We start from the raw sequence: 72,089 nt of genomic DNA, 5'->3' as shown, positions 1-72,089 counted from the left end.
GGTATTTCAGTGTTTCTTGGGAATGCATTATTCAGATTCAGATTTATTTATCATACGTGCTGTACATTGAAACATGCAGTGAAGTGGCACAGCGATGGTGTAGTGGTTAGCGCGACCCTATTGCAGCTCGGGGGCGTCAGAGGTCAGAGTTCAATCCTGGCATCTTCTGTAAGGAGTTTGTATTTCCTCTCCGTGGAATGCGTGGATTTTCCTCAGTTACTCTGATTTCCTCCCACCCTCCAAAGATGTACTGGTAGGTTAATCGATCATTGTAAATTGTCTCGTGTTGGATTAGAGTTAAGTCGTGGTTGCCAGGGGCTGCTGGGTAGCGTGGCTGGAAGGGCAGGAAGGGCCTGTTCTGCGATATATCTTCTATAAATAAAAGTTCTTTGAGTAAACAACCAATCCGCCCTAGGTGGTATTGCAGACAGCCCACAAGTATTGCCACATATCTCAGCACCAATGTAGCATGCCCTCAATGCTCAGAAACCAACAAAAACAGAACATATCAAGTGACAAAGCAATAACAGCAAAACAAGCCTTGTTCCTCCCTCCCACACACTCTCTCTTTTTCTCTCGCACGCACGCACACACACACACACACACACACACACACACGCGCGCGCGCGCGCACACACACACACACACACACACACACACACGCGCACGCACACACACACACACACACACACACACACACACACACACACACACACACAGTCCCCTAAACCCAAGACAAGCTATCTTCGGCCTCCATTGGACTTATGGATTCACAGACACTTGGACCTTCAAATCTCCAGCAGACTTGCATAGGTTTGCAGACTCAGGGCTCTGGCCATCCTTGACTTTTGGACTTTTCGACATTTGGGTTTCAATCTTTGGTATCGACCTGGGATTTGCCGATGACAGTGAATGAGGACACTAGTGAGGATCAAATGCCAGGCCTCGAACTCCAGACTCGACAAAGACAGGACCACAAGTGCTAGGGCTCAAACTCCAGACTTGACGAAGACAAGACCACGAACACTAGTCCTCGATCTCCCGACTCGATGAAGACAAGACCACGAATACTAGGCCTTGAACTCCAGACTCGATGAAGACAAGACCATAAATACTAGGCCTTGAACGCCAGACTCGACAAAGACAAGACCACCAACACTAGGCCTCAAACTCCAATCTTGCTGAATCGCATACCTAGGGGGTCAGCAGTCCTCAACCTTGCAAGTGTGCTGGCCTGACATAGAGTCATAGAGTCGTAGTACACTACGGGACAGAAACAGGCCCTTCAGCCCATCTAATTAGTGCGAAACTATTAATCTGCCTAGTCCCATCAACCTGCACCCTCCATATCCTTCTCATCCATGTACTTGTTCAAATTTCTCTTAAATGTTGAAATCAAACTCGCATCTACCACTTCCACTGGCAGTTTGTTCCACACTTTCATCACCCTCTGAATGAAGATGTTCCCCCTCTTGTTCCCCTTAAACAGGTACCTTTCACCCTTAACCCATGACCTCTAGTTGTAGTCTCACGCAACCTCAGTGGAAAAAGCCTGCTTGTGTTTACCCTATCTATATCCCTCATAATTTTGTATACCTCTATCAAATCTCCCTCAATCTCCTACATTCTATGGAATAAAGTCCTAACCTATTCAACCATTCCCTATAAATCAGGTCCTCAAGTCCTTACAACAAACTTGTAAATTTTCACTGCACTGTTTCATTCTTACTGATAACTTTCCTGTAGATAGGTGACCAGAACTGCACACAGTGCTCCAAATTAGGCCTCACCAATGGCTTGTACGATTTCAACATAACAACATAGCATCTGACAGGATCAAACTATAAGACCATAAGACATAGGAACAGAATTTAGGCTATTCAGCCCATCGTGTCTAGTCCACCATTTGATCATGGCTGATCTTATTTTTCCCTTTCAGTCCATGTTGCTGGCCCTAAAAAACACGGAGTGGAGGCTCAGACTGTCCTTTATTTCCCCCACATTCCTATCCCTATGCTCTAACCTGACCCCTAACACTCCTCCCTGTCCCAAAACCATCCCTACGAACTTTAAACAAAACCTGAAAAATGACAAGATTTGAGCCGCGACCACAACAGAGACCACTGCTCGATGCCATCTTGACTGGAAGAATATTATGTTATATTATATTATGCCATATAGTACAAGTCATTCTTTTGCCTGAATTATCACTTCCAATCGTATTCCGAATGTCAGCAAGAATTTTTATTTGGATTGGGAGTCAGGCAAGAGGAGCAATTCAAAGGTATAAAAGTAGACTACAGGAAAAATCAACGGTGAGGTCATTAATGTTTTGTGAGAGCGGCTGGAGATATTTTACTCCCTCCCAACCCTTTGTTCTGCTTGCTCATCGTTCATTAACCATTGGTGAAGACTGACACTGTTTAAAACATTAAGCAGTCTTTTCACTCCACCCTTGCGGAAAGATCTGCTCAACGTTTGCCACATTTCCTGCAGGTTACTGTTCTCACTTTTGATGCCTGGCTGTTACATTTTTAAAGTTATTTTTCTGTGATATTATATTTAAATGTTATTCCTCTGCATTTTCTTTCTTGCTGGTGTTAAAATCATTCGAAGTTCAAGGTCAATTTATTATCAAAATAACTGTATGTCACCACATACAACCCTGAGATTCATTTTCTTGTGGGCATTCGCAGTAGAACAAACCAATGTTGTATGATAGAATCAATGAAAAACTTCACAGAAAATAAAGGTTTTTTCCTCGTTCAGCTTAAATCTTAAGTGTTTTATCTCTGTTGGATTAATTTTCTTGTCTTTCATTTAGGGGTGACATGGTAGTGTAGTGATTTCTGTAACACTTTACTGCACCAACAATCAGGGTCTATTAACACTGTTGTCTGCAAGGAATTCGTATGTTCTACCCATAGTCTCTGCATCCATGTAGGTTTTCTCTGGGTGTTCCGGTTTCATTCCATAGTCCAAATTCATACGTTGTGGGTATGCTAGATAAGACCATAAGACATAGGAGCAGAATTAGGCCATTCAGCCCATTGAGTCTGCTCCACCATTCAATCATGGTTGATTTATTTACCCTCTCAGCCCCATTCTCCTGGCTTCTTCATGTAACCTTTGAGTTTCTTTAGCCAGAAGGCCAAGTCATGGGGTATATTTAAAGTGGAGGTTCTTGATTTGTCAGGGCATCAAAGGTTATGGGGAGAAGGCAGAAGAATGGGATTGAGAGGAAAAATATAAAATCAGCCATGATCAACTAGCGGAATAGACTTGATACATCTGAATAGTCAAAATTCTGCTCCTTCGTCCTCTGGTCTTATGGTTTGATTCTGACTGCAGCCTGAGTGGAGGTTGCATGTTCTCCCTGTGACCGAGTGGGTTTCCTCGCACATCCCATGTTGATTGGCCATGGTGCATTGCCCCAAAGTGTAGATGATTGCACAAGGAGATGAGTGTTTCAAGGGAACAGGAAGGGAGGCTGGGACTGCTCTGCTGGGAGCTAACATGGACCTGATTGACTGAGCGGCCTCCTAATCAAGAATTAAACTGTCCATCTGCAAGTGACCTATTGTCGGTAAGAAGAGAGGAGAGGTGGAGGCAATCAGGCCTTGAGAGGAGTGACATGTGGCTTGGAATGGTGAGACTTTGCTTAAGTGTACCAGGACTGGGAAGAAAACTCTGCACAGTCACTACTAAAGTGGGATAGAGGAGAGAATAGAGATTGGAGAGGGAGAATAGGGAAGAGAGAGAGAGAGCAGCAGTAATTAAGAATAAATAAAGGCAAAGGCAAACAGCCAAAAATAGGAAAAACAGAACCCATATGGGTGGAGATAAAAGATCACCAATACTAATTAGGTCTGCAAGCCAACTAAAAAGGACTTTGAGGTGGGAAAAGTAATATGCAGAAGATCTAGTGAAATTAATAAAACGTAGAATAGTAATCCTGATGAATTTAGAGTCATGAAGTCACAAATTCAACACAGAAACACATAAGCAAGTCCTTTTGTTTAAGTCACAGAAACATAGAGCAATGCAAAACAGAAACAGGCCCTTCAGGCCAACTGGTCCATGCTGACCAATTTGCCCATCTAAGTTAGTCCCATTTTCCCATCTTTGCTCCATATTCCTCTAAACCAGGGGTTCCCAGCCATTCTTATGCCATGGAGCCTGACCATTAACTGAGGGCATCTGTAAACCCCAGGTTGGGAACTCCTGCTCTAATCTTTTCCAAAGCATGTACTTGCTTTTAACTACAAAATAATCTGCAGATGCTGTGAGACTTGCTTTTAACTACTGTTTTAATTTTGACATAAGATGTCTGTAAGGTGGATATTGGGATGGATTTCTGCAATAAATACAGAATTCATTTCTGACTCATCTTATCAACAGCCCATCTAGAAGGATTCGTTATTGGATTTGGCAGAGGAAAAGGAATCAGATCAGAAATGAAAGACTGAAATGGAGGGAAATAGCAACTGTTCATTCCCCTCCATAGATGCTGCCTGACCTGTTGAGTTTCTCCAGCATTTTGCATGTGTTGCTCTGAATTTCCAACATCTGCAGAATCTCATTCATTGAGAAGTAGAGAGATGTTGGGACAATGTAAGAAAATACTAGAGAGGGGCTTAAATATGTTGAAAACCAGGTGAATAGATTAGAGAAGAAAGGTTGAGATTAGAACTTGTGCATTTAAGGTGATTAATAATATTGCCAAGAATCTCTGCAGGGACCACTTTGGGAAATGCTTATTACAGTGTCAACAGGGTGCAGGAGAACGATACGCACAGTGACCACTTTTGTTGTTCCTTTCTGCACCTTGTAGTGTATTGGACGGCAGCCTTGCTGTTGCTTTAGCATTTGTCTGTTTTTCACAAGACTGAGTTGCTAACTTGACGCTCAACCCAGTATGAATGGAAAGTGCACAAGGAGCCAGTTGAATTTAAACCTTGGACCACTCACCTCAAAGTCCAGTGCAGATGCCGTTACACTACACCTCCGGCCGTAGTTATTAGATACCCCCTGTACCTAATAAAGTGGCCTCTGAATGCATGTTCTTGGTCTTCTGCAGCTGTAGTCCATTCACTTCAAGGTGTTCTTCTGTTGTAACACATAGTATTTGAGTTACTGTCACCTTTCTGTCAGTTTGAACAAGTCTGGCCATTCTCCTCTGACGTCTGTGATTAACAAACATTTCCGCTCGCAGAACTGTTGCTCACTGGATGTTTGTTTTGTTTCTCACATCATTCTCTGTAAACTCCAGAGACCGTTGTGTGTGAAAATCTCAATTTCTGTGATACTCAAACCACCCCATCTGGCACCAACAATCATCCACAGTCAACGTCACTTAGATCACATCTCTTCCTCATTCTGATGTTTGGACTGAACAACAATGGAATCTTGAACGTGTCTGCATGAATAGAATTACTGCCACATAATGGACTGATTATGTATTTGCAATAACAAGCAGGTGTACCAATATATCTAATAAAGTGGCCACCGAGTGTTTGTGGCCAAAAGGAAAGATCAAACTGGAGAAATAACAAGAATTAATGATTCGCTCTAAAGCTTATCTTCAAACTGAGTTCTGTTACAGGTCTTTGACCTGAAATGTTAGCTTTGTTTTCCTTTCAACAGATGGTGCCTGACTTATCAAATGTTTCTGGAATTTTCAGTGTTTATTCAGAGTGCTACTTTGTTCAGTATGATGTGAAGATTTAAATTAACACTCTGTTAGCTTAGTTTAGCTGGGTGTAAAAGACTTCATGTCTTGACTTGGAAAAAGCAGGGATGCTCTGGATGTTTTTGGGCTATAATTTCTGTCTCAATCAAAAACCTACACGTTGACTAATTGGCTTGTCATCTCATTTGATCTTAGCAGGACTGTGGCACTTACTTTCTTTTGCTTCATGATAACACAGTCTCCAAGACCTTCTGAGGATGTCACTCTTCGCAAAATTGCAGCCAGAAGTACAAATCACAGCAACCACTCAGACACTTAGAGGGATCCAGAGTCATAGAGTTGTACAGCACTACAGCACAGAAACAGGCCCTTGGGCCCATCTAGTCCAGACTATCCTGCTTTACAGCCTAGTCCCATCTACAAATGTACTTGTATGGACCATAGTCATTCATACCCCTATTATCCATATACCTATCCCAATCTCTCTTATAGAATGTAATCAAGCCCACATCCATTAATTCCGCTGGCAGCTCGTTCCACACCCACACTGCCCTCTGAGTGAAGAAGTTCTCCCTAAGGTTCTCCTTAAATATTTCACCTTTCAGCCTTAACCTTAGACCCCATGCTCTAATCTCAGCCAATATGGGGGAATAATAAACCTATGACCTTCATAACATTGTATGCTGCTTTACGATCTCCCTTCATTCTCCTGCGCTGCAAGGAATAAAGTTCTAACCTAGTCAACCTTTCAAACTCAGATCCTCAAGTCCCCTCATTCTCCTGCGCTGCAAGGAATAAAGTTCTAACCTAGTCAACCTTTCAAACTCAGATCCTCAAGTCCCAGGAACATCCTTGTAAGTTTTCTCTACATTCTTTTTTTTAAGTTTATTGCTGCTTTCGCTATAGGTAGACGACCAGAACTGCACACAGTTTTCCACATATGGCCTCACCAACATCTTATACAACTCCAACTGTCATCGTGCAATGATAGATTATGATCTCCCGATCTCTCTCCTGGAAGCTCCAATCGGCTTCAAAGGAGCACACACGCTGCTCCAGTGCTTCAAGTGGAAATCCCCTGGGCTCTTTAACAACCTCCTTCACATGGGAGGAAGTTGACTGATGTATCAAAGTAAGCAACTTGGCCCTTGGGATGGCAGGGTAGTGTAGTGGTTAGCATGATGCTTTACAGTAAAGGGGACTGGGGTACGATTCCCTCCATTCCCTGTAAAGAGTTTGTATATTCTCCCCGTGACCACATGGGTTTCTTCTGGGTGCTCTGGTTTCCTCCCACAGTCCAAAGACATACTGGTTGGTAGGTCCTGACGAAGGGTCTCGGCCTGAAACGTCGACTGTACCTCTTTCTAGAGATGCTGCCTGGCCTGCTGCGTTCACCAGCAACTTTTATGTGTGTTGCTTGAATTTCCAGCATCTGCAGAATTCCTGTTGTTCCGGTTGGTAGGTTAATTAGTCATTATAAATTGTCCCGTAATTAGGCTAGGATTAAATCGGGGGGTTGCTGGGCAGCATGGCTGGAAGATCCACTCTGTATCTCAAAGAATAAAGATTTTTAATAAGGCAGAAAGGATCAATAAGCTTGAGCCAGACACTGATGCAGTCAGCAGGCTGGGAAGCACCCGTGGAGAGAGGAACAGAGTTGACAGATAAAACTGCAGATGCTGGGATAACATAGACCAGGGCAAAGAACATTCCTTAGAAATGGGAGAAAGGAGAAACAAAGTAGTTTTAAGTTGCAGAGAGGATGGGGAAAGAATGGATAGAGTAAATGGAATGTTTCTGATAGACTGAGGCCAGGGTTTGAATGAGAACACTGCATGGTACAACAATCTTTGCACCATTCCATTGTATTTACATACAGTGGCAACTATATGAGGTGTCTGAGGTCACTGAGTATTTATCATAATCTTCTGCTACTTCTGTTGTAACGCGTTCACTTCGAGGTTCGATGTGTTGTACATTTGGAGATGCAATTCTGTACACCACTGGAGATGCTTTCCTGCACGCCCCTGTTGTAATGTGTGGTTAATTAAGTTACCGTCGCCTACATGTCAACGTGAACCAGTCTGGCCATTGTTCTCTGACCTCTCTCATTAACAAGGTGTCTTCATCCACAGAACAGCCACTCACTGGATTTTTCTTTTGATTTTCGCACCAGTCTCTGTAAGCTCTAGAAACTGTTGTGCATGAATATCCCAGGAAATCAGCAGTCTCTGAGGTACTCCAGCCCCCTCATCTGGCACCAAGATTCCACAGTTAAAGTCACTTAGATTACATTTCTTCCCCATCCTGATGTTTAGTTTAAACAACAACTGAACCTCTTGACCATGTTTGCATGCTTTTAAGCATTGAATTGCTGCCACATGATTGGCTGATTAAATATTTGCATTGATGAGCAAGTGTACTGGTGTACCTAATATAGTGGCCACTGAGTGTATTATTTCAATGCAAACCGTTTTTACACTGTGAGCTGCAAGTGAGTAAAGAACTTCAGTATATCCTGGTGCATACAACAATAATTTAAACTGAATAAGCTGTTTGTTCATAGGGTAATGAGAGGACATTAGAAGGAGGGAACACAAACACAGATTATGTAATGGTTGTGAGATGTTGTATGATCTGCAGGAATTGGCCAGCAAATCAGTAAATCAGGCAGCACCTAGAGAAGGGAATAAACAATCAACATCAACAGTTTGCTCTTCTCCATAGATGCTGCCTGACCTGCTGTGTTTCTCCAACATTTTGTGTTTGTTGCTCTGGGTTTTCAGCTTCTGCAGAATCAGTTGTGTTTATCATCTGAGTTTAGTTTGATTGCAAAATTCTATATTTAGAAACATCATAAGTGATTTATACAAGGGAACAGTTGATTTTGTAATGGACCGAAAGGACTTGGTTCTGAGGTTCTGTTTATAGAGACTGTATACACTTCCTACTGGTATTTTCCTTAAACTGATGTTTATCCTTTCTAATCAGCTGGTGAAATACGTATATGAATTCCAACAGACACCAGACAACCCTGTAAGGCAAATCATTCTCTACACAAGTACCCCACGATATGCGCTAATCGGGAGTCTGCTTAAAATAATCACAGTATGTGGAAAACCCGTGACAGTCACAATTAAACAGAAAACACAAGGGCTTAACAGCTCTAGTTAAGACAATGATTAGTAAATACAGGTGATTGAGAAACCTAAAAGCCCAACAGTCCATGGCTCATGACAGCGTCTTGTCTCTAAATGCCAATTATCCATTTCCCTCCACAGATCCCCACTGTAGCGTAGTGGTTAGCACAACACTTTACAGTACAGGCGACCTGGGTTCAATTCCCGCCACTGCCTGTAAGGGGTTTCTTGCACTGTGTGGAGTTTCTCCAGGTGCTCCGTTTCCCTCTCACAGTCCAAAGATGTACCAGTTGGCACGTTAATTGGTCATTGTAAATTGTCCCGTGATTAGGCTTTGATTAAATTGGGTGGCGTGGCTGGAAGGGCCGGAAGGGCCTACTCCACTCTGTGTCTCAATAAATGTAGAAATAGATCCCTACCTGACCATGGGTTCTTCCAGTTTTTCTGTGTTGTTTTCTGTGTGTGTTGAATCCTTCTTGTTATTCCACATGTGTTCTATTGAAACACTACACAGGGCTCCATCATATTATGATCGATGCTTAATAAGTGTTCCTCACTGTTAAGCTATTTATTAAACCTGGCTCATTACACCTTGCTAAATTTAATCTTCTGTTGCCTTGATGGGTCAATGTTGTGAATTGCTGAAAATGATCTTGAGCAAACTTGAAACAACAGATGTTGGTTGTCAAGTAACATGGTGTGTGAATGTAATTGAGATGTAGAGTAGCTTTGACCTCATTAAAAGCTGGTGCAAAAAAAAAGCCAGAGAGATGAATAACCCACATGCACATTTATGTTCTTAAATTCAAATGAAAGCGTTGAATAAAATGGATTCTGAGTGATGGTTCAGGGATTTGTATTCGATTATTGGTTTATGATTGTCATATGCACTGAGATACAGTGGAAAGCTTTTGTTTGTGTGCCATCCAGGTAGATCATAATTTTAAAGTGAATGGAGGAAAATGTAGGGGGGATGTCAGGGGTAAGTTCTTTACACAGGGAGTGATGGGTGGGTGGAATTCTGTGCTGGGGTGGTAGTAGAGGCAGACACATTAGGGGCATTTAAGAAACTCCTAGATAAGCACATGGATAAAAGAAAAAAAATGTTGGGCTATGTAAAAAGGAAGGGTTAGATTGATCGGTGCCCCCGATGTGGCCTTCTATATATTGGCAAGACCCGACGCAGACTGGGAGATCGTTTTGTTGAACACCTACTCTCTGTCCGCCAAAGAAAGCGGGATCTCCCAGTGGCCACACATTTTAATTCCACGTCCCATTCCCATTCTGATATGTCTATCCACGGCCTCCTCTACTGTAAAGATGAAGCCACACTCAGGTTGGAGGAACAACACCTTATATTCCATCTGGGTAGCCTCCAACCTGATGGCATGAACATTGACCTCTCTAACTTCCGCTAATGCCCCACATCTCCCTTGTACCCCATCCGTTATTTATTTATATACACACATTCTTTCTCTCTCTCTCTCTCTCTTTTTTCTCCCTCTGTCCCTCTCACTATACCCCTTGCCCATCCTCTGGGATTTTCCCTCCCTCCCCCTTTTCCTTCTCCCTGGGCCTCCTGTCCCATGATCCTCTCATATCCCTTTTGCCAATCACCTGTCCAGCTCTTGGCTCCATCCCTCCCCCTCCTGTCTTCTCCTATCATTTTGGATCTCCTCCTCCCCCTCCCACTTTCAAATCTCTTACTAGCTCTTCCTTCAGTTAGTCCTGACGAAGGGTCTCGGCCCGAAACGTCGACTGTACCACTTCCTAGAGATGCTGCCTGGCCTGCTGTGTTCACCAGCAACTTTGATGTGTGTTGCAAGGGTTAGATTGATTTTAGAATACATTAAAAGCTCCACACAACATCATGGGCTGAAGGCCTGTATGGTTCTATCATTCCAAACATGAGTATATTAAGGTAGTATATTAAGATAGAGCGGACATGGAGAGAATATTTCCAATAGTGGGAGAGTGTAGAGCCAGCAGGCACAGCCTCAGAACAGAGGGATGCCCCTTTAGAATAGTAATGACCAGGAATTTCTTTAGCCAGAGGACAGTAAATCTGTGGCATTCATTGCCACAGATGGCTAGGGAGGCAATCATATCTGAAGTAGATGTTGATAGGTTCTTGATTAGTAAGAGTGTCAATGGTTACGTGAAGAAGGCTGGAGAATGGGGTTGAGAGGGATAATAAATTAGCCATGATTGAATGGCAGAGAAAACTCGATGCACTGAATGGCCTAATTCAGCAACTGTCTTATGGTCTTCTGAAAAGGAAAGCAGAATGCTGAATACAGTGTTATAATTTACAGAGACAGTCTTGTGCAGGTAGGCAGCCTAAAGTGAAAGACTGGGAGAACAAGAGTTCATCTTTTATCGAATGAGAGGTACATTGAATGACAGTCCGATAACAGTGGGACAGAAACTGTCCTTGAGTGCTTGTACGCACTCTCAAGCTTTTTATCCTCTGCCTGTTGGGAGTGGGTAAGACGAGAGAATGGCCAGATTGGATAGAAGTCATCATGTTCATGGAGAAGAAAATGGATGCAATCAGTCCCAGGTAGATAGAGAGAAATTTGATTTCATCAACCCTGGAAGATTGAAAGGATCATTGGGCTTTGGTCATCTCTCGATATGACCATGTTCTGTTTCTGTTGCTACATGGGAGTCTTGTTCCTCTGCACTTGGGTTCACTCGTAGCCACTGCTCACCGTGACAAGACCCTTCACCTGGACTGAAAGACAGGAGGAAGATAACAAGTATAAGAAAGTGGAACAAGACCTGAATGATTCTGATTTGCTTAAGGTTCAGAAAAGGCATAATGATATAGAAATTGTACCCAGTTAACTAGGGACACACATAAAAGTCGCTGGTGAATGCAGCAGGCCAGGCAGCATCAAGGAAGCAGAGCGATTTCATCAGTGATCACAAATCAATATTTAAATAATAGATGGGGATCTTATCTGAAGATTTTTACTGATGGCTCAGTGGACCCAGGGAGCAGTAGGGCAGGATTTGGGATGTATGTGTCTTAACTTGGAGTTAAGATTGGTCACCGGGTTTCAGATGGTGTTTCTGTCTTTGCAACAGAATTATTAGCAATCCTCTGGGCCTTACGGTGGATAGAAGACTCTTGACCACGTAGGGTTATCATCTGTTCGGATTCTGCTGCTCCCTTAGAGTCTATAAAAGGCAGTAAATCAAAAGCTTGTCCTGACATAGTTATTGAGATTCTCTTTGTGTTTAGAATAGGGAAGATGGGTTGGGCAATTAGATTTTCATGGATACCTGGCCATGCTGGGGTGGAGGGAAATGAAATTGTGGATGGCACTGCAAAGTCTTCCTTATAGAGCAGGCAAGTAGAAATTAGAGTTCCCCTAGGCAGAGCAGAATTGAAAAGTAACATTAAAAAAAGGTATAGAGAAGAAGTGGAAGGAGGATTGGAAAAATTATTTAAAGGGCAGGCATTATTTTTCTAGTCACCCACTAGTTAAAAAAGGTCTTTGACTGTTAACTTTTAAATTGTAGAGATAAGGTGAAATTAACAAGACTTAGGGTGGGGCATTGTAGCTAAACTATTATTTAAAGATAATAGGAAAACATCCTACTGGATTATGTGACTGTGGTTGTCCAGAGACAGTCCAGTATGATTTGCTGAGCTGTAATCGATACAAAATTGAAAGAAGCATGTTGTTCAAGAGGCTATCTGGCTTAAATTTATTTTGGTTTTCTATTAAATCTTTGTTTGGCCATCAAGAGAACCAACATCTGATTGAAGAGTTTATTATTCAGTTTATACGTGAGACTAGGTTATATTCGAGAATTTGAGTTCCTTGAAGTCCTGTAATTAATTATACATTCTGCGGAGGGCAGTAATACGCCTAGATGCATCTAAACTGCCAGAAATAGAAGAAGTTGTTAGTTTGTTGTTCAGACCAAACAAAAGAATGGGGATGAAATGTGATCTAAGTGACTGTGACCAGGGAATGATTGTTGGTGTCAGATGGGATGGTCTGACTATCTCAGATGCTGCTGATCTCCTGGGCTTTTTATGTACAGCAGCTTTAGAGTTTACAGAGTGAGTTGTGAAAAGCAAAAACAAAATCCATTGAGAGGCTGTTCCATGGACAAAACTGCTTTGTTAGTGCGAGAAGCCAGAGGAGAATGGCCAGACTGGTACAAGCTGACCTGACGGGAAGGCGGCAGTAACTCAAATAACCTCGCGTAGCAACACTGGTGAATGAAGAAACTGGAGCAGGAAATGGGGGAACTGGAATGAAATGGGTAGACCAGTGAATAAGGTTTGACCCTCTCTATCTCATCATAACCTTTGCACCTTTTTATCTATTTGCACCTCATTTTTCTCTCATTGTAATACTATATCCTGCCTTGTGCTTTGATTCACTTTTGTGCCGCATTATTTAAGGTTCAGGGTTGTTTATTGTCATTCTCTAATCCTCCAGTCCACACACTTTCTTCATGGGCATGAGGAAGTAATAGAAACTTGCACCATCAGTAAGACTTCCCCAAGAGCCCTGTATTTCGCTGAGGGCCTTGGAACCTGTACTGGCATTGCCCTTGGAAACTGCTGACTTCCTCCAGAAACAGTGTTGTTTAGCCCAAAGGAACATAAGAGCCAGAAGCAGAATTAGGCCATTTAGACCATTGAATCTGCTCTGCCATTCAATCATTCCCAATTTTTCAACCCTCTCCTCATAACCCTTAACCCCATACTAATCCCAAAAAAGCTGTCCATCTCTGCCTTAAATACATCCAGTGACTTGGCCTCCACAGCCGTTGTGGCAATGAGTTCCACAGATTCATCACCCTCTGGCTGCAGAGGTTCCTTCTACAGAAAAGGAAGAAAAACCTTTATTCTGAGGCTGTGCCCTCAGATTCTACACTCTTCTACCAATGGAAGCATCCTCTCCCCCTCTGTTCTATGCAGGTCTTATTGTATCCAATAGAGATCTTCCCTCATGTTCCTGAATTTGTTTGTGTGCAGTTCCAGAGCCTTCAAATGCTCCTCATATGTCAAACCTCATTTCCTGGGATCCTAGTTTGATGTCCCACCCAGGCTTGTGACTGTTAACTTCAACATAAAAACATACGAATGAATATTATGATAACTACCAGAGATTCTGCAGATGCTAGAAATCCTGAACAACACACAAGATGCTGGAGGAACTCAGCAGGTCACGCATCACCTGTGGAGGGGAATAAACAATTGATGTTTCAGGCTGAGTCAAATTGCTGGAGAAACTCAACAGGTCATGCAACATCTGTGAAGCTTTTCATAGCTGCTGCCTGATCTGATGAATTCCTCAGGGCAGTATCTATGGGATAGAATAACTCTCTGACTCCATCCATCTTGCCTATTCTGCATCCAAATAAGGCAGAGATCATCCATGAACTCATGAAGTGGTGGAGAGGTGGGGGAGCAGTTGGTGGGAGAGAGGGACTTCAAGGAACCCACGTTGCCCTTGATGTTTACTTGGCAACTGGTTGGTCAACCCATTTATTAAAGGAGGAGAAGAGAACAGGTGAGAGGGCCACCAGAATGGAAAATGGGGGTAGGGGAGTGAAACTAAAAGGGAAAAACTTACCACACAAGTTGAGAGCATTCTTAAAAAGACGTGTGCTGGCCTACAATAGTCAAGGGATTGAGTTCAAGAGTTGAGGTAATTTTGCACCTCTATAAACCTCTGGTTAGACCACACTTGGAATATTGTGCTCAGTTCTGGTTGCCTCATTACCGGAAGGATGTAGAAGCTTTAGAGAGAGTTCAGGGGAGATTTACCAGGATTCTGCCTGGACCAGAAGAAAAGTTAAGTGAGCTTGGGCTTTTCTCTTTATGGGGAAGGAAGATGAACGGTAAATTGATAGCGGTGTGCAAGATGATAAAATGCATAGATTGAGTGGACAGCCAGAGGATTTTTCAGAAATGGTTTAAGTGGCTAATACGAAAGGACATAACTGTAAGATGATTGGAGGAAGTTATAGGGGCACTGTCATAGGTAAGTTTTTTTACACAGTGCTGGATGCATGGAACACTCTTCCAGGGGTGGTGGGAGAGGCAGATACGTTAAGGGCATTTAAGAAACACTTAGATGGGCACAGAGATGATAGAAAATGAGCACCTATATAGGCTATGTAGGAGGGAAGGGTTAGATTTACCTTAGAGTAGGTTAATATATCAGCACAACATCGTGGGCCAAATGGCCTATAATGTGCCGTAAAGTTCCATGTTTTCTGTTCTATGTTGAAGAAAAAGAACAGACCTAAGTGCCTGTTTCAATACTGTATAACTCCATGGCTCTACAACAGGTTCCAAGCATTACTAAGCACTTGTGAATGTCATCCAATAGCCTTTTTATCACTGACAGCTTTGTCAGGAGGTTAAGCCCGGGCTGTACCGGCTGTCAGAGCCATTGTGTGAGAGCAGCTAGCTAACTGCATGGAGATAGCCTTTCTGCTCTGCAGCCCCTAAGATCTCCCTGGAAATCTGTGCCAGACCCTGATCAGAACATATGGCAGAGCCCAGGCAACAGATGACTGGTGATCCCAGGGCAATGTAAGATATGTCTTGTGGTTCAGTTCAGTCAAAACACCATAGAGTCATAGAACTACCCAACATAGAAATGGGATCTTCAGTGCACCATGTCCGTGGCAAAATCTTTTACCATCTACACTTATCTCACTTGCCAGCATCAGTCTATATTTTATATTAATGGAGAGAAAATTCAGAAATCAGAAGTGCAAAGTGACTTGGGAGTCCTCGTGTAGGATCCCCCGAAGGTTAACTTGCAGGTTGATTTGGTGGTACGGAAGAAAATTCAATGTTAGGATTCATTTTGAGAAGAATAGAATATAAAAGCAAGAATGTAATGCTGAGGCCTTATAAGGCTGTGAGAAGTTTTGGGTCCCTTATCTAAGAAAGGATTTGCTGGCATTGGAGAAAGTCCAGAGGAGGTTCACGAGAATGATACCAGGAATGAAAAAATTAATGAATAAGGAGTGTTTGATGACTCTGGGCTTGTACTCACTAAAGAATAAAAAGGGGAATCTTATTGAAACTCATCAAATATTGAAAAGCCTAGATGGAGTGGATGTGGAGAGAATGTTTCCTATCGTGGGGGAGTCTACAACAGGGGACACAGCCTCAGAATAGAAGGACATCTTATTAGAGCAGAGGTGAGGAGGATTTTCTTTAGCTCGAGGGTTGTAAATCTGTGGAATTCATAGCCACAGACAACTGTGGAGGCCAAGTCATTGGATATATTGAAAACAGAAGTTGATAATTTCTTGATTATTAAGGGCATCAAAGGTTGTGAGGAGAAGGCAGGAGAATGGGGTGAGAGCAGTCTCGATGGGCCAAGTGGCCTAATTCTGCGCCTGCTGGATGTCTTATGGTCTATGTCCATCTAACCATTATCTATCCAAGCACCATCTAAATGTTTCTCAATTGTAATGACTTTATCTGACGCTGAGTTACAGATACCAACCATTCTCTGTACAAGAAACTTCCTCCACAAGATCCACTTCTAAACATCTTCCTCTCACCTTAAATCTATGCCCTCTTGATTGGATTTCTGATTACCTCCCCTGTCTACGCCTTTTATAATTTTATATACCTTTATCAGGTCACACTCCCCGCCCCTGGCTCCACCCCCACCCCCACACCACCTCCTCCACTCCTGGGAAAGCAATCGCAGACTATCTAATCTCTTCCCGGAACTAAAATCCTGCAATCAAAACAATATTCTGGTGAACCTCCTCTGCACTCTCTCTAACGCCATCCACATACTGGATGGCAAAACTACTTACTCAGCTCTCCCACTGCGGTCTAACCAGTGTTTTGTAATTTGGAATTTTATATTTGTGCTGTGAACTATGAAGGTGAGTTTGCCGTATGCTTTTTTTCCCCACCATCTTGTCTGCCAGTATTGCCACTTTCAGGGAACTAGAGAAGTTTGAATAAGAATGTGGACAGGAGCGGTGTAGAGGGCTATGGTCCAGGTGCAGATTGGTGGGACTCAGAATAATAGTGCGGCATGGACTAGATCCTCCAAGAGAACCACAACTTTGTTGTAGGATCTGGAGGCTTGTGCTCTTCAATGACCTGGAGAACTATGTTGCCTGGAGTCAGGGCCTTGTGCTTTGCTCTTTGTTAGGTCACCGGTGCCAAATAGGTCAAAGGGTAGAGGCCAATCTGAGTGGTCCACCAGTCTCCCAGGTTTGGGGGTTCAGCTCGGGGTGAACATCACTGACTGATCAAAAAAATTGCTACAGAAGCAGTAATGAAGAATCCTTCTACACCTGTGTGTAGCTGAGGGCCCTGAACCACAGCTGGGGCACAATAGCGAAGATGGCTAAGGACAGACAGAGATGGAAGAACTTCATTGCTGCCCTAAACACCAGTGATGTAACAGGCAGTAAATATGGACTGGATGGGCCAAAGAGCTTTTTTCTGTGCTGTTGTACTCTATGAACATCTAGGGCATTCAGTTCACAAACATTTCTTCCCACATTGAAATGCTTTGATAAAAGGTTCTTGAATTGAGATGTTAGCTCTATTTCTTTATCCACGGATGTTGCGTGACTTGCTGAGTGTTGCCTGTTTACTTTAGCATACTGTTGTTCCTGTGTGCTTGCTGTGTATACTCTAACACCTTTCCTACATTACATAAACGGCAAAATTTCCAAATAATATGAAGCACTTCACACAAAATGCTGGAGGATCTCCTCAGGTCAGGTCGCATCCATGGAAATGAATGAACAGTTGACGTTTAAGGCCAAGAGCTGCCTTCAGGACTGGAAAGGAGGGGGAGAATGTGAGGGAAAAAGGTGGGGGGAGGCAAAATAGGATATTTGGAATGTCATAGATAAAGCCAGGTGGGTAGGAAAGATAAAAGGCTGGCGAGGAAGGAACCTGATTGGAGAGGAGTGTGAACCATGTGAGAAAGAGTAGTAGGAGGACACACAGGGAGACACAGGGAGAAATGTAGAAGAAGTAAGAGGCCAGAGTGAGAAATAGAGGAGGGGAGGTAGAGGGAGGGAAAAATGGTTTTTACTGGAAAGAGAAATCAATATTCATACCATCAGGTTAGAGGCTTCCCAGATGGAATATCAGATGTTGTGCCTCATCATGGCACAGGAGGAGGCCATAGACCGACATGTTGGAACAGGAATGGGAATTGGAACTAAAATGTTTGGCCACAGGGATAATACATCACTAGCTGCAAAGTGACTTGGCCCTCTTAATTATCCTGAAAAGTACAATATTTAGGCAAGATATTAATGAGATTGACGGAGTACAGAGAAAGTTTACAAGGATGTTTCCTGGTCTTGGGGACCGGAGCTATAGTGAAAAGGTTAAATAGGTTCGGACTTTATTCCCTAGAGCAGAGGGGAACGAGGGGAGGGACAGAACATTATGAGGGGTATAAATAGGGTTAATGCAAGCAGACTTTTTCCACTGAGGTTGGATGAGACTAGAACAAGAGATCATGGGTTAAGGATAAAACGTGAAATGTTTAAGAGGAACTTGAGGGAGAACTTCTTCATTTAAAGGGTGGTGGGAGTGTGGAATGAACTGCCAGCAGTTTGATTTCAGAGGGTTTGATTTCAACATTTAAGAGGAATTTGGATAGGTACATGGATGGGTGGGGAATGCAGGGCTATGATCTGGATGCAGGGCAAGGGACTAGGCAGAGTAATAGCTCAGCATAGACTAGATGGGCTGAAGGGTCTGTTTCTGTGCTGTGGTATTCTGTGACTCTCTGACTCTATAAGATTGAATCTTTCTTTCTAAATACCAGTCACACTTTCTGGCTAAAACCACAGTAAATTATTCAATAAAAAGACGGCTCTTTATTTCATTTGAAGGATTTTGACTCAAGCAAGATGAACCACAGTGAAAGCTGTAATTTAGCATTTTGCTTCATTTTGAAATCATTTCTTTTCTTAATTTGAAAAGGCCAGGGACACTCAGCTGCTTCAGAGAGTTCAAGATTAAAATCACTAACTTCACTCACATAATCACTCATTTCTTTAGTTGACGTGATTAGATCCACTGGACATTTCAGCAATGGGAACATTGTAGTTCTTACAAAAAATTATGTATTGTAATGGATTGGCTTTGACTGCTATAGAATATTAATGACAAAGTTTGCAATGTGAGTAATATTCTGACTTCACTGTGCTGGCAGTGGCTACTGTCAACTGGCTATTAAGAAATCAAAGTCCTTCTGTTCATGACGCAGTTGTACATGATGCTGGTGAGACTGCTTTTGGAATACTGTGTTCAGCTTGATTACCCTGTTCTAAGAATGATGCTGTTAAGCTGGAAAGAGTGCGGAGGAGATTTATGACGATGCCACCAGGACTCTAGGAACTAAGTTTACTGTGAGGATGAGCAGGCTAGGTTCTTAGTTCCTCTAGTATAGGGGATAATCTTGGTTGATAATATAGGTGGTTGGCCATCCTGTCTGACAATGATAGGAGACCCACACGGTAGAGTTTTTAAAGTGGAAAGGCCGTTGCACTGAGACAATTCGCCACTCTTGACTTCAGAAGTCCAAGTTCGGTGGTACAAACAAGCATCGCAAGTTGGGGTCTTACTTGGTTGCAGTAGAAGACCATGACATCTCCTGTGCTTTATCATGCTCTCTGCCGAGCATTGTAATACCGCCTTCCTGGCCATTGGATCTCATTACTGATCTGCCCAGTCTTCCGGAGCTGATTATGAATGCTAGGACAATTATGACCCTATCTCACCGGGGTATGAGGCCCACTGAGTACCCTCACCTGGTTTAGCCTCCCTGTCAAAGCGCTGTACTGGGGTGTGGCCATGTTGCAAGTAAACAGCTACTTGGAGCCACAGATGAGAGCTGAGTGTCCTCTGGGGATCAAGGGTAACTGAGCTGTCCTAGAATGGACAAGACAAGCCCTTTCACCAGAGGTGCTAGCCCCTCCCTGGACACCCTATATGTCACAGTATTGGGTCTCTATAATCTTATAGAGATGTGCAAAATCATAAGGGGCACAGATAGGTGAATGTATACAGACATTTCCCCCATGACTTGGATGAGGGAATTAAATGCAGCATCTCCAAGTTTGCGGATGACACGAAGCTGGGCGGCAGTGTTAGCTGTGAGGAGGATGCTAAGAGGATGCAGGGCGACTTGGATAGGTTGGGTGAGTGGGCAAATTCATGGCAGATGCAATTTAATGTGGATAAATGTGAAGTTATCCACTTTGGTGGCAAAAATAGGAAAACAGATTATTATCTGAATGGTGGCCGATTAGGAAAAGGGGAGGTGCAACGAGACCTGGGTGTCATTATACACCAGTCATTGAAAGTGTGCATGCAGGTACAGCAGGCGGTGAAAAAGGCGAATGGTATGCTGGCATTTATAGCGAGAGGATTCGAGTACAGGAGCAGGGAGGTACTACTGCAGTTGTACAAGGCCTTGGTGAGATCACACCTGGAGTATTGTGTGCAGTTTTGGTCCCCTAATCTGAGGAAAGACATCCTTGCCATAGAGGGAGTACAAAGAAGGTTCACCAGATTGATTCCTGGGATGGCAGGACTTTCATATGAAGAAAGACTGGATGAACTGGGCTTGTACTCGTTGGAATTTAGAAGATTGAGGGGGGATCTGATTGAAACGTATAATATCCTAAAGGGATTGGACAGGCTAGATGCAGGAAGATTGTTCCCGATGTTGGGGAAGTCCAGAACGAGGGGCCACAGTTTGAGGATAGAGGGGAAGCCTTTTAGGACCGAGATTAGGAAAAACTTCTTCACACAGAGAGTGGTGAATCTGTGGAATTCTCTGCCAAAGGAAACAGTTGAGGCCAGTTCATTGGCTATATTTAAGAGGGAGTTAGATATGGCCCTTGTGGCTACGGGGGTCAGGGGGTATGGAGGGAAGGCTGGGGCAGGGTTCTGAGTTGGATGATCAGCCATGATCATAATGAATGGCGGTGCAGGCTCGAAGGGCCGAATGGCCTACTCCTGCACCTATTTTCTATGTTTCTATGTTTCTATGTTTGGGGAAATCAAGAACTGGAGATCGCAGAATTAAGGAGAGAGGGGAAAGGTTTAATAGGGGCAACTTTGAGGGTCTCAGCCCACAACGTTGACTCTTTGTTCCTTTCCATAGATGCTGTCTGACCTGCTGAGTTCCTCCAGCATTTTATGTGCGTTATTAATTTCCAGCATCTGCAGAATCTCTTGTGTTTCCCTTTTCACCAAGAGGGTGGTCCATATATGAAATGAGCTTCTGTGGAAGTAGTTGAGACAGGTACATTAACAACATTCAAAGTTCAAAGTACATTTATCATCAAAGTATGCATACTAGATACACCTTGAGATCTGTCTCCATACAGGCAGCCATAAAACAAAGAAACCCAATAGAACCCATTAAAAAAAGACCGCCAAACACCCAATGAGCAGGAAAAAAAAACAAATCATGCAAACAATGTAAGTAAGCAAATAATATTCAGAACCGAAGTTCACAAAAATGAGTCCACAGCCATGAAACAGTTACAGCCAGTCCATTGGTTGTAGGCCACTGCCTCAGTTCAGCACAGAGATGAGTAAACCTCGTGAGCAGTGAGCTGAACACTGGCCCACTCCTCTCCTCTGGCACCAACACCCTGATCTTTTCAATCTGGCTCGGCGCTTAAATTGGCCAAACGTCAGGATATTCTTTGCTCTTGGACCCAGGCCCAGGCCCTGCTGCTTCCATAGGCTCTCAGGCCTAGGTCTTGCCACCTCGATTCGGCCTGTACATGCCATGCCGCAACCCTCCTCTGTGGTTCTACCAGTGCTTCTTACACTTTTACAGGCATATAGGAAAAGTTTAGAGAGGTGTTGGTTAAATTTTTGTTGTGTTTTTTTTATGCTGCATCAGATCTGGAGTAACAATTATTTTGTTCTTCTTTACACTTGTGTACTGGAAATGACATTAAACGATCCTGAATCTTGAATTCAGGCAAATGTGATTTGTTCAGATGGACAGCTTGGCCGACATAAACAAATTGGGCCAAGGTGGTTCATTCCATACTGTATGACTCTGTGACTCTACGATTCCAAATAATAAACTTTCAGCTCTCCATGTCTACACTGGCCAACACATATCCATCTACACCAGCGGTCCCCAACCACCGGGCAGCAAAGCATGTGCTACCGGCTGTGAGGAAACGATATGATTTGGCGATGTGAGCCAGCTGCACCCTTCCTCATTCCCTGTCATGCACTGTTGAGTTTGAACGCACACGAGGTCATTACGCACGCCTCATCCATGTCAGCGCGGGAAGGAGATCAACTCCTCGAGCTTGCAAATGATGACGGGCTGAAAAGTATGTTTGACATAACATCTCTGCCGGCATTCCGGATCAAAGTCAAGGCTAAATATCCTGAGATAGCCACGAAAGCACTGAAAACGTTGCTTCCATTTCCAACATATCTCTGCAATGAATGCAACGAAAACTAAATTGCGGAATAGACTGGACATAAAGAACCCCCTTCGAGTATCGCTGTCTCCCATCACCCCTCGATGGCACCGTCTTGTTGCGGGGAAACAAGCCCAGGGCTCCCACTGATTCAGCGATATTGGTCTGTTGCAATTATTTTATATGTCCATACAGGGAAAATACGTGCTGTGTGTTTGATATCCAAACATTGCTTAAAATGTTATTCTGCTATTGACATATAAGTGACTTATATTCATGCGCGTGCCGAATGCTACTCTCACCTAGTCCCACCGACCTGCACTCAGCCCATAACCCTCCATTCCTTTCCTGTCCATATACCTATCCAATTTTTCTTTAAGTGATAATATCGAACCTGTCTCTACCACTTCTACTGGAAGTTCATTCAACACTTACTTCAAGCTCCCCTGTCCTCCCCTGATAATTGTCTTATCACTATATTCATGCGAGGAAAATATGCGCTGTGTGTTTAATATTAAATTCGTTAGATAAACCCTTTTAGAAACGAAATTGAGTGCATTAGCCATTTATTACCTATATTCCGGTCGTGATTAACACCACCCCCTCCCTTCCCCTCTGAACAGAATCGCCAAAAATGATTGGTAGAAAAAAATCGGCACGTACACGCATGCGCAAGTCATGCATGCGCACTGGTGCCCGCACAAGGCTTCATGGTCATTGTAGTCTTTCTCAGGGTAAACAACATATTTGACTGCTACTCTTGTCCGTTGGCAACCCTACCCCCACCCCCCTGCACCCCCCCCCCCCCCCCCCGGCTCGGCCGGTCCGCGTTGCAAAAAAGGTTGGGGACCCCTGATCTACACTAATCCACTTACCAGAATTAGAATCAGGTTTCATGTCATCGACATATATTGTGAAATTTGGAATTACAGAGTAGACACAATGGGCCAAATGTCTTAATCCTGCTTTTATGTCTTCTATATCTGAAGCTTATCTACATTGCCCATACTGTGGCATTCCTCCATGAGCTCCTTCACACCTCAATATAGAGTTGTCTATGTATTGGCCAGGATAGTACATTTCACAGCCAAATGTTTCGGAAGGAAAGGGATTTCATAAATGCCACTTTTTGTAGCCAATTGGGTTGATATTAGTGACATGGTTCTTGTGTCAAAAATGCTGGCATATTTGTAGAATGATGGTGTTCTGCTAAAAATTGTCACTTGGAGAGAAATGTATTTGGGACCATGACTGAAATGTGACCACATGAATCAAATAAGGAATTGAGTTGTATTTGAAATATGTTAGGTATAAATCTGTGTAATAAAGTCTGTACTGATGGGGGCTTCGATCCATTAATGAAAGAGCAGGCTTATTAACTCATTTACAGTCAATGAATTCATATGTCATCCCATTTGTACTTGAGGGATTTTTGTGGATTCTGTTGTGTTTCTTTGTGGCTGCTGCAGGAAGGTAAATCTGCTATACTTCTTCTTGGCCCTTAGCTCCCAGTGAAGCATAGGCTATTGGTGATCTGTCTCTCCATCGTCCAATGTTACTGGCATGGTTGGAGTTAATTTAATTCAGATTATTATCTGAATGGTGGCCAATTAGGAAAAGGGGAGGTGCAACGAGACCTGGGTTTCATTGTACACCAGTCATTGAAAGTGGGCATGCAGGTACAGCAAGTGGTGTAAAAGGCGAATGGTGTGCTGGCATTCATAGCGAGAGGATTCGAGTACAGGAGCAGGGAGGTACTACTGCAGTTGTACAAGGGCTTGGTGAGATCACACCTGGAGTATTGTGTGCAGTTTTGGTCCCCTAATCTGAGGAAAGACATTCTTGCCATAGAGGGAGTACAAAGAAGGTTCACCAGATTGATTCCTGGGATGGCAGGACTTTCATATGATGAAAGACTGAATTGACTAGGCTTATACTCTCTGGAATTTAGAAGATTGAGGGGGGATCTTATTGAAACGTATAAAATTCTAAAGGGATTGGACAGGCTAGATGCAGGAAGATTGTTCCCGATGTTGGAGAAGTCCAGAACGAGGGGTCACAGTTTGAGGATAAAGGGGAAGCTTTTTAGGACCGAGATGAGGAAAACTTCTTCACACAGAGGGTGATGAATCTGTGGAATTCTCTGCCACAGGAAACAGTTGAGGCCAGTTCATTGGCTATATTTAAGAGGGAGTTAGATATGGCCCTTGTGGCTAAAGGGATCGGGGTATGTAGAGGAGACAGATACAGGGTTCTGAGTTGGATGATCAGCCATGATCGTACTGAATGGTGGTGCAGGCTCGAAGGGCCGAATGGCCTACTCCTGCACCTATTTTCTATGTTTCTATGTTTCTACAATCCATTGCATCCACTATGCAGGGCATTGGCCTATACAGCTTCACCAGAGCCCTGTTGGTTGGCCTTACCCATTCCCACCTCTCACAATGGGGACTTTGAGAGGCAAGTACTTTGAACTTTGAAAATTGTTCTCGCTTTGTTGGATTTTCCAAGCAGCTCAAAGCACATGACCGTACAAGTTAATTCCTCTGTCAGGTTATGAACAAAAGTTCAAAGCAAAATTCATAGTAAATTTATTTTCGAAGTATGTATATGGCACCTTATTCTACCTGGAACCATCAGTAAGGAGTCTGTGCATTCTCCCCAGGATTATGTGGGTTTCCTCTGGGTACTCTGATTTCCTCCCACAGTCCAAAGACATACCAGTTAATAGGTTATTTCATCACCATCATTGTGTGCTGTGTTGTATGACATAGACGATCATGGTCACATGACCATGATTCATTTTGGCAAGCTCTACTGAAGAGGTTTGCCATTGCCTTTTTCTGGGCAGTGTCTTTACAAGACGGGTGATCCCAGCCATTATCAATACTCTTCAGAGATTGTCTGCCTGGTATCAGTGGTCGTTAAACCAGGACTTGTGATATGCACCAGCTGCTCATACGACCATCCACCACCTGCTCTCATGGCTTCACATGGCCCTGATTAGGGGGTTAAGCAGGTGCCCAAAGGTGACCTAATATCCTCATACCATTATATTTGCATTGCCTCCTCCTGACATTTCTTCCAAAGTACGAGGTATTCTATTTTCAGCCAAAGTGATGGATGCAGGTTCAATTTCAACATTTAAGAGAAGTTTGGATAAGTAAATAGATGGGAGGGTTATGGAGTAGGATGTGACTAGGCAGAATAATAGTTCAGCATGTGCTAGATAGGCAGGAGGGCCTATTTCTCTGCTATAGGGTTCTACGAATCTATTTGCCCCTTGTCTGTTGGAGAGTCACTACAACACAGAAACATGCCCTTTGGATCATCTAGTCCATGTCAAACTATTAATCTACCTCGTCCCATTGACCGGCATCAGACCTTAGCTCTTTATATCCTTTCCATCCACACACCTATCCAAGTATCTCTTAAATGTTGAAATGGAAATGGTATCCACCATCACACACTCTCAGTTCAGGTGCAAACCATCCTGCCTGTACAGGTCCCACCTTCCCTGGAAAAGACCAAAATGATCCAAAAATCTGAAGCCCTCCTTCTTTCACCATCTCCTTAGCCATGAGTTACATTGTGTGATTGTCCTATTTCTGGGACATGGCACAGGTGGCAATCCCGAGATCACAACTCTGGAGATCCTGCCTTTTGACTCAGCGGTATGTGGCAATATATAATAACAAGACACTATAAGTTACAATAAATATATATATTTATGAAGTTAAGTAAGTAGTGTAAAAGTAGAGAAAATATAAAGAGGTAGAGAGGGCTCATTGTCCATTCAGAAATCTGATGGTGGAGGAAAAGAAGCTAAAACATTGAGCGTGTGCCTTTATGCACCTGTACCTCCTCCTTGATGGTAGCAATGAGAAGAAGCCGTGTCCTGGGTGGTGGGGGTACTATAACATATGCCACCTTTTTGAGGCACAGCCTTTTAAAGGTATCTTCGATGCTGGGGGACTAGTGCCAATGATGGAGCAGACTGAGTTCATAATTTTCCGCAGCTTTTTCCAATTCTGTGCAGTGGCCTCTCTATACCAGATGGTGATGCTACTAGTTAGAGTAGTCTCCATAGCAGATCTGTAGAAATTTGTGAGTGTCTTGGTGACATTCCAAGTCTCCTCAAACACCTAATGAAATATAGTCACTGTGGTGCCTTCCCTGTAATTGCATCAATATGTTGGGCCCAGGATAGATCCTCAGAGATGCTGACACCCAGGAACATGAAACTGCTCACCCTTTCCACTACTGATCCCTCGATGAGAACTGGCGTGTATTCCTTTGATTTCCCTTTCCTGAAGTGCACAATAATTTCCTTGGTCTTACTGATGTTAAGTGCAACTTTGTTGTTGCACTACCACCAGCTGATCTATCTCGCACCTGCGCACCTCCTCATCTCCATCTGCAATTCTGCCAACAATAGTTGTGTCATTGACAAATTTACAGTATATATGATGGTTTGAGCTGTGCCTAGTAGTGGGTGCAGAGAGAGTAGAGCAGTGAGCTAAGCACCTATCCTTGAGGTGCACCAGAGTTGATTGTCAGTGAGGAGGAAATGTTATTTCTGATTTGCACAGACCGTGGTCTCCAAGTGAGGAAGTCTAGTATCCATTTGTAGATGGAGCTACAGAGGCCCAGGTATTGGAGTTTGTTGATTAGAACTGAAGGTATGATTGTGTTGAACACTGAGCTGTGATGAATAAACAGTGGAATGATGTAGATATTGCTATTGTCCAAGGCTGAGTGGAGAGTTAGTGAGATTGCATTCACTGTAAAACTACTGTGGCATTAGGCAGATTCTTGTGGGTCCAGATCCTTGCTTAGGCAGGAGTTGAATCTAGGCATGACCAACCCCTCATATGATAAAAAACATATCAACTCAACACCTGCCTGAGAAGTGACTTGGATCCGCTCCAATTTGCCTACCGGAGCAACAGGCCCACAGCAGATGCTGTCCCATTGACTCTTCACTCAACCCTGGAACATCTGGACAGCAAATGTGCATACATCAGGATGCTCTTTATTGATTACAGCTTGGCATTCAATATCATCATCCCCTCAAAACTAATCAATAAGCTTCAAGACCTTGACCTCAATACCTCCTTGTGCAATTGGATCCTGGATTTCCTCACTTACAGACCCCAGTCAGTTTGGATTGGCAACAACATCTGCTCCACACTCTACATCAGCACAGGAGCAGACCAAGGCTGCGTGCTTAGCCGCCTGCTCTACTTGCTTTACACTATGACCGTGTAGCTAAGCACGGCTCCAATGCTATATTCAAGTTTGCTGATGACACCATAGTTGGGGGCTGAATCAAAGGTGGTGTTAAATCAGCATACTGGAGGGAGACTGAAAATCTGGCTGAGTGGTGTCATAACAACAACCTCTTACTCAATGTCAGCAAGACCAAGGAGCTGATTGTAGACTTCAGGAGAAGAAAACCAGAGTTCCATGAGCCAGTCCTCCTCAGAGGATCAGAGGTGGAGAGAGTCAGCAAGTTTAAATTCCTATTATTTTGGAGGACCTGTTCTGGGCCCAGAACAAAAGTGCAATTTTGAGAAAAGCAAGACAGTATCTCTACTTCCTCAGGAGTTTTGCAGAGATTTGGCATGACATCTAAAACTATTAGCATCACAGCCTGGTGTGGAAGCACCAATGCCCTTGAATGGAAAATCCAAGAAAAAGTAGTGGATATGGCTCAATTCATCATGGGAAAAGCCCTCCTAACCATTGTGCACATTGATATTAAATGCTGCTGCAGGAAAACAGCATCCATTATCAGATACCCCCGCCACTCAGAACATGCTCTCTTCTCAATGCTGCCATCGAGATGAAAGTACAAGAGCCTCAGGACTCACACCACCAGGCTCAGGAATAGTTATTACCTCTCAACTATCAGGCTCTTGAACCAAAGGGAATAACTTCACTCAACTTCACTCACCCCATCACTGAAATATTCCCACAACCTATGGACTCACATTCAAAGTCTCTTCATCTGATGTTCTCAATACCTATTACTTAATTATGTATTATTTCTTTCTTTTTGTATATTTTTTATTTTCTGCATACAGTTGGTGCGGTCTTTCATTGATTCTATTACGGTTATTAGATTTATTGAGGATGTCTGCAAGTAAATGAATCTCGGGGTTGTATATACTGACATATATGTACTTTGATAATAGTCATACTTTGAACCTTGAACTTTCAGAAGCAGGACTGTGGAGGTGCCATATTCTCAGTGCATAACCATTCTCATTTCCTTTCCCCCCCTCCCATTCTTCCTGCACTCACCCCAGGCCCTATGGCCCTCTCTTTCCCTCCTCCACCCACTCCATCTGCCCATCTCCCATACATATCTTCCACTGGGAATCCTTCCCCCTACTGTTCCCATCTGCCCACCCCACCTCCTTTATCTGGTTCCATTCTCCACCTTCCTCTCCTATGAGATTCCATGCTCTGAAGCCCTTTGTTGCCTCCACCCATCACCTCCCATTATCTGTCATTATTTCCACTCTTCCTTCCTCCATCTATCACCTTTCCTCACCTCAATCCACCCATCACCTGCCAGCTCTTGCACTACCTCTTCCCTCTCAGACTGGCTACCTCCCCTCATCAGTCCAGATGAAGTCCATTCATTGCCTCCATGAAAGTAGGAGTGCGATCACTTGATTGGAGCAACATGCTCTGCTAAGGAGCTGCCCATTGGTGGGTCTTCAGGTGCTGATAGAGGCCGATCCAGGATCCACATATTTTTGGGGCAAGAGTAAGTGTGGCTGTGGTTAGTGGTTTGGTCCATTGTCCATATGAAGGTTCTCGACCCGAAACATTGACTCTCCATTTCCTTCCATAGATGTTGCCTGACCTACTTAGTCCTCTTTACTGAGTGTCATTTGTGACATGCCGAGTTTCCTTATCCTTGTGTGGAAATAGAGGTACAAGGATGCTTTTTAGTCAAAGTGTTTATGCCTTGATTTATCCATGGATCTGTTCTTTCTGAGTGGAGATCAACATTAATTGAATGTAGACTTCCAGTGAGCAGCTTCTAAGTGGTGACCCATCTGTTATTGCCAGAAGATGAATGTCCCCATGGCAGTGTAGTAGTTAGCGTGACGCTTTTACAGCTAGGGTCATAGTTCAATACCAGCGCCTTCTAGAAGAAGTTTGTACATCCTCCCTGTGAACAGATGAGTTTTCTCTGGGTGCTCCGCTTTCCTCCCACAATCCACAAACGTACTGATAAGGTTATTAATTGGTCATTGTAGATTGCCCAATGATTAAGCAAGGGTTAAGCTGGGGGGTTGCTGGGTGTTGCGGTTCATTGGGCCATAAGGGCCTTCTTAGTAAATGTCACCTCTGTCATTCATTGTCCCAGTAAACAGCGCCAGAGAGTGGTGCCCTTAATTTTCTTTTCCATACCTGGAAACAAAACAAGTATTCCACTCTGTTTCTCAGTGCTTTTTGAGACATAACTGTGGCAACCTTCTCCTTTTGATGTGATTATAAGTGACAGACAACTTCCTCAAATGCTTTTAAAGTTTGACAAAGGAACAGAGACTCAAACCATCTGATTCTTTCGGTCTGAGCTAATGTGACATGTCCCATCTTGGGTTCTTGCATTTCCTTTCCAATTTGTCATGCATATGTTGGTCTCCAAGACCCAAAGTATATCTCAAAGCATTTCTAAATGGAAAGAAAACATAGAAAGATATTTCAAGCCCCCTTAGTGTTTATTTCCCCTTCCTTTTGTCGAGAAAAGCCTTGCTCTGTACAATATGTTTTATATATAATATAGAAGAAAATGTGATTCCAAAGTATGTGATCAGAATCAGAATCAGGTTTAATATCCCTGGAAAATGTTGTGAAATGTGTTGTTTTGTAACAGCAGGACATCACAATACATAATAATGAAAAACTATTAAAAACAATAATAAATATATATTTAAATTAAATAAGTCAGGCAAAAATAGAGAAAAAGTACTGAGCAAGACAGAAAATGCTGGAAGGAATCGACAGGTCAGGTAGCACCATGGAAAAGAGTAAACGGTTGACGTTTTCAGGCCGAGACCGTTCTTCAGGACTCATAGTGTTCATGGATTCATTGTGCATTCAGAAATCTGATAGGGGAGAGGAAGAAGCTGTTTCTAAAAAAATTAGTGCATGTCTTCAGGCTCCTGTACCTCCTCTCTGAAGATAGTGATGAGAAGAGGGCATGTCCAGGGTGATGGGGGCCCTTCATGAAGGATGCCGCATTTTCGAGGCATCGCCTTTTGAAGGTGTCCTCGAAGATGGGGAGGCTAGTGCCCACAATGGAGTTGACTGAGTTTACAGCTTTCTGCAGCTTGGATTTGGACAGAAAGATACAGTTTGTATCTCAAATGTCTGGAGGTCACTTCACAGGAAAGCATATCCTTCGAAGTCAGTGAAGGAGAATCCAAGGAGATGCAAAGAGTCCTTTCACTTCAGCCTGAAGCTCTGGCCAACAATCCACCTCAAACAAGCCAACAGGACAAAATAGGCTCCACCCATCCCATTGTTATGGGAGGCATGTAGAACTACAACAGGCCTGCAGTCAGTGAGGCCTAACTAAAAACAACCTGCTGGATAAACTCACCAGCTCAATGACAAAAGGTATTGCAGACATTTTGTAGACCAAACACTCATAAAGAAATATAAGGAACAATGTCTTTCTTCAGCTGATCAATCTGCTTCTCTTGATGGGAAAATTACAAAATCAGGATTTGGCCCTTCTGAGTAAAATTAGGAAGCAATGCCTCACCTGACCTTAGAGGTTAGAGATGGTATTTCCCAGTGGGCTTTTCTGGTGGACACTCATTTTGATTCAACTTCACTGTCCCATTCCAACATGTCTGTCCATGGCCTCCTCAACTGTTATAATGAGGCTACTCTCAGGTTGGTGAAGCGACGTCTCATATTTCGTCTGAGTAGCCTCCAAACTGATGGCATGATTTCCAGTAATCTCTACCCCACTCTTTTACCATTCTGTATTATAGTTCCCTTCTTACCCCTTCCCTCCACCCCTTCCATCCTCCTCACCTGCCTCTAGTGCTCATTCTCCTTCCATTTCTCATTAACAAATTGGATGAGCTTAGAGCATGGATCAGTACTCGGAGCTATGATGTTGTGGCCATTAGAGAGACTTGGATGGCTCAAAGGTAGGAATGGATACTTCGAGTGCGAGGCTTCAGATGTTTCAGAAAGGACAGGGAAGGAGGTAAAAGAGGTGGGGGTGTGGCACTGCTGATCAGAGATAGTGTCACGGCTGCAGAAAAGGAGGGAGTCATGGAGGGATTGTCTACTGAGTCTCTGTGGGTGGAAGTTAGAAACAAGAAGGGGTCAATAACTCTACTGGGTGTTTTTTATAGACCACCCAATAATAACAGGGACATCGAGGAGCAGATAGAGAGACAGATTCTGGAAAGGTGTAATAATAATAATAGGGTCATCATGCCAATATTGATTGGCAGTTTCCTAGAGCAAGGGGTTTTGATGGGGTGGAGTTTGTTAGGTGTGTTCAAGAAGGTTTCCTGACACAATATGTAGATAAGCCTACAAGAGGAGAGGCTGTTCTTGATCAAGTATTGGGAAATGAAACTGGTCAGGTGTCAGGTCTCTCAGTGGGAGAGCATTTTGGAGATAGTGATCATAATTCTATCTCCTTTACCATATCATTGGAGAGGGATAGGAACAGCCAAGTTAGGAAAGTGTTTTGTTGGAGTAAGGGGAATTATGAAGGTATCAGGCAGGAACTTGGAAGCATAGGTTGGGAACAGATGTTCTCAGGGAAATGCATGACAGAAATGTGGCAAATGTTCAGGGGATATTTGTGTGATGTTCTGCATAGGTACATTTGAATGAGACAGGGAAAGGATGGTAGGATACAGGAACCGTGGTGTACAAAGGCTATTGAAGATCAGGTCAAGAAGAATAGAAAAGTTTTCGAAAGGTTCAAAAAACTAGGTAATGATAGAGATCTAGAAAATCGTAATGCTAGCAGGAAGGAGTTTAAGAATGAAATTAGGAGAGCTGGAAGGGGCCATGAGAAGGCCTTGGCGAGCAGGATTAAGGAAAACTCCAAGGCATTCTACAAGAATATGAACAACAAGAGGATAAGATTTGAGAGAATCAGACCAATCAAGTGTGTCAGTGGAAAAGTGTCCATGGAACCGGAGGAGATAGCGGAGATACTTAATAAATGCTTTAGTATTCACTACAGAAAACGACCTTGGCAATTGTAGGAATGACTTACAATGGACTGAAAATCTTGAGTATATAGACATTAAGAAAGAGGATGTACTGGAGCTTTTGGAAAGCATTAAGGTGGATAAGTCACTGGGACCGGATGAGATATACCCCAGGCTACTGTGGGAGGTGAGGGAGGGGATTGCTGAGCCTTTGGCAAAGATCTTTGCATCATCAATGGAGACGGGAGAGATTCCAGAGGATTGGAAGGTTGTAGATGTTGTTTCCTTATTGAAGAAAGGGAGTAAAAATAGCCCAGGAAATTATAGGCCTGTGAGTCTTACTTCAGTGATGGGTAAGTTGATGGAGAATATCCTGAGAGGCAGGATTTATGACATTTGGGGAGGCATAATATCATTAGGAAATGTTAGCATGGCTTTTTCAAAGGCAGGTCATGCCTTACGAGCCTGACTGAATTTTTTGAGGATATGACTAAAAACATTGATGAAGGTAGAGCAGTAGATGTAGTGTATATCGATTTCAGCAAGGCATTTGATAAGGTACCACATGCAAGGCCTATTGAGAAAGTAAGGAGGCATGGGATCCAAGGGGACATTACCTTGTGGATCCAGAATTGGCATGCCCACAGAAGGCAAAGAGTGGTTGTAGATGGGTCATATTCTGCATGGAGTCTGGTGACCAGTGGTGTGCCTCAGGGTTCTGTTCTGGGACCCCTTCTCTTCATGATTTTTATAAATGACCTGGATGAGGAAGTGGAGGGATAGGTTAGTAAGTTTGCTGATGACACAAAGGTTGGGGGCGTTGTGGATAGTGTGGAGGGCTGTCAGAGGTTACAGCGGGACATCGATACAATGCAAAACTGGGCTGAGAAGTGGCAGATGGAGTTCAACCCAGATATGTGTGAGGTGGTTCATTTTGGTAGATCAAATATGATGGCAGAACATAGTAATAATGGTAAGACTCTTGGCAGTTTGGAGGATCAGAGGAATCTTGGGGTCTGAGTCCATAGGGCACTCAAAGCTGCTGCGCAGGTTGTCTGTGTGGTTAAGAAGGCATACGGTGCATTGGGCTTCATCAATTGTAGAATTGAGTTCAAGAGCCGAGAGGTAATGTTACAACTATATAGGACCCTGATCAGACCTCAGTTTGAGTACTATGCTCAGTTCTGGTCGCCTCACTACAGGAGGGACGTAGAAGCCATAGAAAGGGTGCAGAAGAGATTTACAAGAGTGTTGCCTGGATTGGGGAGCATACCTTATGAGAATAGGTTGAGTAAACTCGGCCTTTTCTCCTTGGAGTGATGGAGGATGAGAAGTGACATGATAGAGGTGTATAAGATGATAAGAGGCATTGATCATGTGGATAGTCGGAGGCTTTTTCCCAGGACTGAAATGGCTAATGCAAGAGGGCACAGTTTTAAGGTGCTTGGAAGCAGGTACAGAGGAGATGTCAGGGGCAAGTTTTTTATGCATAGAGTGGTGAGTGCATGGAATGGACTGCTGGCAACGGTGGTGGAGGCGGATATGATAGGGTCTTTTTAGAGACTCCTGGATAGGTACATGGAGTTGAGAAAAATAGAGGGCTATGGGTAACCCTTGGTAATTTCTAAAGTCAGTACATGTTCGGCACAGTATTGTGGACTGAAAACATGTATTGTGCTGTAAATTTTCTATGTTTCTCCCATGGTCCACTTTCCTATCAGATTCCTATGGCATCAAATTCCACAGATTTACTACTCTCTGTAAAGAAATTCCTCCTCATCTCCATTCTGAAAGGTTGCCCATCAATTCTGAGGCTGTGTTGTCTGTGTGCTGAGATGTCTCCACCAGAGGAAACATCCTCTCCACACCCACTCTGTTGAGGTATTTCACCATCTGATAGGCATCAATGTGATTCCCCCTCAATCTTCTAAATTCCAGTGAGTACAGGCCCAGTGTCATCAAACACTCTTCATATGACAAGCTTTTCAATCCCAGTATCATTTTGGTGATCCTCTTTTGAACAACCTTCTCAAGTAGCCCCTCTACTTCCGCAAAGTTACCTGCCCCTCCACCTGTCTTTGTATCATTCGCAAACTTGGCCACAAAGCCACCAATTGTATTATCCAAGTCATTGACATATGAGTATTTATGAGTTGATGTTGTCTGCTGCAAACCTGATTCATATGGGACAAACAACAGGAATTCTGCAGGTGCCGGAAATTCAAGCAACACACATCAAAGTTGCTGCTGCCCGGCCTGCTGCGTTCACCAGCAACTTTGATGTGTGTTGCTTCACATGGGGCCCTCTGTTTTTGGCTCAGGCTTTCTACATCCTCAGTGTTTTTGTCTATTTTAGCCTATAATATGCGTTCATGCCTCATGATTATAAATACCATGAAAGGACATATGTACCAACCTCCAATGCTTTGGAGAATGAACGTGTAAAACAGCTGGTTTTTAATAATGTACAATTATTTAAAACCCTTCATTTCAGCTGGCTCTGTTAAATGGTTCTAAATTTTAGCAAAATATTACTCCCTGCGGTGGGATCGAGTTAATAAGATTGTTTGATGGATAAGTACTGATAGCTTGTCACTTAAATTAAGAACTCATTTCTCAACAACAATAGCTCACAAATTGTGCACAGGCAATAAATGCTCCATTTTATCATTTCCATCTGGATAAAACCCAAAGAACGGTCATATGACATCCACCTTCATTACAGGCAGGAAAGTTTTTTTTTGCTTACTGATTTATTATTGTCACATATACCAAAATATTATGAGAAGTTTGTCTTGTATACAGTTTATGTGGGTCAAGTCCTTACACTGCATTGCAGTAGAATAAGGGAAAATAATAAAAATGCAGAATAAAGTGTGAAAGCTACTGGAAAAAAAAGTGCAGGGAGCAACTCTCGGGCAACTCTTCATATTTACCCCTTAAAAAGGACGCCAATTAGGACCATCACTAACCTCATCAGCATTGTACGAATGTTTGTAGATCTCCCATGCACTGCTACCCACCTCACAGTGCCCTTACTCCACACTACTCATTTCTATCCCCTACCCAATATCCACGAACCTGACTGTCTGGGTAGGCCCTTTGTTTTTGCCTGCTCTTGCCTCTCTGAACTTGCATCCACATACTTCAATTCTATTCGATCTCCTTTGCTTCAGTTCCTTGCTACATACATCCGTGAAAACCCACATGCTCTAGATTTCCTCAAAAACTTTCAGTCCCTGCCCCTGATCATTTCACTTTCACTATGGATGTCCAGTCCCGATACACTTCTGTCCCCGATCAAGAAAGGCTTAATGCTGTTTGCTTCTTTCTTTACAACAGACCGGACCAGTTTCTCTCGTCTGGCGGAACTGGTCTTCACTGTCACCAATTTCTCCTTTGGCTCCTCCCCCTTTCTTCAAGCTCAAGGAGTAGCCATGGGCCCCAGCCATGCCTGTCTCTTGATGGGCTATGTTCATGTTCCGAGCCTTCTCTGGTAATGCTCCCCAACTCTTCCTGCACTATACTTCTGGTGCTTCATGCACCCATGCTGTTAGCTTTATCAACTTTGCCTCCAACTTCCACTCTACCCTTAAATGTACTTGGTCCATTTCTGACACCTCCCTTTGACACCTCTTTCCCCTTTTTCTATCTCTCTGTCTCCATCTCTGGAGACAAGCTGTCTACCGATATCTTTTATAAGTGTTCTGACTCTTTTGGTTATCCCTGTCTCCTGTAATTTACAATTCCCTTTTCTCTGTTCCTTTGTCTCTGCTACATCCATTCCCAGGATGAGGCTTTCCTTTCCAGGACATCAGAGATGTCTTTCTTCTTCAAAGAACAGGTGCCGTTGATGTTGCCCTCAACCAGATCTCCTCCATTTCCCAAACATCCACCCTCACCCCATCTTCCCAACACCTCATTCTGCAACATCTGTAGGCAGGATTCATCTCCTCCCCTTTCTGTTTTCCACAGGAATTACTCTGACAATCATTCCATTGTCCATTCATCCTTCCCTACTAATATCCCTCCTGAAAAATATCCCTGCAAGAGACAGAAATGCTACACCTGCCCATTCACCTCCTCCCTCACCGCCATTCAGGGCCCCAAACAGATTTTCTAGGTAAGGTAACACTTCACCTGCAAATCTGCTGGGGTTGCCAACTGTATTCGGTGCTCCCAATGCAGCCTCCTCTACAGTGCTGAGATCTGACATAGACTGGGGGACTGCATTGTTGCGCACCTCTGCACCATCCACAACAAGCAGGGTTTCCCAGTGGCAAACCATTTTAATTCCAATCCACATTCCCATCCCAACATGTCGATCCATGGACTTTTCTACTGCCCTGATGAGGCCACTCTCAGGTTGGAGAAGCAACACCTCGTATTCTTCAACCTGATGGCATGAACTTTAGGTCATTTTTCTGCCTCCCTCTTCCCTCTTCTTCAATTCCCAACTCTGCCCCTCTCTTACCTCCTCTTCTCCTCACCTACCTGTTTCATCTCCCTGGTGCCCCTCCTCATTCCCTTTCTCCCATGGTCCACTCTCCTCTCTTATCAGATTCCTTCTTCTCCAGCCCATTACCTTTCCCACCTTTCACCTCCCAGCTTCTTACTTCATCACAGTGGATCCAATTCCCTCACCCACCTGGTTTCACCTATCACCTTCTAGCGTGTACTCCCTTCCCTTCCCAAGCCTACTTATTCTGGCATCTTCCCCTTCCTTTCCAGTCCTGATGAAGGGTCTCAGCCGAAGGGTCAACTGCTTATTCATTTCTGTAAATGCCAGCTGGCCTGCTGAGTTCCTCCGGCGTTTTGTGTATGTTGCTCTGGATTTCCACCATCTGCAGAATCTCCTGTGTTTTATGAAAGAGTGCAGTGCAGGTAAATGATGAAGTGCCTAATCAGCTGTTTAAGGAATAATTTCTTCCCCTCAACCATCGCACTACTTAATGAATATATATATATAAATATAGAATTTGAATGGTGGGATGGAAATGCAAAGGAGGTGTAAGGCCAGAAGGTGGTGAATCTGTGGAATTTGTTGCCAAAGATATCTCTAGAGGCCAGGTCACTGGGTACATTTAACATAGAGGCTAATCAGTTTTTGATTAGTCAAGGTGTGAACGGCTACAGGGAGAAAGCAAGAGAATGGGGTTGAGAGGGAAATAGACCAGCTTAAATCAAATGGTGGAGCAGACTCGATGGGCTGAATGGCCCAATTCTGCTCCTATGTCTTATGGTCTTATTATCAGAGTACATGTACGTCACCATATACTACCCTGAGATCCATTATCTTGCAAGCAATCACAGTAAATACAAAGAAACACAAAAGAATCAATGACAAACTGCACACAAAGACACACAAACCACCAATGTGCAAAAGGCTATACGTCATGCAAATACAAAAAAGAAAAGAAAAATAATAATAAAAATACTGAATAAATAAATAATAAATATTGAGAACATGAGTGGTAAAATCGTTGAAAGTGAGTCCATAGGTTATGGAATCAGTTCAGTGTTGTGGTGAATGGGGTTACCCACTCTGGCTCAGGAGCCATTGTATAAGTCAGTGATAATAATTCTCATTCTGATTCAGGCTAATTATAATAGTTGAAGACACCACAAGTAGTGAATTAAGACATTTGTAGCTTGTATTCAGATCTGATTCTCAGCACATTGTTTGGTTGAGACCACAATCGAATTGGAAGTCCAGAAGTCAAGGCCTTTTCACCGGAGCTGCGGTTCTCTGCGAGTCCACTGGGGTATTCCAAGGCCCAGTGTCTGCGTCTGGATCTGTGTCCCCTGGAGGCTGGATGCCATAAAATATGGACTGTCTTGGGATTAGAGGACTGCACTTCTGCTGTTATCTGGGTGTCGAAGCCTGGAACCTGGAGGCTGATACTGAAGAGTAGAAGCCTGTTCTGGAGAGTGAGTGAGTGAGTGAAGAATGGAGCTTGTTTTAATGTTGTTGTTTTGTTACTTGTTTTCAGTGTTGTTTACCGAGCATTGTGCATGCTACGTTGGCAGTGGAATGTGCGGCGACTCTTGCGGCAGCCCCCAGCACACTCTTGGGTGTGTTGGTTGTTAATGCAAATGACGCATTTCACTGTACGCTTGAAGTACATGTGAGAAATAAACCTGAATCCTGACAGAGTAACTTCTCAGACCTGAACAGTCTAGTTTTCTTATGAAAAATGTACGAAGAGTGATCTGGTTAACTGAAACATTTCTGGGACTGACCGGGAGTCCGAGAGTGGATCCTTCTTACTTATGACATTGCTCAGATAGTGGTTAACCTGGTGACAAATGGTTACATTTCTGAAGTTTTGACTCGGGTCGCTATGACAACAGAGCGGAGGCGAAAGTTAGTCCAGGTCATCAGAGAAGGATCACTCATGCATGGGAAACAACTGAAAAGGAGAAATATACTAACTGTCTATGTCACTGCACAATTTCCAGATGTAAACAGTTGGAAGTATGTAATGAAACTATAACTTAAAAGTATATTATTTCTCTGAAAATCTATCAGGCATACATTTTAAAAATCAGAACACATCGAAATGAATTGATGTTACAGTTGTTTTTATAAACTTGTAGTATGCAGACTTGGGTAACACGGTGCGAGATGGAGATACGTCTCTACCAAAGAAGGGGGAAGGTGCTCCTTCCTTCTGCTAGCCTGCAGGTCACCCTTGGGCAAGGTGTAGCACTTGCTTAGCCCCCCGATCAGGGTCACATGAAGCCATGGGAGCAGGTGGTGGATGGTCGTATGAGCAGCTGGTGCAAATCACAGATCCTGGTTATGCGACCACTGACTCCAAGCAGACAAACTCTGAAGAGTATTGATAATGGCTGGGGTCACCCGTCTTGTAAAGACACTACTCAGAAGAAGGCAATGACAAACCAGTTCTGTTGAAAAATTTGCCAAGAACAATTATGTTTATGGATAGAGAAAGACAGACGAAAGACCATTATTGCTCACATCATACAACACAGCACATAATTATACTCATGGTGGTGAATATACAGACAGAATTAAAGAGATTGGCCAAATTGAGCAGGAAATACATAGGAGCTACAAGGAGATCCCGAGGCCTACGGAGATAGGTAAGTGGGTGACTGTCAGGGAAGGGATGGGAAGAGCTCAGATAGTAGAGAGCACCCCTGTGGCCAGTCCCCTCGTTTTGGATGCTGTTGAGGGGGGTGACCTGAGAAAGGACGACCAGGGCAATCAGGTCTGTGGCACTGAGCTTGGTTCTGTGGTGGAGAAGGCAGAGAAGAAGATGAGGAATGCGGTAGTCACAGGGGACTCCATAGTGAGGGGAACAGACAGGAGTTTCTTTCAGCCTGATAGAGATGCCCGCAAGGTGTGTTGCCTCCCAGGGCCAGGGTACAGGATGTCTCGGATCGGGTGAAGGAAGATGGTGAACAGCCAGAAGTCTTGGTACATGTTGGTATCAATGACATAGATAGAAAAAAGGAGGAGGTCCTGAATAGAGAATTCAGGGAGTTGGGTAGGAAGCTGAAAAGCAGGACCTCCAAGGTAGTAATTTCAGGATTGCTGCCTGTGCCACGTGCTAACGAGCGCAAGAATAGCATGATCAGGCATATTAATGCGTGGCCGAGAGACTGGTGTAGGGGGCAGGGTTTCGGAATTTGGGTTCCTGGATCATTGGGGCATCTTTTGGGAGGGGTACGACCTATACAAAAAGGTCAGGTTACACCTGAACCCAAAGCAGTCCAATATCCTAGCAGGCAGGTTTAATAGATCTGTTAGGGAGGGTTTGCAGGGGTGGGGAGTGGGAACCGGAGTGATAAAGCTGAGGAAGGGGAAAACAGAAATAAATCAAAGATAGCGTGCAGCAGAGATGATAGAAAGGACAGGCAGGAGATGAGGCTTAATCACAGCCAGTGGGATGACATACAAGACAATAGAGACGTGGTGCAGTTAAAACAAGAAATACTAGACTGAAAGTGTTATACTTGAATGCATGCAGCATAAGAAATAAAATGGACGATCTTGAAACTCAGCCACAGATTGACAAGTATGACAAGTTGTGGGCATCTCTGAAACTTGGCTAAAGGATGGCTGCCATTGGGAGTTGAATGCTCATGGATATATGGTGTATTGTAAAGATAGGTTAGTAGACAGAGGGAGTGGTGTGGCTCTGTGTATAAGAAATAATATTAAACCATTAGAAAGAGATGACATAGGATTGGAAGGTGTAGAGTCTCTATGGGTTGAGTTAAGAAATGGCAAGGGTAAAAGGACCCTCATGGCGGTTGTATACAGGCCTCCAAACAGCAGCCGGGATGTGGATTACAAATTACAGTAGGAGATGGAAAAAGCGCGTCAGAAGGACAATGTCATGATGATCATTGGGGATTTTAACATGAAAGCGGAATGGGAAAACCAGGCCAGTACTGGACCTCAAGAGAGAGAATTTGTAGAATGTTGAAGGGATGGCTTTTTAGAACAGCTTGTTGTTGAGCCCACTAGGGGATTGGCTGTGCTGGATTGGGTGTTGTGCGATGATTCAGAGGTGATAAGAGAGCTTAAGGTTAAGGAAACCTTAGGGAACAGTGATCACAATATGATCAAGTTCACTTTGAAATTTGAGAAGGAGAAACTAAATTCCAATGTGTCAATATTTCAGTGGAATAAAGAAAATTACAATGGCACGAGAGGGGAACTGGCCAAGGTTGACTGGAAAGGGACACCTGCAGGAAGGACAGCAGAGCAGCAATAGCTGGAGTTTCTGTGAAAAATGAGGGAAGTGCAAGACAGAGATATTCCAAATAAGAAGAAATTTTCGAATGGAAGAAGGACACTACTGTGGCTGACAAGTGAAATCAGAGCCATAGTAAAAGTAAAAGACAGGGCATAGAAGGACGGCAAAGCTAGTGGGAAGATGGAGGATTGGGAAGCTTTTAAAAACTTGCAGAAGGAAACTAAGAAGGTCATTAGGAAGGAAAAGATGAATTATGAAAGGAAGCTGGTGACTAATATCAAAGAAGATACTAAAAGCTTTTTTTAAGTATATAAAGGGTAAAAGAGAGTTGAGGGTAGACATAGGACCAATAGAAAATGATGCTGGAGATATTGTAATGAGAGACGTAGAGATGGAAGAGGAATTGAATGCGTATTTTGCATCAATCTTCACAGTGGAAGGCATCTGCTGTAACTGGACATTCAAGAGTGTCAGGGAAGTAAAGTATGTGCAGTGAAAATTACGACTGAGAAGGTGCTCAGAAAGCTTAATGGTCTGAGGGTGGATAAATCTCCTGGAACTGATGGAATGCATCCTTGGGTTCTGCAGGAAGTAGCTGGAGAGATTGCAGAGGCATTAATGATGACCTTTCAAGAATCGATAGATACTGGCATTGTATCGGATGACTGGAAAATTGCAAATGTTACTCCACTAACTAAGAAGGGTGGGAGGCAGCAGAAAGGAAACTATAGACCTGTTAGCCTGACATCAGTGGTTGAGAAGTTATTGGAATTGATTGTTAGGGATGAGATTGTTTGTTGGTTTCGTCCATTGTTGTCGTTGATGAAGACCTCAACACCATTATGATGATGATGGTGTGGAGACTAGTGCATGATTTGGATTTAAGTGAGGGAGAGTTGCGCAGCGTCAGCCTCACTCTTTCCCTTCCCAATTCCCATCTGGATCCAGTGACAAGACAGAGTCGAGACGACTGGAGATGGGACTAGGCGCAGTGGATGACCAGAAAGTCTTCTGTGTCTTTCATGCTCTACACGTTCCACGACGCTTGCAGAAACCGCCTTCTTGACCGTTGGACCTTCCATTGGTCTCATCCACTCAGTCTGCCGGAGTCTGTCTTCACGTGCTGGGATAGACAACTCCCTATCTCACCGAGAGTTTGAGACCTGTCGGCTACCCTCACCTGGTTTAGCCAGCTTGTCAAAGCTGTTGCCCGGGGTGTGGTCGCTGTCACATGCAAACAGCTATGGGGAGTCACAGGTGAGAGCTGAGTGCCAGGTGGGGACCAAAGGTGGGCTAACTACCTTGAAGAGGACACTACATGTTCCCTTACCAGAGGTGCTACCCCTCCCTGACACCCCATTCACCCCAGATGAGATTACGGAGTACCTGGAGGCACATGACAAGATAGGCCAAAGCCAGCATGGTTTCCTGAAAGGAAAATCCTGCTTGACCAACCTACTGCAAATTTTTGAGGAAATTACAAGCAGGGTAGACAAAGGAGATGCAGTAGATGTGGTGTACTTGGATTTTCAGAAGGCCTTTGACAAGGTGCTGCACATGAGGCTGCTCAGCAAGATAAGAGCCCATGGAATGACAGGGAAGTTACCAGCGTGGGTGGAGCGCTGGCTGGTCAGCAGAAAACAGAGAGTGGGAATAAAGGGATCCTATTCTGGGTGGCTGCTGGTTACCAGTGGACTTCCATAGGGATCTTTGGTGGGACTGCGCTTTTTACGATGTATGTCAATGATTTGGACTATGGGATTAATGGATTTGTGGCTAAATTTGCCAATGATACAAAGATAGATGGAGGAGCGGTTAGTGTTGAGGAAACAGAAAGCCTGCAGGGAGACTTAGATAGTTTACAGGAATGGGCAAAGAAGTGGCAAATGAAATACAATGTTGGAAAGTGTATGGTCATGCACTTTGTTGGAAGAAATAAACGGGCAGCCTATTATTTAGATGGAGAGAGAATCCAAAATGCAGAGATGAAAAGGGACGGGAGTCCTTGTGCAGGATACCCTAAAGATTATCCTCCAAGTTGAGTCGGTGGTGAAGAAGGCAAATGCAATGTTGGCATTCATTTCTAGAGGTATAGAATATAAAAGTAGGGACGTGATGTTGAGACTCTATAAGGCACTCGTGAGACCACATTTGGAGTATTGTGTGCAGTTTGGGCCACTTATTTTAGAAAGGATATACTGACATTGGACAGGGTTCAGAGAAGAGAATGATTCCAGGAATGAAAGGGTTACCATATGAGAAACATCAGGCAGCTCTTGAGCTGTATTCCCTGGAGTCAGGAGAATGAAGGAGGATCTCATAAAAACATTTCAAATCTTAAAAAGCTTGAACAGATTAGATATGGCAAAGTCATTTCCCATGGTAGGGGAGTCTAGGACAAGAGGGCACAACTTTAGGATTGAAGGATGTCCATTTAGAACAGAGATACGGAGAAATTACTTTAGTCAGAGGGTGGTAAATCTATGGAATTTGTTGCCATGAGCAGCTGTGGAGGCCAAGTCATTGGGTGCATTTAAGGCAGAGATAGATAGGTTTTTGATTAGCCAGAGCATCAAAGGGTATGGGGAGAAGGCATGTGAGTGGGGATGACTGGAAGAATTGGATCAGCCCATGATTGAGTGGTGCAGCAGACTCGATGGGCTGAATGGCCTGCTTCTGCTCCTATATCTTATGGTCTTATGGTCTTAAATTTATCGTTCACCCCCAAATTACCCCTTTGAATCTTTTTCTTGGGTTGAAATGTCTAATACCAGAATGCAAGCATTCATGGTGAGAGGGGGAAAGTTCAAAGGAGATCTAGGGGATACGTTTTTTACACAGAGAGCAGCGGGTGCCTGGAAAGCACTGGGCGGGCTACTGGTAGAGGGAGAGATACTTATGGAATTTTATAGACATTTAGCTAGGCACGTGAGTGTGAGGGAAATGGAAGGGTATGGACATTGTAAAGGCAGAAGGGATTAGTTCAGTAGGCCATTTGATTAGTAATTTAATTTAAATTAGTTTGGCACAATATTGTGGGCTAAAGGGCTTGTACCTATGTTGTATGTTCTACGTCAAAGGTGATGGTGAGAAGTGGATTGCTGTGAAGCCATTTCAGAGACGCAGGTTAGAATAAACCTCTCTAACCATAATAGGACAAGGGAAATCTGAAATAAGAACATAAGACCATAAGACAAAGGAGCAGAAGTCGGCCATTTGGCCCATCGATTCTGCTCCACCATTTTATCATGAGCTGATCCAGTCTCCCATTTAGTCCGACTCCCCCGCCTTCTCACCGTAACCTTTGACGTCCTGGCTACTCAGGTACCTATCAATCTCTGCCTTAAATACACCCAATGACTTGGCCTCCACTGCTGCCCGTGGCAACAAATTCCATAGATTCACCATCGTCTGACTAAAAAAATTCCTTCGCATTCCTGTTTTGAATGGGCGTCCTTCAATCCTTAAGTCATGCCCTCTCGTACTAGACTCCCCCATCATGGGAAACAACTTTGCCACATCCACTCTGTCCATGCCTTTCAACATTCGAAATGTTTCTATGAGGAACATATTACTCTGGAAAGCTTATATGTCAGAGATGCAAGTTGGGTACAGAATCCCTCTGAACAGTGTGACTGCCCCCTTCACTTAAATTTTCCACGCTACTGTCTTTTCTACTCAGTCACTGCCACACAATGCAAACTCCAGGACTGAGAACTGACCTTCTCACTAGATCTTCCTACAGTCCCCTGGTCTCAACTAGGTTCACCAAATTCAGATAACCAACCGGTCTGGAGTTCCATAACCCTTATGTGCTCAGAATCACCTTCTCTATTCTTCTTTGCTTTTAGGATTTTGTTAATTTGCCTTTTGGCAATTTAATCTCTCCCTCTTTCCATCTTGTTGCACACTCTATTCTTTGTTCTCTCTTCTTCTCCCCCTTCTCTGTATTTGTGAAACTATCTCTATCTTCTCCCAGTTCTGACAAAAACCTGAAACATTCTTCTTCTTCTTCCCTCCCTCCCTCCGCATCCTTCACTCTCTCTCTATCTATTACTCTCTCTCTTTCTTCTTCTGTAGGATTTTCTGCTGAAAGGCATTGTTGTTCCCATATTAGGTTGTAATGCAACCAGTCAGCCCATCATATCAATTCTACCTATTGAACCTCTCGATAAGATTGCTTTTGACCTGCCCTAGATTATAAGACCATGAGACAAATGAGTAGAATTAGGCCATTCAGCCCATCAAATCTGCTTCATCAATTCATCATCACTGATTTATTATCCCTCTCAAACCCATTTTCCTGCCTTCACCTCATTACCTTTGACATCCTTACTAATCATGGATCTGTCAAACTCTGCTTTAAATATACCCAATGTCTTGTCCTCCACAGCCATCCGTGCCAAGGAATTTCACAGATTCACCTCCCTCTGGCTAAAGATATTCCTCCTGATCTCTGTTCTAATGGGACATCCTTCTATTCTGAGGCTGTACCCTCTGGTCCTAGATTTCGCTACTATTCACATCCACTCTAGTTCAGCCTTTCAATATTTGATAGGTTTCAATAAGATTCCCCTTCATTCTTCTAAGTTTCAGCAAGCACAGGCCCAGAGCCATCACACACACTCGTATGTTAACCCTTTCATTCCCAGGATCATTCTTGTGAACCTCCTCTGGACCCTCTCCAATGCCAGCAGATGCTTTCCAGGATAAAAACTGCACACACCACATCAAGTGCGGTCTGACCAATGCCTTCTAAAGCTTCAGCGTTACTTCCTTAATAGGAGTGAAAGTACAGGAGTTGGGATGTTATGTTGAGGTTGCATAAGATGTTGGTGAGTCCAAATTTGGAATATTGCATGCAGTTCAGGTTTCCTCCCTGCTGGAGGAATAATATGATTGAAAGTGGACATAGAAAATTTACAAGGATATTGCCAAGTGTCACACCTTACTCTCAGATGTGGGTAAACATGCCCGACGAGGGTTCCCAGTTGGAAAAAAAACAGATGGTAAGCCATAACAGCACATTTGTGCAAAGCGGTTTTATTTAGTGCCAGATTAAAAAAAGAACAAAAAACTGCCCAAAATTAATGAAGAAAAAAGCTGCTTACAAATAGACAAATGAAAACAAACATGTACAAAAATCTACAAATTAACAAGTTAATAACTCATCGGGGTGATTGATACGTTCGTGGCCTAAGGTAGAAGGAGATGAGTTATTAACTTCAAACTTTCTGCATAATCACTCAAAGAGTTGAACTGCACGTGCACGTAACGAGAGCTGTATAACTCATCTCCTTCTACCTTAGGCCACAAACTTATTAATCACCCATCTGTGGACACTTTCTGGAGGTCCAAGATCCGTATGCTCCACGACCGCTGGACTAAGTGTGTAAATGTAGGAGGGGACTATGTTGTAAAATAAATGTGCTAGGTTTTCTAAAATTGACTCCTTTTACCTTAGGCCACAAACTTATCAATCAGCCCTTGTATTTTAGGTCATCCCCAAATGGCCCCTCAGGTCTCCTGGGGCCGTTCTGCTGTCAACAAACTAATGTAACGGTGTGAGTGAAAATGAATGAAACTGTTTGGAATGCCTGTGTCTGGAATCCTTATTTTTATGAGTTAGTAACCAGTAGAGCACATTTTGACTGGCCAAGCTAGCATTTGTTTTACTGTTGGGGTCAGTAAATGGTGAGCTTCCAAGGACTGCAGAAAGGGAGGGCAAAGTGTGTGAACTACTGCTGACACGAGACCGGCGACAGAACAAGGAGGAGTGACTAACCGGGTAAAGGGGCAAGGTTAGTGGGAGAATTGGCATTGCCAACCTGTCCTGTCACATCAAGACTTGAGGACCTGAGCTATAGGGAAAGGTTAAATTGGTTAGGACTTTATTCCCTGAAGCACAGAGATTTGATAGAGGTATACAAAATTATGAGGGGTATAGATGAGGTAGGCTTTATCCACAGAGCTTGGATGAGACTAGGACTAGAGGTCGTACGTTAAGGGTGAAAAGTGAAATATTTAAGAGGAATTTGAGGGGGAACTTCTTCACCCAGAGGGTGACAAGAGTGTGGAGAGTGTGATTGCAACTCTTAAGAGAAGTTTGGGTGAGTACATGTACGAGTGGGATGTCGAAGACTATGTTCCAGGTGTGAGTCGATGGGACTAGGCTGAATAACAGTTCGGCATGAACAAGATGGGCCGAAGGACCCGCTTCTATGATGAGGTGCTGTATGACTCTCTGTCACTATCTGTGCTGTCTGACGTCTCCACCTTGTGTCAATTCCGCCAGTCTGCTCACATTACACCAGATTTGTCTTGTACCTTGTTTTGGTTCAAATGTCCTTTGGCTCTGATGTATGTAATTGCCTTTGATTGAGTGGCTCCCTGTGACAACCAATTGCTTTCTCACTGAAAACATTTCTCCCATCTCCTTTTGATGATCAAAATCCATTGACCCCGCTGTCACTGAATCGTCAACTAGAGAAAATCGCAACAGTCAAAAGCTCCCAAAAAGCTTCGGAAAACTTCCAACTCTCCCTGCTCTGGAATTTCAACCAGTTCTATGATGGCCTTAGCATAAATAAATGTTCCTAGTTATATCATGGGGTCCTGACAAAGAGAAAAAATGAAAATAGGTCAGACAAATACACTCAGTGCCCACTTCATTAGGTACATCTGTATACCTGCTCACTAATGCAAATATCTAATCAATAATGCAATGCATAAAAGCATGCAGACATTGTTAAGAGGCTCAGTTGTTGTTCAGGCCAAACATCAGAATGGGGAAGAAATGTGATCTTATTGACTTTGACTGTTGGTGCCAGAAAGGGTGGTCTGAGTATCTCAGAATCTGTTGATCTCCTGTGATTTTCACGCACAACAGTCCCTAGAGTTTACAGAGAATTGTGCGATAAATTTTTAAAAATTAAAATAAAACATTCATCCAATCCAGGTACAAACAGTCACATGGCTCTATCTGGGAGTTTTCTAATCCTCCAAGACCTCCATACCCCCTCACCCAAACCCTTCAGGCTCGGACACTACTGGGGATACCTTGGGTCTGCTTGCCAACTCCTCTCTCAATCTCTCACTCATGCCCCCACTGCACTTCGGAGCCCCCTGTCCCATGTCCCTTTTCCTTCAGGGTCCTGCAGTAACCCAGGCTGCCCACAGCTAGCCCTCCCCCCTACACCTGACTCAGTGGGAGAAGGACCAAAAGTTTCGTCCTCAATCGAGGGGAAGTTAGTGAAAGGTAGCATGTAACACACATCCAGCACATCATCCTTCAAATCCGTATTCTTCCTCATTTCCTCGATCGGTTGCTGCTGTTTGATTTTCTCCAAACTGAAGCACTTAGCCTGGGCTGCCTCTGCAGCCTCTTCAGCCTCCTGCAGTCGAGACGTCAGCTTCTTCTCTGGCTCCTCCAACTCCCGCCCCAGTCTCAGCAGTTCTGACCCATGCTTCATGTCCATCTCCATCTAGGATGCAATTACACCACCAGCTTCTTCCAATCTGTCTGGGTCGATGTCTTGAGTTTCTGCTGAACCTTTCGAAGGTTGGTCATTGTTTCGTCTCTCTGGATTAATTCATCAGTACGTGACTGCAGTTTCACCTCAGAATTACGTTTCCCCATCTCCACTTTGACAAGCGTGAACTCCAAGTCTTCAATGGTTGTCCGGGGCTCCGGCACTTGCCTCACATCATCGTCCCCCAAGGTGAATCCAAACCCTAGGCGATCATCCACATACGCCAAAACTCCAAACACCTCCACATCCCCCATGGTCTTCCTCATGCCCCGTGGGAAGGTTGCAGGGGTTCTGGATATGCCCTGTGGCATCTTTTCAGACCAGAAGAACCCTAGGGGACCTATAACGGCCATCTTCTCCTTGTTGGCCTCACTCATCGGGATCTGGCAACATCCATGCCTCAGATCCAGCACATTAAACCACGTCGCACCACACAAACAGACCATCGCGTCTTCGGCCCTCAGGACTGTATTCTGGTCAATGACAGTGCGCCTGTTCAGAGTTCTATAATCCACACACACACCGCCTACGTCTTCCACGGCTACATGACCTCTCTCTCACTGAGGTGTCTTCAGCGGTCAACTCCCCTCCTTCGTGGTACTCCGGAGCATCTACTAAGAGGGTGTCACCCTCAGGCACTTCCCCTAGGGCGTACCACAATCAGCTCTCGTTTAAATTCGGTACCGGCCCAAGGCTGCTACACACGTCCTCACAAGCAGCTCGAAACACTGGGTGCACAGACAATGCCCCCATGAACTCCAGTTTCACTGACCAATGATCATCTTCTGGATAATCACTGGCACTGTTACCCCAAATCTCCAGTGTCCTTAATGTTGTCAAGGGTAAATGCTTCAGAAACCGTTCGTAAAACGAACTGTACAAAAACTTGACCTGCGCCCCAGTGTCGAGGATGGCTTTAGCATCGCTTCCATCTATCCGTAATGACACATGGGGGCATGGTCCCTCTAAGCCTTCAGGAATAGGGTCTGTTCCTTTCGGAAGTTCATTGGTACATTGCTGGGAACGTGCTCCCCTAGAGACCCCAAGCTGTTTCCCCCACTGGGCCTCCACTAAGTTTCCCAACACCTCTCTGATCAGCTGAACAACTGAGGGAGAGGCTGATCCCCTTAAATGATCCCCCTAGCACTGCAAACAATTTAACTGCCACCCAGCCAGAGAAGGTACACTGAAAGCTTTTCCCCGATCTCCTGAGACAGGTATGGAAAGCTCCCCAGGCGCTGCGTTTTACTTCCAGTCGAACCAGATGCACTTTCCCGCTTTCAGATAACTGGCAGCTGTCACTACGGGGTAATTGAACCTGACAGTTCTGACAATGTCAGCAACCTATCTATCCAAATTTTCCGCCAATCCCTGTCGCTCTTCCTCAACCGAGCACTGCCACTCATCTAACAACTGAGAGATCCACTCCGCCCATGTCTCGTACACCTCTGCCCCTTTAGGGGTGGACATTATCCCAAAAACCAGGCGCAGCCTGCCATAGCTGGAACATTTATTCGCAGACACTACCTCCGAATCAGACCACTCTTTCCTCTCTGTCCTAATAGTATGGACAGCCCCTGGTCCCGCCTCACCCGGGGCACCGACAGACACTGGCAGTCCCACCACCAACTCGTCAGCGCTAGTCTGAACTCGAACAAAGACCTCCGGGGTACCAACAGCCACCCCACCCAACACGCATGCAGTAATAACCAGCAATCCCACAGAGACACAGCAGCACTGATTTAAACAGGGCAATCACACAGCACCCCACTGAATCAAATCCTCGGACGAAGCCCCCAAATGTAGCCCCCTGGTAAGCTTCAGGCTCGCTCGGCTCGCTTTCGTCTAGAGGGAGCAGCCTTCAGCCCCGCCAATCTGGGTAATCAAGTTTGTGTGGATGCTGTGTGATGTACCCCACGCCGCCGAATAACAGACAACACACCGTATGCGATTAAATGATTACACTGTATAGATCTTACTGGAACTAGGTAATTAATAGAGGTTGTAAAGCTCCGTTATATTGGCTCGTATATATCTAGGGGAAATCCCGCCCGGCGCCCGCCTGGCCGCTTCCAGCTGGGTCGGTTGCTGTACCACTGCCACCCAAATCAATCCCCAACATCAATCATCAGCCAGCACACACAGATGTACCAAGCGACACACATCAAAGTTGCTGGTGAACGCAGCAGGCCAGGGAGCATCTCTAGGAAGAGGTGCAGTCGACGTTTCAGGCCGAGACCCTTCGTCAGGACTAACTGAAGGAAGAGCTAGTAAGAGATTTGAAAGTGGGAGGGGGAGGGGGAGATCCAAAATGATAGGAGAAGACAGGAGGGGGAGGGATGGAGCCAAGAGCTGGACAGGTGATTGGCAAAAGGGATACGAGAGGATCATGGGACAGGAGGTCCGGGGAGAAAGACGAGGGGGGGGGGTACCCAGAGGATGGGCAAGAGGTATATTCAGAGGGACAGAGGGAGAAAAAGGAGAGTGAGAGAAAGAATGTGTGCATAAAAATAAGTAACAGATGGGGTACGAGGGGGAGGTGGGGCCTAGCGTAAGTTAGAGAAGTCGATGTTCATACCATCAGGTCGGAGGCTACCCAGACGGAATATCAGGTGTTGTTCCTCCAACCTGAGTGTGGCTTCATCTTTACAGTAGAGGAGGCCGTGGATAGACATATCAGAATGGGAATGGGATGTGGAATTAAAATGTGTGGCCACTGGGAGATCCTGCTTTCTCTGGCGGACAGAGCGCAGATGTTCAGCAAAGCGGTCTCCCAGTCTGCGTCGGGTCTTGCCAATATATAAAAGGCCACATCGGGAGCACTGGATGCAGTATATCACCCCAGTCGACTCACAGGTGAAGTGTTGCCTCACCTGGAAGGACTGTTTGGGGCCCTGAATGGTGGTAAGGGAGGAAGTGTAAGGGCATGTGTAGCACTTGTTCCGCTTACACGGATAAGTGCCAGGAGGGAGATCAGTGGGGAGGGATGGGGAGATGAATGGACAAGGGAGTTGTGTAGGGAGCGATCCCTGCGGAATGCAGAGGGGGGGGAGGGAAAGATATGCTTAGTGGTGGGATCCCGTTGGAGGTGGCGGAAGTTACGGAGAATAATATGTTGGACCCGGAGGCTGGTGGGGTGGTAGGTGAGGACCAGGGGAACCCTATTCCTAGTGGGGTGGCGGGAGGATGGAGTGAGAGCAGATGTACGTGAAATGGGGGAGATGCGTTTAAGAGCAGAGTTCATAGTGGAGGAAGGGAAGCCCCTTTCTTTAAAAAAGGAAGGCATCTCCCTCGTCCTAGAATGAAAAGCCTCATCCTGAGAGCAGATGCGGCGGAGACGGAGGAATTGCGAGAAGGGGATGGCGTTTTTGCAAGAGACAGGGTGAGAAGAGGAATAGTCCAGATAGCTGTGAGAGTCAGTAGGCTTATAGTAGACATCAGTGGATAAGCTGTCTCCAGAGACAGAGACAGAAAGATCTAGAAAGGGGAGAGAGGTGTTGGAAATGGACCAGGTAAACTTGAGGACAGGGTGAAAGTTGGAGGCAAAGTTAATAAAGTCAACGAGTTCTGCATGCGTGCAGGAAGCAGCGCCAATGCAGTCATCGATGTAGCCAAGGAAAAGAGGGGGACAGATACTAGAATAGGCACGGAACATAGATTGTTCCACAAACCCAACAAAAAGGCAGGCATAGCTAGGACCCATACGGGTGCCCATAGCTACACCTTTAGTTTGGAGGAAGTGGGAGGAACCAAAGGAGAAATTATTAAGAGTAAGGACTAATTCCGCTAGACGGAGCAGAGTGGTGGTGGGGGGAACTGATTAGGTCTGGAATCCAAAAAGAAGCGTAGAGCTTTGAGACCTTCCTGATGGGGAATGGAAGTATATAAGGACTGGACATCCATGGTGAAAATACCAAGTACACTTTATAGATATTACTAAGTCTATGAAATTAATATAAATTTGATACAGAAAAAGAAGGAATGGAAAAAAAAGGTGCCAGACTTATCAAAGTTCTAGTTCTTCGTGCACAAGTTGGAGCTCAGGAAGTTCTTCGGGACCACCCGGACCCTGTCGACTCGCAGCTCGGGACCACCGGGAGTGATCAATTGGAGGCTTCACGCACGTCCGTCGTCCTCCCCGTCTCTCGCCCAACTCCCCGCCAAAAACCCCGTTCCCAGTCATATGAGACAGCATTATCACCCGAAGAACGATAACATGAACACCCATTGGCTAATAGTGCCCTGCTGTCTGTATTAACCCAAGCAAATGTCTAGCTGGAGACTTTCTCAGCATTTAACATAACATAGAACCCATTTTAATCCACATACGCAGCAATTTAAAAGATTAACATAACAAAGAAGCCATTTTAAATTTAACATACAAAGAAGAACCCCCATACACTCTCCTCCCACCAAATAAAAGTCATGCCCTCATGACGTTAACAGGGTTCACCATTGCTCCTTGCAAAACACAAAACCCAACCCAGGTGCACAAAGCAGTGACATAACTTCCCAGGGCAATAGAGATCACACCCTGTTCTCCCGGCGCTGTATAAGTCAACCTCTCCGGGGGGGTGCCTACTCCTCTGAGACCTCTGTACTTCCTCTGCTGACTCTTCCAGTTCAGACAATCCCAGGTGACACCCCGGGCCTACCTGTTGGATCCTCACCCTCACCCTCACGGGGACCCCTCGGCACCTGTGAGCCCTCTGCCTCGGGTTCTGGTTCCACCTTCTTTTCCCCCAATTCCGGCTGTATTACAGGCGGCTCCGCAACACCCTTCAATAACCTTATTGATCAGTATGCTTGGTGATGTCTAGCCCACTGGAGGAAAACTATTGGAGAACGGGGGGCTGAGCGAGGAGGCCTTTAATTTTAAAGATAGGTATGCTGAGATAACATATACTCAGTGGCCACTTTATTATGTACACCTGTACACCTGCTCATTAATGCAAGTATCTAATTGGCCAATCATGTGGCCACAACTCAATGCATTAAAGCATGCAGACATGGTCAAGAGGTTCAGTTGTTGCTCAGACCAAAAATCGGAATGGGAAAGAACTGTAAAATAAGTGACTTTTGTCGTGGAATTGTTGGTGCCAGATGGGGTGGTTTGAATACCTCAGGAAATGCTGCTCCCTGGGGATTTTCTTGTACAATGGCCTTTAGAGTTTACAGAGGGTGGTGCAGAAAACAAACAACATCCAGTGAGTGGCACTTCCATGTGCAAAACACCTGGTTAATGAGAGAAATCAGAGGAGAATAGCCAGACTAGTTCAAGCTGACAGAAATGCAACAGTAACTCAGCTAACCAGGTGCTACAACAGTGGTATGCAGAAGAGCATCTCTGAGTGCACAGCATGTCAAATCTTGAAGTGATTGGGCAGCAGAGGACCACATACATACACTCAGCGGCCACTTTATGAGGTTTGTCTTTGCCCTATATGCAGTCCTGTAACAGGGATAGAAATGACAGGGGAATTAGATGTCAAGTATAAACTGAGTGTGACATCTTATTTTCATTCTCCTAGGTGACACTTTGAATTTTAGTGGAAAGGGTTAGGCTGCAATTTTAACATTGCTGAAGTCTTGACACTTGAATATTGTTCCCAAAATCGTCTTTTCCTCTCGCTTATTATCCGTAATAACTGTTGAGCATCTTGTCCTTTCGTAGTCTCATTGTTTGTTGCCATTACTTTAGTCTGTGGGAGGCTGTGGAAAAGCTCTCACAGCCAATCAGTATTTTCAAATCGCTATGTGGCTTCCCTGCTGGTGAATGATGCAATTCAGGCAATCAGAATAGAACAAGAAAGTTTATTAAAAATATACTACCCAATCTTTCGTAACTCAGACATGCTAGCTGTTTGAATTCCTCTACACTGGAAGTGTGTGGATGGTTAGCCACCATGGGTATTCAAAACAGATAGGTATTTATTTAGAGATACAACACAGAACAACTCTTCCATTCCAATGGCCTGTGCCACCCAGCAGCACACCTATTTAACCCTAGCCTAATCAGAGGACAATTCAATAGTCACAGCTCTACACACTGTCCTTACACATCTGGAGAAGAGGGATGCTTATGTGAGAATGCTGTTCTTGGACTACAGTTCATCATTCAACACCATAATTCCCTCCAGGATAGACAAGAAGCTCTGAGACCTCGGCTTTCACCCTGCCTTGTGCAGCTGGATCCTGGACTTCCTGTCAGTTCACCAGCAGATGGTAAGAGTGGGCTCCCTCACCTCTGCCCCTCTGACTCTCAACATTGGAGCCCCTCAAGTCTGTGTTCTAAGCCCCTTTCTTTACTCTCTGTATACCCATGACTGTGTCGCCACCCACAGCTCCAATGTGCTAATTAAATTTGCTGACGATACTACACGGATTGGCCTAATCTCAAGTAATAATGAGGCAGCCTACAGAGAAGAAATCATCACCCTGACACAGTGGTGTCAAAAAACAACCTCTCCTCAATTTCACAAAAACAAAGGAGCTGGTTGTGGACTACAGGAGGAATGGAGATAGGCTAACCCCTATAGACATCAATGGATCTGGGGTTGAGAGGGTGAACAGCTTTAAATTCCTCGGCATACATATCACCGAGGACCTCACGTGGTCTGTACATACCAGCTGTGTGGTGAAAAAGGTGCATTTTTACATTGCATCTCCATCTAAATGTGCAATGTGCAATTATAGTAATTTGTAATACTGCATCTCTTTCACCTCAGACGGTTGAAGAAGTTTGGTATGGCCCCCCCAGATTCTAAGAACTTCCTACAGGGGCACGATTGAGAGCATCCTGACTGGCTGCATCACTGCCTGGTATGGGAACTGTACTTCCCTCGATCGCAGGACTCTGCAGAGAGTGGTGCGGACAGCCCAGCGTGTCTGTAGATGTGAACTTCCCACTATTCAGGACATTTACAAAGACAAGTGTGTAAAAAGAGCCCAAAGGATCATTGGGGACCCAAGTCACCCCAACCACAAACTGTTCCAGCTGTTACCATCTGGAAAACGGTACCACAGCATAAAAGCCAGGACCAACAGGCTCCGGGACAGCTTCTTCTACCAGGCCATCAGACTGATTAATTCATGCTGACGCAACTGTATTTCTATGTTACATTGACTAACCTGTTGTACATAATATTTATTACAAATTACTATAATTGCACATTGCACATTTAGATGGAGATGTAACGTAAAGATTTTACTCCTCATGTATATGAGGGATGTAAGTAATAAAATCAATTCAATTCAATTAACCTACTAAATAGTATCTCTTTGGGAGGAAAAAGGAACACCTGGAAGAAACCCACAGATTCATGGAGAGAACGTACAAACTCCTTACAGAATTGCACTCCAAACTCTGATGTCGTCCATAGTATCCATGACAAAGAGCAGTTCCTCAGAAAAGTAGCTTTCATCATCAAGGACCCCCACCACCCAGGACATGCTCTCTTCTCACTGCTGCCATCAGGAATGAGGTACCGAAGCCTGAAGGCACACACTCAACAACTCAGGAACAGATTTTTCCCTTCTCTCCGCCATCAGATTTCTAAATGGACATTGAACCCATGAACATTACCTAGTGAGCTAGTTACTCTGACATTTTTTAAAATTTCTGTTTTTGCCTTACTTATCTTAATTTTGCTATTTAATAAATGAACATATTTAAATATGTATACTTACTATAATTCCATTTTTTTCTGTTTTTATCATGTATTGCATTGTACTGTTGCTGCCAAGCTAACAAATTTTACACATATGCCGGTGATGTTAAACCTTATTTTGTTCTGATTCCGAGCTGTAATAGCACTGTGCTAACTGCTTCGCTACCATGGCACCCCGCCTGTTGCTAGGCAGTTGCAAACTTTGACGGTCAAGGTGTGTGGAGGTAGGACATCAAGTTAGGGGTCATCAGCAAGATCTCATCAAATGGTGGAATGGTGATGAGATATGACAACTGCTCTGCCCGTGACTGCAAAGAACTGCAGAGAGTTGTGGACACAGCTCAGCACATCACTGAAACCAGCTCTATGGACTCTGGCTTCCTCAGTAAAGCAGCCAGGATAATGAAGGAAAGTTCAAAGTTAATTTATTATCAAGGTACCTATACGTCACCATATGCTACCCTGAGATTCATTTTCTTGTGGGCATTCACACAGAATGAAAACCAAAGAAGTACAACAGAATCATTGAAGAACTACGCACAAAGTTGGACAAACAATTTTGAAGACAATCTGTGCAAATACAAAAAAAGTAAATAAGTAAGAAAAAAATATTGAGAATATGCATTGTAGAATCCTTGAAAGTGAGCCCATAGGTTGTGTTCAGTGTTGAGATGAGTGAAGTTATCCATGCTCGTTGAAGGCAAATAAACCCTCTCACCCTGGACATATTCTCTTCTCCTCACTCTCATTGGGCAGAAGATACATATGCCTGAACACATGTACCAGTAGGTTCAAGGGCAGCTTCTATCCTGCTGTTTTAAGAGCTCAGAATGGTCTCTTCGTAAGATAAGATGAACTCTTGGCCTCTCAATCTACCTTGTTACGACCTTGAACCTTATTGCCTGCCAGGACTGCACTTGCTTTCTAACTGTAATTCTTGATTCTGCATTCTTTTAAGGTTGTATATGGTGACAAATATGTATTTTGATAATAAACTTACTTTGAACTTTGCATGTAAAATCCAGAATCTTTCTTTCCACTTTTCCGTATCCACAAGAGCAGTAACAGGGTATCCAGGAATTTCAGTAACCTTGTTAAAGTGGGTGTAGAATAATACCTAGAGCATTGTTCTGATGTATGCAGCACAATTCCTAGGCCCTTTGTCAGAATACGTGTAGTGTGATCCCCTTAGACCTTGTTGTAAAATTCCCGGTGGTCATGAACTGATTCTTAAAGGCCTACCTACTACATATATGGCAGAAGCCCTGGGCTTATGAGTCTGGGGCCCAGTAATGCAGGTCCACCAGTTTACTGGAGGCCTGGAAGTGGCCTATCCTAGTGTTAGAGGACTATCTGTAGATGTAGCTGTGGGAGGATAGGGACTTGTTTTGTTGCTGTTGTTTGCTGAACATTGGGGTAGATGATGCTATTTTAGTGTGTTACTCTGGATTTCCAGCATCTGCAGAGTCTCTTGTGTTTATGACATCCAGGTGCCTTTGGGGGGCACCAATTTACACAGTGAGTGGCAGGAGTCTGGAAGGGTGATGGTGGAGGCAGGGTTTAAGTGCAGGAAATGGGAAGATATAGACTATGTGCAGGTAGAAGGGATGAGGCACCATCAGTTGAATTAGTCAGCATAACACCTTGGGCCAAGGATATGGTCCTTTGCTGTGCTGTTCTATTACTGTTGAATTTATTATTACAATGTACACTGTCTACTTTGTGCCTTCATCTGAGTATGGAATGTCATTGCACCCTGGTGTAAGCATCAAACTAAACGGCCATTCACATGCTAATTCATTTGGATTATAATGCTGGCTGGGTGATTGTACTCTTGTTCAAGCAACCAAGACCTCTGGAACATGAGTACAATCACCTAACTACAGTGACCAAGAGAACCAAATTCAACGTGACCACTGTGGAATTTACATTCAACTAATAATCTCGACCTCCAAGAGGACCACAATTTTGTCATGGCTTGCTTGCCTTAATGACATGGAGAGCTATGTTGGCTAGAGTCAGGGCTTTATGCTTCGGCTTTTGTTAGGGTCACCCATGCCAAACAGGTCAAAGGGTAGAGGCCAGACGAAGGGTGGTCCACCGGTCCTCCAGGTTCAGGGATTCAGCTCGGGGTTAACAACCCTGACTGGTAAAACAAAATTGTTATGGAAACAGCAATGAAGAATCCTTCTACATCTGATGTGTTGGTATTCCTGAGTCTCCATCCAGGACTTGCGGGGCTGACAGTTGGGAAACCCAACAGGAATCTGCTGGCATGATGAAGGAAACCCTGGACGCCACCCGAGACAGAGGTCCTTCATAGCTGCCCTAAACACCAATGGTGTGACGGGCAGTATGTAAGTAATAATCTGGAAGCCAGTTAGTAATGATGGCCATGGAACATTGTGGTTGCCACAAAAACCTTTAAGTTTTACCAAGGTCATGCAAGAAAGAAAATCTATTTTGAGTCGATGGCCACTAATGTAGTCAACTCTTATTGGCTGCTCGGTTCACAGGCGATTAAAGGAGGGCAATAAATGTTGGTTTTGTGGGAGATACTCAAACCTTGAAGTATAAATCACTCAAATTCAAATTCAGAATCAGATTCAAATTCAGATTTATTTATCACAATAGTTACCTCCTGTACCTAATAAAGTGGCCACTGAATGTATGTTCATGGTCTGTAGCCAATCCACTGCAATGTTAGGCTGAAAGATCATCAGACACAGGAGCAGAATTAGGCCATTCAGCCCACTGAGTCTACTCCGCCATTTCATCACGGCTGATCCCAGATCCCATTCAACCCCAAACACCTGCCCTCTCACCAAATCCCTTGATGCTGCCACCAATCAAGAATGTATCAACTTCCACTTTAAATATACCCACGGACTTGGCCTCCTCAGTCCGTGGCAGAGCATTTCACAGATTCACCACTCTTTGGCAAAAAAAAATCCTTCTTACATCTGTTCTAAAAGGTGACCCCTCAGTTTTGAGGCTGTGCCCTCTGGTTCTGGATACCCCATCAGAGGAAACATCCTCTCCACATCCACCTTACCTAGTCCTTTCAACATTCAGTAGGCTTCAATGAGATCCCCGATGCATTCTTCTAAATTCCAGTGAGTACAGGCCTAAAGCAGCCAAACACTCCTCATATGTTAACCCCTTCTTTCCTGGAATCATCCTCATGAACCTCTTCTGGATTCTCTCCAGTGCCAATGCATCCTTTCTGAGATATGGTGCCCAAAACTGTTGATAATACTCCAAGTGCGGCCTGAGTAGTGCTTTATAAAGCTTCAGCATTATCTCCTTGTTTTTTTTCTATTCCCCTTGAAATAAATGCCAACATTGCATTTCCCTTCTTTTCCACAGACTCAACCTGTGAATTAACTTTCTGGGAGTCTTGCACAGGGACTCCTAAGTCCCTCAGCACCTCAGATGTTTGAATTTTCTCCCCATTTAGATAATAGTCTGCACTATTGTTCCTTTTACCAAAATCATTATCATTCATTTACCAGTATTGTATTCCATCTGCCACTTTTTTGCCCATTCTTCCAATTTGTCTAAGTCTTGCTGCAATCGCATTGATTCCTCAGCACCACCTACTCCTCCACCTATCTTTGTATCATCTGCAAACTTTGTCACAAAGCCATTCCATTATCTAAATCACTGACAAACAATATGAAAAGTAGTGGTCCCAGTAGTGACCCGTGAGGAACGCCACTAGTCACTGGCAGCCAACCAGAAAAGGCCCCTTTTATTCCCAGTCACTGCCTTCTGCCTGTTGGCTATTTCTCTATCCATGCCAATATCCTTCCAGTAACACCATATTATTTTATCTTGTTAAGCAACCTCATATGAGGCACTTAATCAAACATCATCTGAAAATCTAAGTAAATGACATCTACTACCCCTCCTTTGTCCACCCTACTTATTTATTCTTCGAAGAAGTCTAACAGATTTGTCAGGTAAAACTTCCCTTTACAGGTTACTCCTCTGTGTTTAGTGAGAAGAAAATTGTAGTTGCTCAAGAGATAAGAAGAGATGTTTTGGAGGACATTCATATACCAGGGACGTTGTATTTGCAGTCTTAAATAAATCTCCAGGGTCTGACCTTGGACTTTGTGGGAGATTAGAGAGGAAACTCTTGAGGACCTTGTCAAAGTATTTGCTTCATCATTAGCCACTGGTGAAGTTCCCAGGAAATGGAAAGTGGCTAACGTTGTTCTATTGCTAAAGAAAAGTAGCAAGGACAAGCCAGGGAACTACGGGCCAGGCAGCCTGACATTAATAGTGGGGGGATTACTGGAGAGGATTCTGAAGGAATTATCTAAAATGGGATAGGAAGGGGTGTGTGTGTGTGTGTGTGTGTGTGTGTGCGCGCGCACGTCTGAGATAAGAATCTGCAGGGGATTAGTCACAGGGGACTCTAACACTAACTTTCTTTCCCTCTCCTGAAGTTCACCCATTTATCTGGCTGGATCTGCTGTGTGACCATCTCCCTAAACCTCTTACCTATGGTAGCTCCTGCCTGCTCTGCATCTGACAGTAGCATCACAGACACATTGGCTTGCTGGGTGGATTGGCCTTCTTCTGCACCATAACAACTCTGCTACAGTGATGATCCTACAGAGTTTCTTTCTAGGATTTGCAGCAGGCTAGGATATAAGATCATAAGGCGCTAAGAAATAGGAGCAGAACTAGGCCATTCAGCCATCAAGTCTGCTCCACCATTCCATCTTGGATGATTTATTATCCCTCTCAACCCCATTCTCCTGCCTTCCCCCTGTAATATTATTAATCACAAAATTACCAACATCCACTTTAAATATACGCAATGACTTGGCCCCCACAGCTCTGTGGAATTCATTGCCACCCTCTGGCTGAAAGAAATTCCTCTTCCTCTCTGTCCTAAAGAGCGTCTTTGTATTCTGCGGCTGAGTCTAGTCTTAGACTCCACCACTGTAGGAAACATCCTCTTCACATCCACCCTATTTAAACCTTTCAATATCTGTTACTGAGCTCCAGCCTGTCTGTTGATACATTCAGGATTATTTATGCCTTGCATTAAAGCTCTTCATTATCTTCTCATATAAACTGGATCTCCACTGAAAATGCACCAAATCTCCACTGATTACATTCCCACAAGATGTTCACTTACCATTCCTTAAAATTCACTTACTGAATATCCAGCTGGACTTGTTCCCCTGCAGTTATGTGCTGCTTACCCTTGATTACAGCCCCTTGCAAAGCCACACAATCACCCAGCAACCCTCTGTTAAGTGCTCCCTGCTACTGTAACCCATCTGTATGTGGGTGTCCCTCCATCTGCGATCGGCAGGATAACCTACAAGCCTGACATTTGAAGGAAAGGTTAACCTAACAAAAGAATGATGCTCTTAGAGAGAATTCTGTTCAAGATCCACCTCTCGTTTCTGGAGAAGTGGTGAAAGAATTGTCACTAGTATCAATCTTCCTGTTTACTTTGTGCTTTGATTTGTATTTTTTAACCCTTGGATATGAGGATAGACAGAAGCAAATATTCCAGTTGCCAGAGGAAGTTCAGAGATTAGCTTCACAAATATTCGCTCTATTTGTCACAACAACATCAAAGCATGCAGTGAAATGTGTTGTTTGTACTAAAGACCAGCACATTTTGAACATGCGCTTGGGGGCAGCTGGCAAGCGTCCATCAGACTATAAAACCATAAGATACACGAGCAGAAGCACTTGGCCCATTGTCTGCTCCGCCATTTCATCATGGCTGGTCCATTTTCCTCTCGGCCCCAGTCTCCTGCCTTCTTCCCGTATCCCTTCATACCCTGACTAATCAACAGTCTATCAAATGTACCCAATGACTTGGCCTCCACAGCTGCCTGTGGCAACAAATTCCACAGATTCACCACTCTTTGGCTAAAGAAATTCTTCCTCATCTCCATTCTAAGTGGACGCCCCTGAATTCTGAGGCTGTGTCCTCTGGTCTTAGACTCTCCCACCATAGAAAACATCCTCTCCACATCCACTCTATCTAGGCCTTCCAACATTCGATCGGTTTTGCCATCCTTCTGGCACCAATACAGCATGCCCAAAACTTGCTAAGCCTAACCCATATGTCTCTGGAATGTCGGAGGAAATCAGAGTACTTGGAGGAAACCTACAGGGCCACAGGTAGAATGTACAGACGGTGACAGAAATTGAACCCCCTTTCTTCCCATCACCGGTGCTATGAAGCATTACACTAACCACGAGAGGGACACATTCATTGATGTTCACTTTTCTGTGGACAGTGATGTTTGTAGCATAAGGAAATTTAAGGTCAAGATCCATGCTCTCATTTGTTGAGATAACTCTGACTGCAACTTATCTACTGCAGGTTGGCCCATGTGCAGAAAGTTACACTCAGTGACCACTTTATTAGGGACTTGCTGTACCAAATAAAGTAACCACTGAGTGTATGCTCATGATCTTCTGCTGCTGTAGCCCAATCACTTCAAGGTTAAACGTGTTGTGTATTCAGAGAGGTTCTTCTTCAAGCCACTTTGTAACACATGGTCATTTGAGTTACTGTCACCTTCCTGTCTTCTTGAATTGGTCTGGCCATTCTCCTCTGACCTCTCTTTTTTTTTGGCATGTGTCTGTGTACGTGCGAGTCTGTGCATGTGTGTCTGCGTGTGCGTGCGTGTGCATCTGCGTGCGTGCGTCCGTGATGATGTCTTTTTCATGGCATTTTTTACAAGGCGTGGAACGAGAGAGAGAGAGAGAGAGAGAGAGAAAGAGAGAGAGAGAGACTGTGTGGCACGCCACTCCTCACACAGACATTTTCGCAGCATTTTCCCTTTATTTTACGAGGTCGAGTTGCGATCTCGACATTCAACCCAGCACGGATGGAAAGCGAACTCGGGAGTGGACCCGACTGGTTTCGAACCCGTGAACCTCCGCTCCCGGGTCAGGCGCCGATGTAACTGTGCCACCAGCTGGCCCACCTCCTCTGACATCTCTCATTATCAAGGCATTTTCACCCACAGAACTGCTGCCCACCGGAATTTTTTTTTTTGTTTGTCGCACCATTCTCTGTGTACTCCAGAGAACATTGTGTGTGAAAATCCCAGGAGATCAGCAGTTTCTGAGATACTCAAACCACTCTGTTCATCACCAACAGCCATTTCATGATCAAAGTCACTCAGATCACATTTCTTGCCCATTCTGATGTTTGGTCTGAACAACAGCAGAACCTCTTGACCATGTCTGCATGCTTTTATGCATTGAGTTGCTGCCACATGATTAGCTGATGAGATACTTGATTAATGAGTAGGTGTTCCTAATAAAGTGACCACTGATTGTACTTAGAACTAATTTCTTTGGGTTGTAAATCAGTATTTCACTTTTCATTCCAAGTTTCCTTCAAGCAACTAGTAGTGAACAACATTTCTGACCCCATGTTGGCTGGGTGATCTCAGCATTTCCCTTCAGCAACAATAATGGAAATGAATTTCTGAGAGCTGAGAGGGATAGTTGACAATACCACCCCCCACCCCTTCCATGCCTGCTGCTTTGTTCCCATCACTGACATCAGGAAGCCACATGGTGCACAATCTCCAGTTCATGTCACTGTTTGAGAGTTTCAATCTGGTCCAACCATGCAGATGCCATGGCCAATAAAGCACACCAGCACCCTCTACTTCCTCAGGATGCTATGGAAATTTGGCATGTCTTCCTTCACCCTCATCAATTTTTATAGATGCATCACAGAGCGTATCACCTCTGGATGCATCACAACTTGATCTGGCAACTGCTCTGCCTGTGATTGCAAGAAACTGGAGAGAATTCTGGACACAGCTCAGCACACCACAGGAACCAGCCTCCCCGTCTATGGACTCTGTTTGTACTTCTTGCTGCTTCAATATACTGGTCATCATATTCAAAGACCCCACCCAATCTCGGCATTGTCTCTTCTCACCCCTCCCACCAGACAGAAGGCACAGAGGCCTGAAAGCATGCACCACCAGGCTCAAATACAGCTGGTATCTGCTGATATAAGATTATTGAATGGACCCACTGTAAGATGAGATGGACACCTGACCTCACAGTCTACTGCATCATGCCCTTGCACCTAAATGTCTTCCTGCGCTGCACTTTCTCTGTAACTGTAAAACTTTATTCTGCACTCTATTATTGCTTGCCTCTTGTACTGCCCCAATGTACTGATGTGATAAAATGATCTGTATGGAAATTGAATTGAATTGACATTATTACTTACATCCTTCGTATAAATGAGGAGCAAAAAGCTTTACGTTACTTCTTCGTCTAAATGTGCAATGCGCAATTTATAGTAATTTATAATAAATAGTATGTACAACAGGACAGTCAATATAACATAGAAATACAGTTGTGTCAGCATGAATTAATCCTGGTGGAAGAAGCTGTACCAGAGTCTGTTGCACCTGGCTTTTATGCTGCTGTACTGTTTCCTGGATAGTAGCAGCTGGAACAGTTTGTGTTTGGGGCGACTTGGGTCCCCAATGATCCTTCAGGCTCTTTTTACACACCTGTCTTTGTAAATGTTCTGAATAGTGGGAAGTTCACATCTACAGATGCGCTGGGCTGTCCGCACCACTCTCTGCAGAGTCCTGCGATTGAGGGAAGATTTTCATTGTACTTCAGTACATGTGACAATAATAAACCAATTTGCTAGGACCTGTGAAACTTGTGCATTTGGGAAACATTGTTGGAGGAGCTTGGTGGCTGGTATCATGAAACCACAGTGTACCTGTGGGGGAGAGATAAAACGGAATAGGTGCTGATTAGCTTTGAGTTGAAATGCAATGAATTTAAAGAAAATTAACTTTATTTGTTATATGTACATCAAAACATACAGTTGTTTGCATCAAATCAGCGAGCAGTGTGCTCAGTAGCCCACAAGTATCATCATGTTTTGTGCGTCACCTTAGCATGCCCACAATTCACTAACCCCGACCTGTACATCTTTGAAATGTGGGAGGAAACCAGAGCACCCACAGGAAACCCACACAGTCATGGAGAAAAATGTAGCTTAGTGGTTACCACAGTTTACAGTACAGACGACTCCAGTTCAATTCTCACTGCTGTCCGTAAGGAGCTTGTACATTCTCCCTGTGACCATGTAAGTTTCCTCCTGCAGTCTAACGATCTACCAGTTGGCAGGTTTATTGGTCATTGTAAATTGTCCCATGATTAGGCTAGGATTAAATTTGGAGATTGCTTGGTGGGTGAGGTTCAAAGAGCCAGAGGGGCCTATTCTGCACTGTATCTCAATAAATCAATAAATAACGTGCAAATTTCTTATGGTAGCTACAGAAATTGATCGCTGGACTTTTGATAGATCACTGGCACTGTAGGGCATTAAACTAACCTCTGCTGTGGCTGCCCTAATAAGCCAAAGCTCGTGGACCGCTTCACGCTCAAGGTTAACATGCAGGTCGAGTCAGTGGTGAGGAAGGCAAATGCAATGTTAGCATTCATTTCCAGAGGTCTTGAATACAAGAGCAAGGATGTGATGCTGAGGCTTTGTAATACACTGGTGAGGCCTCACCTTGAGTATTGTGAACAGTTCTGGGCTCCTCATCTAAGAAAAGATGTGCTGGCATTGGAGAGGGTCCTGAGGCGGTTCACAAGGATGATTCCGGGAATGAAAGGGTTATCATATGAGGAACATTTGATGGCTCTGGGTCTGTACTCACTGGAATTTGGAAGGACTTCATTGAAACCTTTTGAATGTTGAAAGGCCTAGACAGAATACATGTGGAAAGGATGTTTCCCATGGTGAGGGAATCCAGGACAAAAGGGTACAGCTTCAGGATAGAGGTGTGTCCATTTAAAACAGAGATGTGGAGACATTTCTGTAGCAGAAGGTAGTGAACTTGTGGAATTTCTTCCCACAGGCAGCTGCGGAGGCCAGGTCGTTGGGTGTATTTAAGGCAGAGGTTGATAGGTTCTTGATTGGACATGGCATCAAAAGTTACTAGGAGAAGGCCAGGAAATAGGGTTGAGGAGGGGGTAAAAAGGATCAGCCGTAATTGAACGGTGGAGCAGACTCAATGAGCCAAATGGCCTAATTCCACTCCTGTGTTTTATGGTCTCAGATGATATGCTGCAGCTGTTCCTCAGGGATGCAGAGACCAAACGTTTTAGTGCTCAATTTCTCAGTCACAGATTATGGAAGTGAAAGTATAGTGAAAGTGATCATGCCTTTTGGCCCGACTTGCCCATATTGACCAAGGTGCCCATTATGTTGCCTCTGTCTTTCTGCATGCTTTGTGGCCTGGCTCGTGAATGTGCAGATGTCAGTGAACCTCCCCACTTCAGACAATATGATGGAAGGGAGGTCACTGCCGAAGCAGAAGGATGCATCTTCTTCCTGTACTAGCCCGAAGGGTCATGGAGATGACACGGAGCAATGGCAAGAAGAGGAGTTCTGATTGGTGCATTATGGAGCTGTGGCACTCCCTTATTTGGTGTCCCAGCAAATTACTGTGCTTCTTTTTGTTTTTAAGAAGCATTTGCTGATGTGTATGCAGGAGTCACTAATAGGGGCTACTGAAGTAGAGAGCTCTGTGAGATTGAGGGACCCTCCAGCAAACTCTAGACTCAATATACATGCAGAGAGTCAGAGAGTCATAGAATACCACAACAAATAAACAGGCCCTTCAGTCCATCTTGTCTGCACTGAACTGTTATTCTACCTGGTCCTATCCACCTGCACCTGGACCATATCCCTCCATACCCCTCCCATCCAAGTACTTATCCAAACTTCTCACACTTACAATGGCAGCTTGTTCCACACTCTTACCACCTTCTGAGTGAAGACGCTGCCCCTCTGGTTACACTTAAATGTTTCACATTTCACCCTCAACCTATGACCTCTAGTTATAGTCTCACTCACTGTCAGTGGAAGAAAAGCCTGCTTACATTTACCATATCTATACCTGTTGGCGCATGGCCAAGTGGTTAAGGCATTCGTCTAGTGATTTGAAGATCGCTAGTTCGAGCCTTGGCTGAGGCAGCGTGTTGCATCCTTGAGCAAGGCACTTAACCACACATTGCTCTGCGATGACACCGGTGCCAAGCTGTATGGGTCCTAGTGCCCTTCCCTAGGACAACATCGGTGGCGTGGAGAGGGGAGACTTGCAGCATGGGCAACTGCCGGTCTTCCATACAACCTTGCCCCAGCCTATGCCCTGGAAAACTTCCAAGGTGCAAATCCATGGTCTCATGAGACTAACGGATGCCTATTAACCCCTCATAATGTCATATGATTCTACCAAATCTCCCTTCATTCAGAATCAGGGTTAATATCACTGACATATATCATGAAATTTATTGTTTTGTGGCGGTAGCATATTGCAATACATAATAATAAAAACTATAAATTACAATAAGTATACAGTATATATAAAATATTTAATTAATAAGTAGTGCAAAAAAAAGGAAACAAAATTACTGAGTAGGTGTTCATGGGTTCACTGTCCATTCAGAAATCCGATGGAGGATGGGAAGAAGTTGGTCCTGTGATTTTGAGTATCAATAGATATTATAAACATCTTAAAACAATGTTGTTTACTGAAGTACGCATGGCTGTGACAGTGGATCTGTAGTCATCCTAATCTGAGATGCACACAAACAGTTGCCATTCACCAAGACCCCAGAGAGTAAAGTCTTAACCTATTCAACCTTTACCTAAAATTCAGGTCCTCCATTCCAGGCAATATCCTTGTAAATCTTCTCTGTACTCTTTCAATCTTGTGGATTTCTTTCCTGTAGGTAGGTGACCAGAACTGCGCACAATATTCCAAATTTGACCCCACCAACGTCTTATACAAATTCAATAGCTGGGGGGTGAAAGGTGAAGCCAAGTGCGCAGGAAAGTCAAGGGCTGGAGAAGAAAGAATCTGATAGGGGAGGATAGTGCACCATAGAAGGACAGGGAACCCAGAGGGAAGCAATAGGTAGGTGAGAAGTAAAAGGTCAGAGTGGGGAATAGAGAAGGGGCTGGGGGTTGGGAGGAATTTGTTTACTGGAAGGAGAAATCGATATTCATGCCATCAGGTCAGAGGGCATCCAGACAGAATGCAAGGTGCTGCTCCTGCCACCTGTTTATTCTGGCATCTTCTCCCTTCCTTCTCAATCCTGAAGAAGGGTCTTGGCCCAAAACGTTGATTATTTATTCTTTTCCAGAAATACTGAGTCCTCCAGTGTTTTGTGTGTGTTGCATAATATCCCAACTCCGCTACTCAATACCCTGATTTATGAAGGCCAATATGCCAAAAGCTCTCTTTACCACCCTCTTTACCTATGATGCCACCTTCAAACAATTACGGATCTGTATTCTTTTATTCTCCATGAGAAAGGCCCAAGACCTTACAACTGGTCACCAGTTTTTAAGAATCTACAGCCTATTATTGGTTTGGAGTAGCTTGCAATGTCAATATTGACCCCATAATTACCTTCATTTTAGCGACACACATCAAAGTTGCTGGTGAACGCAGCAGGCCAGGCAGCATCTCTAGGAAGAGGTACAGTCGACGTTCCGGGCCGAGACCCTTCCTCAGGACTAACTGAAGGAAGAGTTAGTAAGAGATTTGAAAGTGGGAGGGGGAGAGGGAGATCCAAAATGATAGGAGAAGACAGGAGGGGGAGGGATGGAGCCAAGAGCTGGACAGGTGATTGGCAAAGGGGATATGAGAGGATCATGGGACAGGAGATCCGGGGAGAAAGACAAGGTGGGGGGGGGACCAGAAGATGGGCAAGGGGTATATTCAGAGGGACAGAGGGAGAAAAAGGAGAGAGAGAGAAAGAATGTGTGTATATAAATAATGAATGGGGTACGAGGGGGAGGTGAGGCATTAGCGGAATTTAGAGAAGTCGATGTTCATGCCATCAGGTTGGAGGCTACCCAGACGGAATATAAGGTGTTGTTCCTCCAACCTGAGTGTGGCCTCGTCTTTACAGTAGAGGAGGCCGTGGATAGACATGTCAGAATGGGAATGGGATGTGGAATTAAAATGTGTGGCCACTGGGAGATCCTGCTTTCTCTGGCGGACAGAGCATAGGTGTTCAGCAAAGCGGTCTCCCAGTCTGTGTCGGGTCTTGCCAATATATAGAAGGCCACATTGGGAGCACCGGACGCAGTATATCACCCCAGTCCACTCACAGGTGAAGTGTCACCTCACCTGGAAGGAATGTCTGGGGACCGGACGCAGTATATCACCTCAGCCGACTCACAGGTGAAATGTCGCCTCACATTCATTTTGCCTGTTTAGCAATGAATGCAAGGAAATCACTTTGTTCCTTAATAATTGAAGTGAACACACTGTGAGCCAAATTAGGGCTCAATCAATTATACCTTGTTAATAACATCCATAAATATATCTTATTATTTTAGCAACAGTCCAAACTTTCTTTTCATAAAACTTCAAAAAAGTATATAACTAGGTTCATTCTCCTCCCACAATCTGTTTTTAATTTCGGAATTAGATTTCCTGTCGAAATCATCATTTCTAAGCGTTCTACCTCTAAATCCTTGAAAACTGAATCCATTATTTATTTCATCACCAGCAGCAGATAGCCTTTTTGATTTTAAATGCCAAGGTAATTTCAATACAATGGGCATTAAATGAGGAATATATCTCAGGTGGCGAGAGAGAGGCCTGGTGACAGCTGGAAGGCAAGTCGTAATTAACTAAATATGGCATTGCTACTTAATTCAATTTAAACTTGTGCAATTCAGCCTAATTGGACTGTGATTAAAAAAGAGATTGTAATATTTCTGCCTGTATCTAATTAGAAAGCTAGTTGTTTTCGGTATTTATCCATTCACCTGGTCAGTATGGCTCGGTACTGATAGTTAGCTGTGTGGTGTTTGCATAACAAAGTCTTGCATGCAATCTGCCTGGGTGATGTGGGCAGGTTAGTACAATGTATTATAGGAGATAACAGGCTCCCTGGCAAGGGATTTAAAATGGTCTCAATCACAGGTGTGGTACCAGAGGACCAGAGGATAGCTAATGTTCCGTTCTTCAAGAAAGGCTCTAGGAATAAACCGGGAAACTATAGGCCATTGAGCCTGACACTAGTCATGGGTATATTACCAACCCATGCTGGGTGGCATGCATCGAAGGGGAGGAAGGGCTTAATCTAGGCTGTGTCTCAATAAAATAAAAAAAATACAAGTTACTGGTAGGTATTATAAGAATAGGATACATAAGTATTTAGATGGACAAGGCTTGACTAGGGCTAGTCAACATGGTTTGTGTTTGATAAGTTCTGTCTAACTAATCATATAGTTTTCGAGGAAGTTACTAGGAAAATTGATGAAGGAAAGGCAGTAGATGTTGTCTACAAGGACTTTAGCAAGGCCTTTGATAAATTTGTGTGAGGGAGGCTGGTCAAGAAAGTTCATTCTCTTGACGTTTAGGATGAAGTAGTAAATTGGATTAGACATTGGCCTCATGGGAGAAACCAGAGATTTCCTCTTTGGGTTGCCTCTCTGACTGGCGGCATCTGGTGTGCCACAGGGACTGGTGCTGGGTCTGTTGTTGGTGTCACCTGTATCAACAATCTGGTAAACTGGATCAGCAGATTTGTGGATGACACCAAATGGTGTATAGTGGGCAGTGAGGAAAACTATCTAAGCTTGCAGTGGGATCTGGACCAGCTGGAAAATGGTAGATGGAATTCAATGCAGACAGGTGGATGTGTTGCACTTTGGGAAGAGTAAGTAAGGAAGACTAACACAGTGAGTGGTAGGACACTGAGGAGTCCACAGAACAGGGGGTTCTGAGAATACAGATCCATAATTCCTTGAAAGTGATGCCACAAGTAAATAGGGTCCTAAATAGAGCCTTTGGCATGTTGTAACATATACAAAAATGCTGGCAGAACTCAGCAGTTCAGGCAACATCTATAGAACTGAATAAACAGTCACTGTTTTGGGCCAAGACCCTTCATTAAGACTCTTCTTCATGAATGTTGATTCATTTCCCTAGATGCTGCCTGACTATTGAGTTCCTCTAGCATTTTGTGTGTGTTGCTCTGGATTTCCAGCATTTGCAGAATCTGTTATATTTTTAGCACATTGGCCTTCATAAATCATAGGACTGAGTACAGGAGATGGAATATCATGTGAAGTTGTATCAGACTTGGTGAGACCTACGTAGGAATATTGTGTGCAGTTTTGGTCACCTACCTGCAGGAAAGATGTCAATACGATTGACAGTGTGCAGAGAAAGCTTACAAGGATATTGCTGGGATTTGAGGACCTGAGTTATAGGAAAAGGTTGAATAGATTATCAGTTTATTTTCTGGAGCATAGGAGAATGAGGGGAGATTTAATAGATGTATACAAAATTATGAGGGGTATAGATAGGGTAAGTGCAAGTAGGGTTTTTCCACTGAGGTTGGGTGAGGCTAGAACTAGATGTCAAGGGTTAAGGGTGAAAGGTGAAATATTTAAAGGGAACATGAGCAGGAACCTCTTCACTCAGAGGGTCATCGTGGCTATCCCTCGAGGTCGAGGATGATGGTCTTCATTCTGTTGATCTACTTATGGGCTCTGAAGTAGCTTATGAGTCCAATCTTGGCTTTGAAAGTTCTTCCGCATTC

The sequence above is a fragment of the Mobula birostris genome, chromosome 4 (assembly GCF_030028105.1).
Source record: "Mobula birostris isolate sMobBir1 chromosome 4, sMobBir1.hap1, whole genome shotgun sequence".
Lineage (NCBI taxonomy): Eukaryota > Metazoa > Chordata > Chondrichthyes > Myliobatiformes > Myliobatidae > Mobula > Mobula birostris.
The sequence above is the reverse complement of the archived record's forward strand: the minus strand, read 5'-3'. Positions refer to the sequence as shown.